This window comes from Channa argus, chromosome 2, assembly GCF_033026475.1.
Source record: "Channa argus isolate prfri chromosome 2, Channa argus male v1.0, whole genome shotgun sequence".
NCBI classification, from domain to species: Eukaryota; Metazoa; Chordata; class Actinopteri; order Anabantiformes; family Channidae; genus Channa; species Channa argus.
The window spans coordinates 5,701,265-5,773,353 of NC_090198.1; positions in this window are offsets into that span (position 1 = coordinate 5,701,265).

Consider the following 72,089-nt stretch of genomic DNA (forward strand, 5'->3'; position numbering starts at 1 on the left):
GATCATACTGGGTCAACTGTGATCTTTTATTTTAGAGATATTGTGGATATTTTTCTTCCAATCTGTATATCAATTGCCCTTTTCTTTGGATATTTTTCTGCATCATTTGTGTGTAGTTTAATTATGTACTTCTGGAGCTTTGAAATTTGCAACTGATGGACTAGGCTTGATTTGAAAAGTTTGAAAACATAACCCAATTTGCTTTGCAAATATACAATTTACAAAATATTACATTTTCTTGCCTTATTAATTGCTAATGTTGCTCCGATTAACCCAATAAAGCTCCAATTAAATCATATCCGACATCCAGGAAACAAATTTGGACAGCAAAATCTTGGCTAAGTCTCAAGCTTGTAATTTCCATCCAATGCATCCAACAACACTGAACTTGCAGTTACACGCGCCAACTAAAACAATCCTAGAGGGCTGAACAGTGAATAGTGGTTTGTTACACAGGTTGAAAGTGCTATTGAGCAAACAGCTTGTAAATCTCGACAGATCAGATGGTCACTTGACTATGAGCCAAAATTACGCTGGATTTTAGCCTCGGTCTGCTGCCTATGATCAGACACAGAACTGTGAATCCACATTTGAAGAAGAGCTGTAGAGAAGTGATGTATTAATGCAGCTGTAGCAGCTGATGTACCGTGGGTTTCTACAGTGTAGACAGCTTTGTCAGGCTCTTATTATGCAGTGTTTGCTAACAATTTCCCTTGGGACTTGCCACACAGGTGAATCTGTGGCCCCAAGGGACAAGTCATCAGCTTGAATCAACTCTCAGTGAGTGCTGCTGCAAACTTTATGGTTGCAGTGGAAGAAACAAACCGACGAATGTGCTGTGAGTAAAATACAGCTGAATTTATACTTCACGTATTGTATTTAAGCGTCAAACTGCAGCCTGTATGGTGCGGTGTCACGTTATTTCTAGCAGAGGTGTTATTCACATTTAACTGCAACAAGCTACACCTAAGGTGGTGTATATTTAAAAGAGCTTGTATTAATCATCTGCAGGGTGCTAGAAGTATGCGGCCCCTGACAACAAATCAAGAGTTCTTAATAAATATCAAAACCGCAGGGTCTCTGATGAGCTATAGACCTAAATTATTCAGGGTACCCCCACTCCTGTGGTGTTCCTGATTGCTGAAACTGACACCGTGTATGCTGTTTATTTAAATGGCAACAATGTACTCCTTGATTCATACTGACAACTTTCAAAGCCTACAAAGCCTGGTAAAGGATAACCTGCGGGGCCCCATGTCTACTCCCGATCATTTGGTTTAGCGTGCGATGACGAATGACGTTCGAACGGATGCTACACTTTGTGCTTTCTGTAATCCCTTACCATGTCAAAAACTGTGCTAAACAAAACAACTTTTTAAAAGTGACCTAGTAACACACACACACACGCACACACACATTGGCAGGGTGATTTATTTTAAGACTCAGAGTGTCTAAGAATGCCATTTAGTAAAGATGGCAGTGGGTAATAAATCCTCATCAAGTCTGGTACATCCTGTTAGCTTCTTCTCTCCTTGTGACAGCTTTTTAATAAGCTGTGTGTGGTCCTGTATGTGTACTTGCCATTTACTAGCTGCCGTTACCCCTCCCTGTCCGTCAGTGCACATTATGCATATGCTACTACAACCTAAGCAAAGCATTAGAATGTACTGTACTATAACCATGTCATTCGCACTTTTCAAGGTCTAGGGGAACTGAGCTTGCTTGTTTGTTGTCGTAATTGATTTCTTTTCAGCTGTGCAAATGAGTTTCTTATTTCTTTGGAAGTTATTTATATGGAAATGGTGTGATGTTGTGACTACATTAGAGGAGTTATTCTCACCTCTCTCCAAAGTCGCTACCTCCTGGGGAAAGTCCCTTTGTTGCCATTTGCTGTTTTGCTGATTCTGTCAGCAAAAATTAATTGGTGTCCATTTTAACTCCCCTAGAGCCTTAATTTCTATGAGCAGAGAGATACCCAGGCCCAATTAGGTGGTGTAAATAACATTTGCTCTATAATTGCTTCAATAAAGATTTATCGTCTTCTTCTTATTGTCCTTATGTTAAGGCACTGCAAGAATAGTCAGACGAGACTGGCATGACAAAGTTTGTGGCTCAGTATGTAACATACTATTTTGCTTGTGTTTATTTAAATATGTCGCCATATGGACATCTTAAAGGTAGATTGTATGGAAGTGGGTAATGAGTGATGCGCTCGATGTTGAAGTTTATAATCTTCAATACTGGGTTTTAATTGACTTGAAAAATGCAGATTTGGTCCAAAAACAGACAGAAAGGGCAGTTTCCTCACTCTAAAATGGAGCCACGTTGTGGTGTGTATGAAAAAAAACTAGCTCAGATAGAAACACTATTACATCGTCACCTAAACAGGTGGTGCCAGAAGCGCCTGCTAGTTACTGATACTGTTCTCTGCTTGTTCTGTACCAAAGCCATGACTGTAAAATTCATGTAGTCTGCTCGATATAAACAATGTGTGGAGCGGAACCAAAAATAATATGCCCGTTTTTTTTTTGTTTTTTTTTAATCTTCGCTTGTTTTTCTATAGGGATGGCTTGTTCACACGTACTCAGTAAGGGGGAAACCTGTTTTCCTGTTTATCTGCAATTAAATGTAAATGTGGTTGGAGGTGAATCATACCTAGGTTAAGGTTCACATAGTCTTAGCTTCTGTTGCTGAACCTGCGGCCCCTTACATGGTTTGTGCTGTCAACAGGGGCGGTTTCACCCATAGAAATTTGCAGTAAGTTTTGTAATGCCGGGTCCTTGATTTCAGAGATAAGTAAACAAATGTCCTCATTTTCAAAAATGTGCGTTGATTTAATTTTTTTTTTGACTTGAAAAAATATGTTATCTTGGCAGATATTTTTAGATGTAACTCATTTTAATTGATTTTCAAGCTCAATTTGAATGGTACAATAAAAGTAAAATTGTCTGAGACCTGATTCACTAGAAAATAAGAGCCCTGACATTAAGGTCAGGGTAACATATGGTTTACTATCATGCAGCGGAATTACAGAAACTACTTCAAACTTTCCTCACATTGCTGTGTTCATCATGTTTATGGCAAATACATTTTAAGACAAGAAACTAAATGAGGTCACGGTCACTACAAAATAAATGTATGCCTAGGAAGAGTATGTGCAAGTACAAACATAGTCATGTTAAAATCCTGACAATATTTCACACACTGGCAGGAAGACAACCATTGTAGTGTGTGGAACATTCTTTTAAATATTCAAAAAATGCATCATACGGTAGATGATCAATGATTTCAGGAAAGCTTTTAGGATGATAAACTGTTCATAGTTATATTAATGATGTTTAGAGGCATGATAATTAGTAAGGGAGAACTCTGGCTGGCTGATCCACTGCTCATCAGGGACTTTGGAACCATCAACTTGCCTCCATTACTAAAAGCTATTGCTTGCCTATTCATCCATTTCCCATGTAAGATCCAAATAAACATGGCAGTGCTCGGTCTGCCAGGTGGATCTTGGGCTCACCACCTCCTCTCCTCTGTTCCTTTTCCTGTATTAATAGCTCCTCAGGAGAGTCAGAGAGGTCTGTGTGTCAGGTTTTATCTCCAGAGAAGAACAAGGGAAAAACTAAATGAAGCCTGAACTTGAGAACAGCCCCATCTAAGCTTCTCAAGGGGATGCTCGGAGCACATTAAGGGAAACATCAGTAATGTGCAAAACAAATGGAGGGATGTGAAAACCCCCAAAGATTTTCCCCCACCAGCTACACTGAGCTGCTGCCATAAATCTCAGGACCCCTGTGCACACTGTTGTATTCAGACTGGGAGAATGAAACGGGGACTAAGCAGAGCCAGGTTTCTACTGCATGGAAACACTGTAACTGTCAGAAAGAGGCTTTTCATTTCAGTGCTTGGCTCCAAATGTAGGCTGCTTGTTGTCTCTTTGCCAAAGGCTTTCAGACTTGATGCGCTAAACAGTTAGTCGAAAAGTTAAGGCAATTATCCATCGTTGCTGTCTGGAGAGTATTTCTCCTGCTTTCAATGACAGTCTGTTTGTAACTACATGATTTGGATAAAGACTAATGGAGTGTGAGTAAAGCACAGAAGCAACGGGATTATACTAATAAAGATGTATTATAGCTGAGAACAAAAGGCCTTGGCAAGGTATCTGACCACTGGGGCTTGTGGGTAGGTGGTGGATAGGGAAGGTGGGCAGTACACACTGAGCTGTACATTTTCCCTGATGAAGTGTAGGCATGCTTTGCGGTGATGTTGCAGATTGTGTTCTGAATACTTTGAGTGTAAGGTAACCATGATGAAGGTTTTGCAATCCTCTGGATTTCTCAAACCAGCTATGATTATTTTACCATGGTTGCATAGTGTCTCGGGGCGTTGTATTGTCACTCTGTCATTTAGTCCATCACTCTAGTAAAATATCTCAAAGACTCTTGGATGGATTTCAATGAAAGTTTTCAAAGACGTTAATGGTCTCTAGAGGATGCAGCCCAATGACTTTGGTGATTTAACTTTTCCTCAGGCATCAGCGTAAGGGTGACATTATTAGTATTTAGAGAAACTCCTTACTAATTATGTGACAGATTTGGTGTAGATATTGTTGGTGCCAGATCTGCCACACTTTGATCTGCAGTCTACTACAAATAAAACTCACTTAAATATCTAGTACACAATCACAGATGATATGAGGTTATTTAAAGTACAATGTGTATATTGCATACATTTTACTACTTTTTGGCTAAATATGGGATAGTGTAGCTCACGTCTTATAAATCCATGTGGGATGGACACGTTTTGGTGACACATTAATAAGTTTGCATTCATTCATTCATTTATTTATTCATCCATTCATTCACAAGTTCAGTTGTTACATCCTAACCCACTACTGAGGTGAGTTGTAATACTAGCTGGGGATAGATGCAATAATAGGGGTTAGTTGCTAAAATCTGATTCACACAATGCAAGAACTTTATTGAATAATAAAAAAGCAATAAAAGTGACAAAAAGCACTTATTTCTTAAAAAAAAAAAGAATAATTAATATCTGATCTGCATTTCTACATTTATATTTGTTACATTTATTAAATGCGGATGGCTGCTTCTGGGATACAGGCTTTGTGGGCCAAAAACTGACAACGTACACAACCGACCAACACTTTTTTTTGTTGAGAGCTAAAGTGGTTTTTCAGTTAGCATGAATGCAATGCATTAAATTAATGTGTCTTATTGTACTAATTGGAAAATGTTTGCATACTAAACTCAAAAAACTTTCATTGCTGACATGCTGACAACTGCATTTATCACCACAGTGACTTTGTACAGTCTCACGGAGCCATTAGCATGGCATTTGGCTATTGTTAAAAGATGAGCATAAGCAAATCTAGATTTGAACCCCTTCAAACTGTGGTGTACACTTGGGGTGAATCATTTTCACAGAAAAGCTACTTTAACAAACAAACAGACAAGCAGACCACAAACGAGAGGGCATTTGTCACAATTCCTGCAGGTGAGGAGTGACAAAAATTCTTCAAAGTCTCAATTAAATACCTTTGAATATCCAAATCAGCTGCAGTTAAAATGTCAAATGCTATTTATCAAGCCAATAAATGTAGCAGAGCGGTTTGCAGATTGGGTATGAATTACCATTCTCCTCCTTTCCCTCTAGCTGTTGCTCATGCCGAATGGTCAGAGTGGTTTGCCTGGCCTCATTTGCTGGTTAATTGCATTTTATAGTTGAGCTAAAGACCTGTCATCTGTTTCTGTGGTTTCATTTATCTTACAAATAACCTAGAGAGGGTGGGTTAAAGTACCTGTGCAGGCCAAATAAGCTCTTTTGCTGAATTTATCCCGGCGTTTATAGCACTTATCCCTTTTCGACCCACTATTTCGTGTCCACGATGATCCAAAATAAAATTTGGGGAATTAATGCTGCTGAAAATATTAGTGGAAATAAAATATGAACAAAAGTGGCCTATTCTTCCAGCTGTTGGTGAAGCATTGCTGGGGCAAAAACTCTACTTTACACACACAGTATGTGAATTTGTGTCCCAGTTTTCCAAGCTGTAAATTCATTAATAATCAACCCAACCAAAAACATGAACAAAATCAAAATATCTCTGCTGCAACAGCTCACGACATTGTGTTGCAACTTTTTTTTTTTCCTTCAAGGTAGTGAGTATTCCCACTGTGACTGGTGTCCCCATTCCTGGTAATTATGCAAATGACACATTAATGAGGTGTAATTGTGAATTCATAAAACAGCGGGGATAAACTGTATAAAGATGCCATGTCTTAATGGGGTAGTGGGAAGCTTCATCATTGAAGGGTTGAATACGCTAATTGTTTACCCACTACTGGTACGTTAAGGAGCACATATTCATTTTAGGGGCATGAAGTCTAGTTATGAGTATTTATACTTAATGAATGGTGTTGAGTGTTTATCGTGGCAAGGAACACTTACTACGCAAACTACACATTTTAAAAGACACAGATCCACTGTTAAACAGCTGGAAGCAAAGGACCAACTATTTATCCTTGACTGCATTTCTTCTGTACAGCATTTGAGATAATTAGCGTATTGCGTTACTGCTTATTACTATCTGTGGCAGTTTGCAGTTGAGATGAGTCAGCGCTTTTACATCAAGCACATAATTTGAATGCACAATTTAGAATTTAAAGGCTTCTTGATGAACTATAGTTTAAATCAGGCTCTGAAATAGGTTTGCCTTTGGGGTTATGCTATGTCACAATCTGTTTTTAGACTTAAATGCCTGTGGGTGGATGTGGCACACAGATATGCTTTTTGATGATGCATCACAGCATTAAAGCCCCTGCAAACTTTTCAAACCGTAGTCAAATTCCACTAGAAAATGTACTTAGCTGATCCTTTCTTCACTTAGATGTATGAGCTTCACTGGGCAGAATGATGTGTATGCAAAGTTTGACACTAGAAAGGTGTTACCATGTTCATCTGCTGGAGGGAGAAGGTTTCTGTGCACTCACCTGAGCTGAGTTTAACAAGTGTATGTGCGAGGATGATTTTTCTTCTCTTTTAAGCCTCGGCTGCACACACTGAGAACGAACACCTCTATGAAGAAGACTTGCTGTGCATACACAGAGTCTAAAGTACTGCAGTTGTAAGATTTATTTTAATGAAGTAGAAGACATACCAGACATCACTTGGTGTACAATACATTTTGACGACGTCCACGAACAAACTTGTGACTTTATGTGCAGCTTTATTCTTTTCTTTTTTTATCCACCATAATATACAGCACATAGCGGAGATTGTCCTGTATAATATGATTTAGAAGTTGTTTGTATCAGCCAACAACGATGTAAAAGGACACTTATATAGAGCTTTTATTCAAAGCGCTGTACAATGTTATTTCCCATTCACCCATTCACACACACACACGGATGGCGGCGGCTGCCATGCAAGGTGCTCAACTCACCCACCGGGAGCAACTTGGGGTTCAGTGTCTTGCCCCAGGACACTTCGACACATAGCCAGGGCTGGGGATCGAACCACTGAACCTGTCCGTGGACGACTGCCTTACCATCTGACCTACAGCTGCCCCTGATGTATAATAATTGGGCGACATCTAACTATAGTGATCACATAAGTTGGTCATGTGGTATTTAGTCCATTGCGGAAGCACTTTCTGTTGTTATTATGATCATAATGGCTTTACATAAGCGTTGAAATGTATGTTATGTGATGTTATGTATGTGACATATGTTGTCTAAACATAATCGTGATGACTTTGTTCCAAAACTTAACTAAACTGATTTGTTGGCACAGTTGTAATCCAGCCTTTTTGACTATTGAGGATGGAAATCTGATTTACACCAGATGCCACTGTAAGAGATGAAAGGTGCCATTTTAGACATATACGTTTAAATATATATATATATATTTAAACGTATATGTCTGTGAAGGTTTTAGTCATTCAGTCATGTTGACTAGATCAGTTGACATGACTCAACTTTCAGAATAATGGACTGAGGCACCAGGGACTAAAATGGCACCTTTCATCTCTTACAATGGCATCTGGTGTAAATCAGATTTCCATCCTCAATAGTCAAAAAGGCTGTATTTTATATATATATATACACACACACACACGCATATGAGTATATATGTTTCATTACAAAGTCTAACCGGGTGAAAATCATGAGCACTCCGATGATCACAGACAGATCACAAAAGGACAATCTTTTTAAGTTTTGGATGTGTTCTAGTGAGCGATTGCTTGTGACTTTGCATTTAATGTATTCTAATTTCACCCACAGGTAATCTGGCCAAAACTCAAGCCTTGATTGCAACTTTTTGTCTGAAATTTTCTTGCCTTGTTAGAGCTGTTTTAAACAGTGCCGCTAGACAGGAATTAGTCTGGTCAGTTCATTTCTGATTGAATGCACAGAGCTGTGAAAATAAAACCTACGTGGTAAAAGAGAGTGGGGTTTTACTTCAAGAATCAACACAAAAGCAGCTAAAGTTTTATAGATCCTTCTTAGTATTCAAACGCAGTCGTCCGGGTAGCAATGGATCTGCCGAAAATCACTAAGCACGCTGCTTGTCTTTGGCTTTAGTGGAACAAGTTACTCTGTAGGTGTCAGTGGCAGCGTGTTCGAGAGTGGCAGGTAGGGCGTGCTTTTGCATTCGTGACACACACAGATGTCTGCAATCAAATGCACATGTCAGCGCTTTAATTAGTTTTAACACTAAATCGATAGGGTCTGATTAATAAGACAGGGGCCAATGGGAAAGTTGAAACAGGTTACTGAAACAAGAGAGCTTGCTTAAGGAGAAAAAACTAATTGTATGAATTATTGAGCAAGCTGTCCATTCTGAGCAATGATGCAATTGGTCTTTTTGGTGGAAAAACGTAGAAAATGAAATGTACCCACTGGACCTAAAATTTCTTTAACTTGATTTACTGTATGAGAGCTGGGGTGGGTGATTGGGGATTTCTTTATGACTGCAGAAGCCACATAAGTGCTATAATGAGAGTCCACGGAACAACTGATGGATTGAAAAATTGGATCACTGTGAAACCTAACTCGCATCACGCCTGTCAAGTCATCACAGTCTTCTACACAGTTAAATCAACTTTCATTTGGAAAAGTTTTTGAATGAAAAAATTCAAAAAGCTGCTCAAAAAAAGATATTTGGATGAGAACAAATGAATGACATTGTCCTCCTGTAAAATACAGCTACGTATGTAGGCCGTTTATACAAGCAGGCAAAAACAGCCATTAGAAACAAAGAGTAGATTAGACATCGAAGTGTTTACCAGGAGGATGCTGGGGTGGAATCGATGGGCCAACACAGCAGAGAACTTTCCCTCAGGAGACAAAAGGAGAAAAGGAGAAAAAAGTGTCCAGTGTTGCTTTGCTGTACCAAGTCATATGAAGTAAACCATGCAACATAAACACACATAACCATAATTATTTAGTACCTAACCTTAACTCACTCTTTGCACAGTTTTAACACAGCATTTTCGAGTGTTTAGGACAAAAAAAGAGTCTAAAATAACTACTAATTTTTCACCACTGTGATGGACAGTACCTGCCATTTTGCTGCTTGGTGTCAAAAAGAGTACAATTTTAACACATTCCATTTTAATAAATAGATCTTGTCGGTCATAAAACAGCGTAGGTACAAATCGCTGATATGATTGTTAAGGTTGGAGCAATTGTTGAAACGTATTTTTATTATCTGTACAAAGATGAAGGAAACCAAGTAGTGGTTAGTGCTATTGCAGTTAAACATGGATTGATTTGCATTTACAATCCAAAAAATTATTTAATACCTAAACTTAAAACGACTTGTAATTAAGACCAATTGCTCATCTATACAAATGTATGAAAAATGAAAACCCATCTCCTGAAAATGCGTTTAAAACACAACTTATGTGGCAGTAATGTGCTGTTGCTGCTGCTGTTATTTACATGAAACTGTTCTGTTTAAGTTTTTCTTCCAGCACATACTGTAGGCAGATATGATTTTTAAACCACATTAAATAACTCACTTGACATCTGGCATGCTCAATTATGCAGCAGATCTTTATTTGGATTTACTGGCTCTTTAAAATCACTGCGTAAATGAAAACAATGTCAGAACTTGGCAAGTACGATGTAAAGCGAAAAAAAAAAAAAGACGTAGTTAATGTTAAGACTGTTACTTTAGCTGAGCCTTTTTCCAAAATCTGCTGCAGAAAATGGTGCATATTTTTCTGTGTGGGGTGTCAACTGGTTAAACTTATTACATACAGTTTAACCTTAGAATAATTGGAGATGAAGAGAGCTGTTGACTCATAAAGGGATGAAATAACTGTAGTAGTAAATGCCTCAAGACAGAACCAAGACCCAGTGTGCAACTGGAACATGATCATAATGCAGCTTTGTCTTTCGGACGTGTATGACTTCTTTCTTCCTTTCTGAACCACAGCTCTCTCAGAAACAGCTGCTACAGGTTTGTTAAAAAAAAAACCACACACACAAGAAAAAAAAAAAACTACCACCACTTTTGAATAAATGAAGTCTTTTGAAACTAATTACTTTTCGAGCTGCCACACCAGAACTGAATTATGTCTTCAGTGCGGCCGTAAAGCAATCTTTTCTTCATAGTTATAATGAATATAGAATCCTACATGTTTGGTTTATATTAACTTAGCATTTGATAGCTATTGAGAGTGATGAATGGCCTAACCTTAAAATGAAGCCAAAGTTAGTTTCTAGCCTTTCCTTACTCACCACTTGCTCTTTGCCCCTCAGGACATTTTCATGTTCTGTCTTTCTCCTGCAGCCCGGCAGCTCTGCTCCTTGCTGCTGCTGCCAGCAAATAACCGATAATGATTGATGTGAAATTCATTTGTCTTATGAGCAAGTGAGCTGTTTCTCCGATGATCAGAACTCAAATGATGTCCTATATCTGCTTTGTCTAAATATTATCATAATGTAAACACACGTTTTAACAGCCTAAGACAATAAGTGAACAGATATTTATATTATAATTGTTGGACCTTTCACTGACGCCAGGCAGATGCTCTGTGACTTTTATCAATTGTGTATATACACTTTTCAATCTGCCTTTCAGCCATTTTGAGTTTCTAAGTTGAAACTGTCAGAAAGGTGATAATTCTACTATGTGTTTATTTCTGAGATCGTAGTAGGTGGCGCAGTCCTACTGTGTGTGAGTGCATAATGTTAAGAGGTGGTTCTAATGTTTTGGCCCACAGAATGTGGCCTTGTAAAAGTAGAATTCATGGCAGAGCTGCTGTATTGGATTGCATTAGATTGTACAGGTGTAACTAATGAAATTGCAAATGAGTTTATTTTAAGAGCAGCCATGCGGGAAATCGGAGCATGGAACTGCACACACTGCAAGACAGCCACCCAAAATGTCTGACATGCCAGAAATCCAAGCGATCAATCGGGAGCAGGATCGCTGGTCGTTTAATCGGGCAGCGGAACCCTACTCACAATGGACGTCAAAGGACAACAAGTCAGGCTAAAATCATAGTCCAGACTAAAATGACTACAAATAGAAATGAAATACTGTATCTGTCAGGTTTTTTGTAGCTGTTTCCAGTCTCATTTGGTTACATTTATTAAGACATTACCTCAGCAGCTTAGACCTGAACAGTTTTTCTGCCTTAGAGTTTGCACCCAGATGTCTCTTTCTTCCCTGGTTTCTTTCTCTTTTCCTTTCTCTTGAAGCTTTCATTCACACATTACCCATGGTTACATCCTGAGTATCACCCTCTCTTCTGTCTCCTCATCCCTTCATTTACTCTGACTTATAAAAGTCTTCACATTTGTTAAAATCCTTTTAAAAACGAATAGAGTACTGCTTTGGTTTAGAATACTGCAAAAAGACATACATCAGGAGGACTGTGTGCAGGGTCACACAGCATGATGTTCATGTGCCTAACTACTCACATTCTGTGCAAAAAGCAAATAATAATATACATTTACTTCTAGTCATTTAGCAGGCATCAAAAATTTAAGTCAAGGAGAAAACATCCAAGCAAAGTCCTCTCAGAAGAAGTGTCATGAGATGCAAGTGCAAGAAAGACCACAAAGGAATTTATTTATTTTATTTTATTTTTTTAGATTTAGGTAAATAGGAAGGTACAGAACTGCTTTCAGCAGTTCTTGGGGTTGCTGAGTCTGCAGAGTTTGGTACCTTGTTCCACCATCGTGAGATCACTGAGCTGAAGAGTTTTGCTTGGTGTGTGGTGGTGTGCAGGGCGGCGGATGGGAGGGATTGTAGACCCGAATGAGAGAATTCAGTTAAGCAGGAGAGGTTAGCTCAGCAAGGCGTAGAATAGGAACCTACTGAAACTACTTAGTTAATTAGACAGTTATATGGCATGATACAATCCAACTCAACTTACTAGGTTGTAGAGAGTTGCCTACTGAAGAATACTTATGGGCTGAAAAGGGCTGATAATGGGCCAAACAAAGGTGTGTTTCAACTTTACAATTTTGCTAAGTGAAGCAGTTGGTTAATATAATGATAATAAGGATAACTAACTTTTTACAACTGTATTTGCTTTGTTATTTGTCAGGCTACCAATTATTAACATAAGTATTTATATTTCTTATTCAAATGTCACACCTTTACATCAACTGATTGACAGTCTTCTCCTGCACAGTGATAACTGCAACATTTAGTTCACTAGTGTTTGTGCACTGCACAACTCGAGTGAGTGTTGATAGTTGCTCTGTGCAAACAAGACAGTGAAATAGGAAATAGGAAATGTAATATTCCAAAAATGAGTGGCCCTACAACAGGTGTGAGGCCCACAGACAAGCCCTCGGGTGGTTGAGAAAAACCAAGACCTGGTAAATCCCCTTAGGCCCTGATGGCCAGTTGGTACTGCTCAGTGGACCAGTGCTGCTGTCTCAAATCACAAACGAGTCTGTTTGAATTTATGTTATTGGAAAGTAATTTGACAGTTTGTCAGCTTCATTTTGTTACAAAATGTTCAAGAAATGTGCCGGGCCAGTTTGTGGCCATGATTCAGAATTTCAGGACTTTTCTACAACAAATGATAAGAAATACCTTCTAAAGGTTGGTTTAACACTCATACCAATGCTAATTTTACAGAATCAGTGTTCAGTGAACTGCCCGAACATGAATTGAATACTGGGCTGGTCAAAGAAGTACATAATTATTGATCACTGACTTCACTTGTCATTGTTGCACTTTTCTTTCCTGATATTGTTTAGTGCCTTGTTCAGTCACTGAGTCAGTGATACTGATGCATTAAAGTCATTATACTACTAATTATTTTTTTCTAAATAAAAAATGGACAGCACCATTTTTTAAGAGAAGCATTTGTCAAAATCACATTTTCCACTCTTTTTTTTTATTTAGAATCAAAGCTCCATGCTTTCTTGAGGCTTTGGCTTTTTTGACAGCATGGCTTTTAGTGCTTCACAATGGAACAGAAGAATAACGAGTGTTTAATTAGTTTAATGATGAATCCTTTGAATTATTCTATACGTTATAGTTCTGTACAGTGACAGCGCTGACAATGAGTGCTTGCCCTGCAGAGACACACGTGTGAAGAATGAATGTATCCCGACAGATTGCCTGTACATATTTAAATCAATCAGAGCTTCATACTGTTGATACTTTGTTAGAGCAATGCTGCCTTAAACCTGTCTGCCCACACTGACTTTCGACTCTTAATTAGACAGAGTTAACAAAAGCAGAGTGACCCCCAGTCCTCACCCTTTCTGGCATGCGCTGCCGCTGGAAGGATGTTTTCCCTCACCAGCCCACTGGCTACTGTACCTCCTGTGATTAATGTGTATGTGTCGGGGGCCTCTTTTGGCAGGGTCTTGTTTGACATGTCTTGAAAGTTCAATTGTATTCATGGTAAGCAGTGGTTCATTCAAATGAGTAAATCAGAATTGCAAATGCTACTACATGGTTTGGAAGTTCAAGTATAATGTCTTATTAGGCCGAGTTAAAAATATCTAGGTAGGGCTGTACGTGTGTGAATGCAAAGGAAAGAACGTGTATCAGAAATGGCCTTTATTTCTAACAGAATAAACCTGTGGATGAACGGCTAAATTGTGTCCACCCAGAACATCAGGTTGAATTTGCTCCGACGAAGGTCAAAGGCCCGGTGCTTAAAATTAATTCTAGGCTACTGGTCATATCATCAAAATTCATTTCAACAACTTCTTGTTCAGATCAACCTGTTAGGACTCAACCACTTTCCAATGTCTCATTTCAAGTGCTCTAAACTGTGATGGATAGAAATAGACAATTCCACTACGGACTGCCTGTTAATCACTTTGGCATTTTTCTCCCAATGTGCCAAATATTTCTTGGTGTTCAGAATTTTCATTTGCATGCTAATGAAGGTGAAGGGCAGAAGCCACTAATTACAATCCAGTAAAGGCCTGCCTAATGGTCCACTAAAGACATAGCATGGCTGAGCCCATAATTCCATTATGCAAATGCATAGTCAGGAGTGGAAAATCCACAGCCATTGCAAACTAGATCGGCTTTTGCTGGACTTCTTCGCATTTAGTGAGGATGTAAAACAATATACGTGTATTTGTAGCTTCTGTGAATAATGGCTAAGGGCATGCTGTAAAACACTCACCTTATCTCTACAACCTGCTAGTGTTTCTCACGCGGTACAGACCAGTCTGGCCCAGAGCATCAAAGGTTAAATCTTGTCAGTTTTGTTTGTATTTTTAACTTGGAAATGTAACTTAGCTTTAATATTAGCTCAACATCATCGAATCTGTTTTCCAAATGAAAACTCAGTTAACTAAGCTTGAGAAACAAGTTCACTTCGCGCACAATGGGCAGTCTAAAAATCATTTAAGCATTTTTCCTTTACATTCCAGAGTTTACAGAGTCAGTTCTTCATGTTGACATGAAAAGGTGCTGAAGTAATTTGTACCAAAATCAGTACAAAGAAAACATCTAAAGCGCCAGGGTCTTTGTTAAACTTAGTTTGCAGACTGAACACAAACCTTCACAATGCTTACCACCATTTTTATTATCATAAAAAGAATGTCGTATATATTAAAGCCCTACGGAATCTTTCATCATGAATGCTTGAATGAAGAGTTTTTAAAAACAAACGCATGCTTTGGTCGGGTAGTTTCTTTAAAACTGCACTTAATAAGCTGAGTTAAACTTACAGTGTGCGGCATCTTTCACACATGCTCCAAAACTTATCTCAATGTGTAAAGGTGCAGGGTACAGCTCCCACGTCACCGACTCATTGAACATCACTGGCAGTGGGGCAGAGATATTCCTTTCTAAAAGTTTTTTAGTGAGTCTCAACTTGTGACCGATCAGAGTGGAGCAATGATTTCTACTTCTTAGTTTTGCATCATTTTTATTTATTGTAACATTAATGTGACATTTAATTAGAAACTAGAAATCCTGCCCAACATTTGTGCTATATCCTTCTGCCAACCAATCAAGTTGAAGCTTATGCATGCCTGTTTATCCAGGTTTTCTTTAATTAACCACTTCAAAATAAAACCCACTGTTTCATATGCTGAATACTTTTAATGTGGAGTAGCAGAAAATGTTGGTCTGATTTATATCAATCCAGCTTGGGAATGAGACCTAGTGAATTCTACTGTACAAAGAGGTAATAATAGCATGTAAATGCATTAACGTAATGATTATAGGATTTAGTCAATGCAAATACAACCACCACTGTCCCTAAGTGACCAAAGGATGCAGGAGGGGCATGTATCCTCTCTCTAGAATGACTGAGGCCATATTCACACATACTTTCACTCTGCTAGAAAAATTTAAATATGTACAGGTCTGGTTTACTTTAACACAGCATGACTACATCCAGCAAAGTTCTGCTTTTGTGTACGTACATGTAAGTGTATTGCATCCATTGCTTTTAATTGCCTTATTAAGTGATTTCTGAAATCTTCAAACCTTAATAATGCCCATACAGCTTATTTCTCCTCACTCATACAACCCACAGATTTATTTTTTGTTAGTGCACCCATGTACAGAGGCCGATGTATGTTGAAATTGCATCCCTTTTGATACCAGCCACTAAAATACCACAAACTGTGACTTACAGTGGTGCTGACAGTGGCTACTGTCATATGGCTTTTTTGGTGCTAAATGCTTTAGCTGAAACCCTGTATTAAACTTGTGCAAACAGGTTGGTTGGATGGGTGCAAAATAAACATGGGTTAGAGACAAAGACAAATGTTTTCATAATGCCATTGAGGAGGACAGGAGGACGAACTGTACTTATGGTACAGAAAAAAACCCAGGCAATCACTACCCCTTGCGTTGTCTTAGGAAATATATAACACATGTCTGTCTAAATGTAGCCAAACAGCAAACCAAGCACTAACTTATCTAATATTACTGAGTCAAAAACAGACACTGCGTGTCTATCATAGCCATACATATGTAAATGACATGTAAATCTCCCAGTTTCGCCTGCCTTCAATAGTGATTTGCAGTTGAGGCTAGACAAATTGAGAGTGTGTCTAATCCACTGACACTCACCACCCACACTCCCTAAGAGATTCTTGAAAAAGTTAGTGTAATGACTTTCGACAATGATCCCCCCTCCCCCATCAGAATGACTTCTCCCATTGCTGCTCAGACAGCATTGTCACCAGCAAGTCAGGTAAGAAAGAAAGAGGTTTTTCCATCCTAGAAACGCAGATAAGATCAGAGAATGCTTCATTTATAAAGAGGCTTTAGGGTGCAAAGGTGTCAGCCTTGGTGGATTAATTTTAAAGCTGAGGCAATTTGCACTTGTAATTGGTAATGAAGGAGCTATTTGCTTGCACTTTTCAGGGGCTTGTTTGCACCACAACGTGATTTACATAATTTTATTAGGGAAACAGAAAAAAAATGCTGCGACTGAGGAGCCAACACATGCACAAATTGTCTTTGGGAACCTCTGCTAACGCGCTGAATAAATCAAAGCAGGTCATTGTACAGTCTTCAGGCTGGAGACTTTGGACTACAGTTTGGTCACTTACTGGCCTCACTCATCTATACAGAAAGACAGGTAAATAAAATGAGCAACTTCCCCCCCCAGCAGCTATAGTTCTGTCATTGAGAGGTAGTCAAGTGTCTGTCTGATTCGCTGTAACCTGCCAATGATCTCAGCATCCCTGGGGATATACAGCAGCACAGCAGGTGACAGTCATTTAAAAATGTTGGCTTGGCTCTGACTCCCTACATCAAAGATGAAGAAACAGGACAAGTCTCTATTCAGGTCTCGCTTGTGGCATTCTCAGTGCAATTACAGAGGGATCACGTGGCCCCTGGAACACTCCTTTTATTCTGTATTTCAAGCCAAAAATATTGAGAACGAATACACATTTGTTGCTTATTTTACATCTTTGCTCAAAATGCAAAAAAAAAATATATATATATATATATCTGACACTGTTGTTTGTTGCTGCAGTATATAAAGCACACAGCTCTTTGAAGCTTGTTTGACATTGAATATAAAGAAGTGCTTATGTTGTGCTTAAAGTGGGATCCAAGCAGCCTGAGGAGTTTGTGAGTATGGTAAGCCACAGAAAACAAGCAGGGAATACAGATTTGTTCCTTTGTTAGTTAGTCCGTCAATATTTTTTGTAGTAGAAGTAGTAATACTAATAATAATGATAATGATGATGACGCTTAGAACAATAATAATAATAATAATCAGAGTCAGAATCAGAATCAGAGTCAGAATATATAACAATAATCAGCTTTTCTGATGGATCAGCTCACATCTCAAACTATTATGAGCTAGGGACCCCAACATACTGTAGTTATTTTGTTAGTTATTTTTCTTTGTGTACTCATGATTTGTTTGTTTGTGGTCTTTTTTTTTTTTTTTTTGCCTGTTCTGTCTCCTCATCCCTTCATTTGCTTTTTTGTAAATGTGATTTTTTTTGGTACAAAACATATTAGCACGCATACATGATAGACTGGCCAAGGGCCCCCCTGACCTCTTGAGTCACCCCGAAGCAGGGATATATTTTAATATATGAAAGGCACACTTACGTTTTATGTACTTCCCAAACTAGAACCAAGCAGGCTAAAAGGCAGTGAAGTCAACCAGTGAAGTTTTGCAGAATTAGGCTTTTTGTATTTCAGTGGCTGGGTTCCAAATAGATCAACGGCTTTCGGCTTGTTCCTTCAGGGGTCACCTCAACAAAGCGTGTTCTGCACGTTGACTTGCAATGAGTTCTTACACTGAATGTCCTTCCTGCCACAGCTGATGGGGTGTGATTTGAACCCACATCCTTCTGCATCCCAACCCAATGCTCTAACACTTAGCTCTCTGACACACAGCTAACATTGCTAACTTACCGAATTGAGCAGCCCCTGTATTATGTCCCATTGTGTCTCCACTGACCAGTGTCCCTCAATGTCTGCCCTAAATACAGCTAGAACTAAAAGCTGGCTACGGTGGCACTACAAGACCTTAATAACTGGAAGATAAGAGAAACAATTGGGAAATAAAGGAAATGTGACCCTTTTCTGTCAAACATGGTCATTTCTCACCGGTGCTTTAGACCTTTTTACTTGCTGCAGTCCCAAAACTCTTAAAACAATCATCAGCCAGTTAAGCTGCTCCATTGGGTGACACACAGTATATATTTGTTCATTTTAAAACAATGTTTAATGTTGCTCCACATGTGGTGGAGCAATCGGCCTTTCCTCGTGCTATGGCTGCTCTGTGCTGGCAAGTTCTCTTTGGTGGAAATAGTTCATTACGTGGAGCAGTGCATCTGGCAAATGCATTTTTAAAAGATTTTGGACAACAACCTGACACAGATGAACAAGCTAGAGCAGGCTGCAGGCTGACAATAAAGCAAAATATGAGTAGAAAAGATTCTGTGTTGGTTTTAGTGTCTGTGTGGTGATTGTAGACACTATGATTTATTTACAGGAAGACTGGTCGTGTCAAAATGTGACAGTTCTGCCGTTCAATAAAAGTAATTTTTACTTTATACAACACACACACACTTGTAAAATTACATTATGGTTCACTTTTGATGGGCTAAAACATCAGCGGCGAGCGTTGCCGTTTGAGAGAGTGCACACATCTGACATCATACATCATAATGACATCATGCCTCTTCAGAGCAGCCTGTTGACAGCTGAATCCACCTAGAGGAAGCCATAAAAGGAAAACTGTGACTGTACTTAACTTTCTAACCTGACAATGGACTAAAATAGCATAAGACATGGTATAGTAATTATGGTACTAATCACCATGGGAGACATGATAGTGTCTCTAATGCCAAAAGTCTAAGACCCTGCACATCTGCTTTCAAAGACAAAAGAAAACAATAAAACTTTTCTTTCCAGTCCATATGGCCAATTAGAAGGGAAATCCTTGGTGAGTTTGGCCTTAATTATTTCTCTGCCTCTCGCAATGAATGGAATCATTTTACCGTAAAGGACTTCTCATCAAGGAAAAAAATGTCATATTACAGCTATTCGTGGCAAGTGACGTTCCACTCCCCAGTGAAGAAAAGTTTTAAAGATGTGCAGATGTGCTTAAGTGCATGGTGCTATGGGCAGCTGTGAAAAAAGACAACAAAATAAAATAAAATAAAAACAATTTTCCACTTGTTGTTCAAGCATCTGTGGGACAGTAATATGAATAAATAAACTCCCTGTCAAAAGCAATCCCTCTGTGGTGGTTTACAAAGCAGCCTCTTGATGTGAATAAATGATTTGGTTCCTGGGATTGGAATCTGAAGAAGAGAGAGGCCTGCAGTGAACATTCATTTAGTCATCCTTCTCTACAAAACGCCAGTGACTTACAGTAGCTCCTCTGGGACTGTACTGAATCAAAGACATCCAAAGACAAAAATACTCTCGCGTATGCACAGTCACACAGGTGTACAAAGCCATAAGCCTGATTTCCATAGATTATATATCTTTATTATTCACACTAGCGATTGCTTATGTATTCCATTTGGTGTAGTCATGTTTTGCTTATCTGCACTTATGTGAAAAGCAAAAGGGCCCAGACAGTTGGGTTTTATGTTACCAACTGTGCAAAGTAAATGTTGAATGCGTTTGCCAACTGTTTAGAAGAATTATGGAGTGAGGACGAAAAAGACTTTTATATTTATTGCTTTATAGATGCCTCCTGTTCTATACATGTGGGAAATCTCACCAAGAACTGTCTTCCTCTAACCCATGTCAGTCAATATATGAAGGGGGGGAAAAAAAAAGCATGATTTCCTACAGCTGCCTTGTTCTCTGTTTTTGGACACCACTGAAGAATTACTTTTTAATTAAATGTCATTTTTTTTCAGTGCCAGCTTTTTTTTTTTTTTTCTCCCTTCTTTCTGGCATCTTTATAATACTGCTATCCAAGTTTGTTTTTATTCCTTCACTAGTCCTCCTAGCGTCCTTGAATGCGAGCTACTTGTATGAATGAGCCATGTCATTTAGGGGATAAAGAGCGACAGGAGAGACGTTTAACCTTGCGCTCCCCTCGTCTTTTTGCAATCTAACCTCACACGCTGCAGGTCTCAACTTGCTCAGTCTGAAATGTGATGCTCTGTGCATAGCAATGGCCCTGTCTTCAGATGCTGCTGGCCCATGCAATCCCTCTCAGTCATTCTTCATTACACAAGAGATGGAGAGGCTCATCCTATCCCATATTGCTCTGACTCCTTTACCAGCACCGGTGTTTAGATGGTCTGATCTCTCGTTCTTTCTCTCTGGCTTTCATGATGAAAAGGTGTTTGATTTTTTAGAACACACATCTAAGCTGTTTTATTTTCTTTCTGTATTAAAAAAACGTTGTAAAGAAAAGCTGATGTAAAAGAAATAAAAGACGAGTGGATGTAGAATGTTAGAGTCTGCAGAGGTGTGTGTTCATGTGTTTACGTGAGGTCAAACCACATAAACATGTTTATTTGGAGCATATTACTGCTGTAATTCAATGCTCCTCTTATAAAACATAAAATTCCAACACTGTGTTTAACTTATATCTGAATACTTGCTGACTTTCCAACCTTTTTCTGTTGCCCTCAGTCTCAGCTCTTTTTGTTCCCAGTAAATGTGTAAACCAAACTCAAACCAAAACCAAACCTCATACTAAACCATACTCATACTTATTAGTGCTTTACACAATGATTTAACTTCAGGACTACTTATGTAGGATTGACTTGTATACATTACTACTGTGGCCACGTTCATGGGTTCACACCTAAAACACTGTTTTAGGTTTTTCATTATACCCACAGAGCCTTTACCAAACCTGACCATGTTGGTTTTGTGCCCAACCTAACCAATACATCGTTATGCCCAAACCGCTGCAGCTGTAATCAAACGATTTTCACTTTTTAGGATGAAACCTTTTCACGCATTGCTCCAATTTCAACAGATGCCTGCTGCCATGGTGTAGCACTCTTACCCCAATCAGCCACAATAACAACACCACCCGGTGGTTGTAATATAAAAATATTAGAAACAAATAAATGCTGGTGTATCATTATGGGTTAACCACCTGACAGAAAATAAAAGGATTAAAATCAGCTCCATCTTTTCAACAGTGACCTTTGACTGCGTGTTTTACCATAATCACCATAATCAGTAGTGTTTTTTTAAATGGAGTACTATTCATTTTGTGCTTTAAGTAAAATGTAAATAAGCTGCGTAGTACTTTTACTTGATTAAAAGATTTGAAGACGTACTTCTAGTGGAGAATACTTGTCTGTTGAGTTTGTGTACTTCTACCACCTCTGCTGTGCATGGAGACTGTTCAAGAGTGGCCATGCTGACCCTGGTCCTCGATGCCTTTATTAAGACCACCAGTGCTGATGCTGTGGCTGATCTGTGCATATTGTGTCTTCATGATCATGACCAGGGTTGGCTGTCCATCTGATAGTTGTTTTACACATTTCTTCTGGATGTATGAAAAGAAAACAAGAAGAACTCTGTGGATATTTCATTATTATTTCCATATTTCATATGGACGTGTTCCAAAATATAACTATTAATTGAACTAAAGAAGTTAAATAAAATAAAATAGTCTGCTGAACGTACAAGTGAACAGTCCATGACTCTCCATGCTCACATGAAAAACAGATTACTGAATTATTTTAATACTTTTTCTATTTCACAGCGATTTCATGAATATGACTATTAATGTTGGTTTACAACTTTTGCATTCTCTGAAAGAATCCTAGTGAAAAGCTGAGGTGGGGACAGTTTTCCTAGCACACTGTGCGAGATTGTTTTCATTCTGTTTCAATCTGAGACCTAAATTGTCACTGAAGGTGGAATTAGATGAATTCAAGCGTAATCAGTGTTCAATTTCCATCATAATCTCTTCACACGTGTTTGAACAAATTGTGAAAATAAAATGCTAGTGACAACTTCTCATACATTTATGCAATAGATCAAATATTAGGGTATTACAGCAAGTTGGCACATGTGCCACAACCTCCCTGAAGTCAAAGCACAATATTCATCTTTTATGGCTATAAATGGATCTGTAAAGCATTTGTTATTGTTTGATAAGTCCCCGCCATGAAGAGGTTTAGGTGTGCTGTCTTACACGGATGTTGGATTAGAGTTGAACTGGCTCTGACTGAATTGCACAGTTTTGTTTTTTTGGGTTTTTTTTTTTTTTTGCCTGAAAAAAAAAAAGCTCACCCAAAAAAAGAAAAAAAACTCTTGAAGCTGAATCTTTAAAATTAACCGCACCCTGCTGCATGACACACCTCCATGCGTGTGTATTTTCAAAGCATGACAGCTGGATTGCAGTTGTTTCAACTCTCTCTTCTCTCAGATGATCTCTATTTGGAACGGCTTTTTATTCCGGTGCTGGCAGTCAGTGCCGCCTGGCTTGACAAATAACCCTTAAGCGCTTTCCACCTACTACCCCGATCCAAGAATATGTGCGTCTCTGCATTCCCTTGCTTGCATTTGATAAGGCAGCAAATGGTGAATATGCCTCTTGACGACTGAGTCCATCGACCCTCTGCTGCTGCTTTTGGGATCAGATACAAAGAGGCCAGTGGGAGTGCAGTGGCAAATGGTTTTAAGCAAGAGCTGGGTGGTAAGCTTTGACTGACAGTCCTTCAGTGCAACCCCCCCCACCCCCCCCCCCCACCCCTTCTCTTCCGCCACCTTTTTGGTCTCAGTGATGGCTTAATGGTGTCAACAGGAGACTTAGGGTCCTGACTCCTTTATCTGGACAAAATCTTAGACCCATCACCTTCTCTTCTTGCAGTAATTGTGGGACTCTGTGTGGACTCTATGGGGGGGGAAAAAAAAAGGCAAAGTAAAAGCCAAATCAAAAGGCTCAGCTTCAATCCACTTGACCGAGTGGGTCAATGGAAATAAATGACTTTCCTTTGACCAGCTGTACATCCATCTCTTCAGTGTCACCACTGTCAAGGACACGGGGGCCTATCTGTGCTGTATTTCTGCTCTGTTAAAATGAAAACAGACCAGTGGCGAAGAAAAAAGAAAAAAAAATCTGTTTTGCCATTCTGTCTGTTGGCTCACTTACCAATGAGAAGCTATCCATCTGCAGCCAGCATCGCCATGCATCCACATCACTTCCAGTAGCCGATAATCATAGCCTGGAATAATACACGAGAGAATGTGCCAGACATGTGAACCGTGAGGGGCGTTTAAGGTGTGGAAAAATGTGCGAGTACACTGCAGTCACATTCTGCGTCTACACATCTGGCAATTTCCAAGTTGGAGGACCTTTCTTTGTGTACATGTGTGAGTACAGACAGCGTCAAACCACTCTGCTCCCCACCTGAGAAATAGAAGGAAAAGAAGGTGGCACTGGCACAGGCAGACGTGGCAAGTGGCAAAGCAGATGGCTCTCTCCTCCTCTCCTCTCCCATAATGCTTCAGGAACGTAGCGCAGCGAGCACGTACTACACTCTGTCCCCCCATGAGAAGAAGTAGCTACAGGGTCTCGTTTTTAAGGAGCAAACAGGCCCGAGCACTGCACAGGAGCCCTAATTGTTTACCAGACACCCAGTTACTCTTTGCTTACTTTTTATTTATTTTTTAATTTTTTTTTTTGGGGGGGGGGGGGGGGGGGGGGAGCATCAAAGAACACCAGCAGGAAAAAAAAAAAGGGAACATTTGCGTGGAGAGTTGACGCTGCTGTCCAGCCACCTGCCTCGTTAGCCACCTTGCAGCCGGTGCCAATGAACTGGACGACAAATCAAATTGGAGCTTTTCATGATGTTTCCCTTCTTCCTGGCTCTCACAGTCCTGTATTCTTTTCATTGGCTGCCCAGGCACCAGATGGAGCCCGTCGTCTCTGCTCCACCCCGGGGCTCTTTCTCTCCTTTTGAGTAGGTAGAGCAAGACCTGTTTACACTGCAGTGGCCAACACACACACACACACACACACACACACACACACAAATGCCTTGTTTTTCCCTTTTTCATCACTTTCACATGCTTACCTGGTCATTTACTGTTTACTGTTCGTTTTATGCAGAAATCACGGTGAAGTAACAAGCTGCTTATTTTATTAAAAGCCATATTCAAATTTCTACCTCAGCTGTGATATAACAATCTGTCTTCTTCTTTCTCTCTTATTTCTGCTCATCCTACTGGCTCAGAAACTTCTTTCCAAGGTTACTTGAAGCTTAATGACAGAAAACAACACAAAACAAAACAAAACAATGCTTTTTGTTCATTTACTTTGGCAGAAACCTGTGCATTTGCTTTGTGCTCCTGCAACATGTCTGATCCCCACAGCAACAGCTACACCACAAATAGCAGATGGTGGTCATCTGCTTTAGGTACATACTCATCTGCTGCCCTACTTCTGCTGGATCCACTAACGCAAGCATCAGAGAATCTACATGTTTCTCGACTCATAGCTGCACACGCAACTGTTGCAATAAATATTAAGGAATTAAAAAGCATTTAAAAAAAATTAACATTTATTTACAAGGAACACACACATTAAAGAAACGAGACTTTTTGGGTGCTTACTTCGGGGGGTGGTACTCCCGTCTACTGTCTGCAGATGGCAGAGAAGAACATGGACAGCTCAAGAGAAGAGTGTGCACATTTTTCTCTCTATACTGCATCTGACTTTTGGCTATTACCACATATGATAACTGAACACAGGCGATTCAATCTCATTTAAAATTTGGGGAATAAAAAGGATGACACAAAATCATCAATCCAAACAGGTGCTCTGTGAAAAATAAATAAATAAATAAATAAAATAGATCCTGAGAAGATGTCCCACCTTTCTATGACCATACTTAAGGCTGTCATTATTCAGTGTAATAGGTAAGAGCCAAAGTACTGCAGAGGACAAAAATCGGCCATCCATCACTATTTTACCAACACTTGTATGATTACACAAGCTCTCACTGAGTAGCATAAATCAAGAACTAAACCCTTGAGGTTATAGGATAAATCAGCAAACATTAGCAAGGCCTCTCCATTTTTCAGATAATGAAGACAGTTTTATAATCATCTCACATTCAACCCAATATAAAACCCCATGGTAAATAAACCACCGTTTTTCATGCACTCCCTAACTTGCCTCATGATGCGCCTAAGCTGTAAATAATCGTTCCGCGTGCTCACATCGATATATTTCACCGCAGACAGGTCAAAAGGCATTATCCGTGCCTTCTGCCGCAGCCGAGACCAGTTGATGCTGCAGGTGCTTGTCTGTGTGCGTGGGCGTACGCGGCACATCTGTGTAAGTGCATGCCCACGTGTGTGTGTGTGTGTGTGTGTGTGTGTGTGTGTGTGTGAAATATGGCTGCTTTAACTGGCACAGCACCGCGGCGATGTAATTGGCTTTCGGAGAGAGGTAAACAGGACTGCAGCCACGTGGAGGGCAGCAGTAGATTGACCTTCAGAACAGGAAACGAAAGCATCGGACCGGTCGCTGCCTTGGGCACCTCGCTGTCATCTGACTGCAGATTTGACACTGGAGCTGTTTTTTAGCTGTTTTTTTTTTTTTTTTTTTTTTTTCTGTTAGGGGACAGTGTAGAAGGGTAGAATAATCAGATCCAACCTCCAAGATCCCCATTTCTCATACGGAGCACTTTGTAGGGAGGACACCTTCCTCGAGGATCACTGGGTTCCTTGTGCGACCAGGGTCATCCATGTTTCTCCCTCTGATAAGGCCGGGCAGTGTCTGCGGCGCTGCACTCTGTGATGCTCGAAGTGTGATTACTAGAGCCGCAGAGGTGAAAGCAAGACACCCGCTGAGAGCTTCTAAGAGGTGTCAGAGGCAGAGTGACAGTGTTGTGTGAGGTTTTAGCCAGGGATTTTTTTTTTACCTTTCTAATCAAGAGGAGAAACCGCACTCTCTGTGGATGCTGGCACATGGATTACGAGAGGCCGTGTGTTGAACTTGTAATGTAAATGTCCGTGCGCATTTGTTGGCATGCACTTTATGTGCATCTGGGTTAAAAAATCTAAAGTCTTGGGTTGGTACGGTGGCCCCGAGAGCTCAATGCTCCACAACGCAAACATAGATCAAGCAAATTATAACAAAAAGTTGGTTGTGTCTCTCGTTTGGTGGCCCTCTGTTCCTGAATTTGGTTGTGTTATCTGTATTTGCACGTTTAGTTTTTTTTAATTTAACTTGCTTGCTTTGGTTTTGTTTATTTGCAAGTGGCCGTGTGGGTCATTGTGGGTTTGCAAACTCTTGAATATTTGAACAAATATGGAGCTGGATTAAGCTGTTTTACCCCCCCCGCGTGCCCTTGTGCACACACACACACACACACACACACAAACACATACACGGGCCCTACTCCTGTGGGATCTGCAGTGTTAATAGGAGGTAGTAGTGGCCTTGTGCTTGACTGTCAGTGGCAGTTTATGATGGATCACAGAGAGCTTAATTGCGAATAATGATCCTGTTACTGGGACATCATTCCATGGAACAAACACACTGCTGGATACATTGGATCTCATACTTAAGAACGGCGTTTGAGGAAAATGCTGGTATCATGATCATAAAACACCGCCGTCAGTTTTACTCTCTTCCTGTCCAGGCAATACTCTTTTGATAAATTCAAGGAGCAGTGAAGTGAAGTACACTTGATTAGCTTTAGCTAAGATGGCCGTCCCTGTACAGTGATGACTTTCTTCCACTCAATCTTAATTAGCAAGTGGAGATGCTTCCGCAGGATTGATGAGGTCAAAGCCATTCATTTTCCAGCTCAGCGGGGACCTTTCTTCCTTCTCCCTTTTGTATTGACACTCTGGGATAATCATATCCGTGACCTCTCTCTCGCTCGACTACGTCTTTGCCTCTTGCCGAGCAACACAGCGGCTGGTCTCGCCTGACCTGCGAGGAATCAACGCCCTCCAATACCTCTACTGAAACAGAAAGAAAGGGAGTGTGAGAGAGAATCAATCCAATCCAAGGCTTCTGCTGAAAGAAAATGGAGAGCGAGAAAGAAGCTAATACCACTGCTGACAGACAAAGGTGTTGGGTACAACAACACCTACTCTGCATCTTCTTTTGTTACCAGCTATCAGCCATGACATACTGATTTCCAGCATGATAAATGCCAGCCAGCGCTCACAAAGCACTTTAGAGTACATAATGTTGCAGCAGAAAACACAAAGCTTTTTGCTGCAGAAAATGTTTGATGTCACACAAAATGCAGTTCATGATGACTGTATTTTATTTTTTTAAAAAAAGGAAAAGGCGGGTTGCTAAATATTAGTTTAAATGTGCATTGATAGGGTTAAATGGACGCACATGGTTCGCTGTGGTGACCCCTGAAAAGGGAACAGCCAAAAGAAAAAGAAGAAGAAGAAGCTGAATTTATTGTATTTATTGCTCTACTTTGAATTTATTTTGGCATTTTTAAATAGCAGGTGGAGAGATGACAGGAAATCATGTGGTCAGCATCAATTCCGCACACATTTTAAAAGGGAAATTACAATATTGGCTATAAGCTTGGACATATTCTCCCATTTTTTGTAAATTATTGCATTACTTGTCCTATCTGTGGGAGAGTTTTGGAAATTAGAGCTTCTAACAAGGGCAGTTTAGTTTGTTGGGCAACTTCTATTAAGTAATAATTAATAAACACTTGAATTGCACTAAAATCACAAGCAATACTAAATTATATAGAAAATTAAACATGATTACTGTTAAAAACGTAGTTTAATTATTTAATATGTACACAGTTCTTTAGAAACTGGGGTTACTGCTTAAATAAACACATAAGTATAGATGCAGTGGAAGAAGTGGAAACCACAAGAAACAATAGTTTGCTCAGTTTAAAAGAGACGCACATACTAAATTATGTCAGCAGTAATGAAGTGTTCTCCCGTTCTCTCATATCCCCTCACGCGGGGGTCTCAGCAAGAAAGCATTACACATTTTGACATTCCCATATAGACTTTTTTTCTTTTGAGTGTTTGTTTCTCCTTCTGATGGGCCAAGTTAAAATTAATTATGTTGTCTTCTGCTCCCTCCTGTTTTTGGTTCTTTTTGGCTGACAATGGTTTGCTTCAACTCCATCTAATTAATCCAAAGGTTTTAACCATTCAAAAAATGTTTTCACGCAAAGGGAACTATGGTTCGATTTGAGTCGACCTTATATGATTCTTTGGTCTGAGGAACCTTTCATACTGACTATTTTGATTCAGTTCCAAGTGATAGGTCACAAGGTCTGGACCATGCAAGATACTGTAGGTGTGAAACCACACTAAGACTAACCATTCAGTCCAGTCTAACAAGAAAACTTTTTCAAAGTGTACATAAAAAGTACATCAGACATTATTTTTATACTAAATTCACATTTTAAGCAACAAAATCAAATAAAAAAACGAATCTCAAAATGTTGACATATAGTCAGTTAATGTTTAAGTAACTTGTTCCTAACTGGACTCCCAGCTGATATTGTGCATCATTTGGGTCACACTTTGGAGAGATAAGACCATCACAGGTCAAACTCATGGACTGTAAAGTAACTGAGTATCTTTACCTGCATGTCTTTGGAATGTGGGGGGAAACCACAGGAGACCCATGCAGGCACGGAGAGAACACACCACTTGATGTGGGTCGACCAGTGCTCTACCACCCACCCACCCACACATAACTACAAAATGGACACTCATGACAATTTTAAGGTGCAGCTGTCTCAGGTGTCATTCTTCAGTGTTGGGAGTTGTGATTGACTGGACCCACATCCTTGAACACACCATGTGACTAAAGGAAAGTAAATCAACTCATAGTTGATGCTGTAGCTTCATGTTTAGTACCAACACATTCAAATCTTTGGGCACAGTTCATATAAATCTCTATAATGTCATAATAGAGGAGCCCGGCTGGTGACAGCAGTTTAGGACAAAGTTATAGGCAGGAGACATTTACTGGTCCTCTCTGTTAAATGAACATGAACTCTCTTTAATCAAGGAAAACCTACTGCGTCTTACTGACGTAGTATATTTTCTATTTCTTCTAGCAGTTAGTTATCATAGATTTCAAACTGTGACCACACGCAGTCTTATGTTGGGCTGCTTATGCTAATGTTTTCTCTGTGTTCAGGTGAAAAAAGCCAGCCCACCTGGTGAGAAGGGTTGTAAACAGAAAAACAGGAAGTGGAAGAGAGAACTGGTTGTCCAGGAGTGAAGTCTGCCTGTTTTGACTGAAGTTGAATGTCTTTCGAAGATCTACTGTATATTTGCTGTTGTTTTGATTAAATTTGTTTTTGGTAAATACTATCTATACGTACAGCTAAAAGGTTTTGGATGAAAATGTGTCTTTCTGCCCTTGTGTCTCTCAAGTAAGGGTTAGGTTGATTGTTAGTGTTTTCTCTCTCTTCTGTTCCACAGCCCAGTGCAGCAGGTAGGTAGCGCTAAAGCTATTATACCAATATAATAAAAGAAGAATAAAAAGAAGAATAAGACATGTTCTTTCACTCAGTCCTAACTTGTTGCTTTGAGTAGTTAAGTAGTAAGTAAGTAGTAAGTAGTTTGTTTGTGTTACGGGGTCCTAGTTTTTGAAAGTTGCTTTTGGTCTAGTTGTTTGGATTTGTATGCTTATTGAATTTTGTCAATTGCCATTAAGAAGCAATTATATATATATATATATATATATATATATATATATATATATATATATATATATATATATATATATATATATATATATATATAATTGCATCTTATATATATATATATACCCTAAAGGAGAATAAAACTAAAAGTAACAAGCATGTTGTGATATAATGGAATGTAAAATGGAAGGAGTAGACAGTACAGATATGAAAGTTCAGTACAGGAATTAAATATTTGGACATCCCACCTTTGGGAAATAGTGAGCTAACACTACCTTGTTTACAGTTAGTGTGTCTGTAGTCATACTGTAGGTCTTCTGTCTCCCCTGCCTGTCACAGGGCTGCAGAACATATGTGCTACTTGGCTGCTTTTTGTTTTCTTTGCGGCGTGTTCTGGTGCCTCGGTTGGCCTGTGATTAGCGGTTGTTTTGATGTCTCTGCCCTTTTGGTCTTCTGCCGGCGGATGTTAGTTGATTTTTTTGATGTATTTCCAACAATGTTGCAACATGTTACACATTATTTAATGTATATCACAAGCATATAGGTACAGGTACACAATATACTGTATATACTTTAGAGGCATAACTAAAGTAGCTTGAAAACATGCAGTGCAAGACAATGGTTTTCCTTCTTCTGTGAGGATGATCAAGTTTTTGTTTCTGAGAGCTATGGGCTTTACAATAATTACCCATTTCATTTGTCTCCGTGTCCCGTTCTTTTACTTGACAGTCAATGTAATTCGTTTTTCCAAGAGAGAACAGTGGCGAGTTGTTTTCTTAAGCACAAATGCTGTACATACGCTATCAAAGCCTCACAGACTCTGCTGCCCTCTCTCTCTCTCTCTCTCTCTTTCTCCCTCTCTCACTGCAGTTCTATATCTCTATCTAGCATTACCTAAAGACTTTTAGACACTACTGGGAAGTCATCTCCCCCCAAGGCCAGTCTGTGCAGAGGGATGACTTGATAGAGTGGGGCAGGATGGCGGTGAGACAGGCTCCACGGCCGGGGGGACTTGGACTGTGACATATTACCTTTACGGAGCTGCACCAGGGCCACGCACATGAAAGCTATTAGCCAAACTGCGCACACCTCAGCCGTGTATGAAAGCAACAGGATGACAGTGCCATTACATGCAGTGTGCATGTAATGCATATACATACACATTAACTGGATTGTACTCACACAGACGTGACAAATTATTTCTCTAAAGCTCACTATGAAACATGTGACGTCTAATTTTGTTTACAGTTGTGTGCTGGAGTATTTCTTAATCGACCTATTCTTCCCTGGCAACTGTCCCCAGACAAAATGGCTGTTTTATAGCAATGTGACAATGTGATCATTTTCACCTGTTTGTGTTTGGAGGGCAATTTGATGAAGCAAACAAGCAGTAATGAGTTTAAATCTGGAGAACTTGCACTTTGCTTGTTTCCAGTGCTACGATAAACCAGTCGGCTACTGGTTCCAGCAGCTTTCAAGAGAAGAGAAAACTCTCAGTGCCACAAGTCCATCAACCTTAACACCCATACACTGTAAGTTGTTGGTCTCTACTCTCTCGTATGACCCACTTAAAACTGTTTGTCGAACTGTACTTTTTTTATCCCAGAGAAAATAAAGTGGTACATACATAGGACTTAAGAGTACACGATGCTCTTACGTTCATTTTAGCTGCTAAATTTCGCAAAACAAAACACTAAAATGTTTCTGTTGTTGATTTTTGGCTGCTGGTACAAACCAACGAGAACAGTCTGTCTTCATCTAACTCTTATAATGCAAGTGAGCTCGACATACTGCTGTCCCACTTCCCTTGTAGATGACACTCCTCATCATCATAAGAAACCTGAACGTCCACCTGGACAAACCTCAGGCGGCTAACGTGTTTGCTCCTCTAAACACGTTTGAGCCGAGACTGGTCTCCACTCCCCCAGCCCACAAAGCTGGCAACAACCTGGATCTCATTCTCACGCTCATTTTCACAAAACAATGAGGAGAGAAAAGACACAACCCGACCCTGATACTCAGCAAGGGGCAGCAAGACCAGACTCCATCTCACTCATCTACTCTCCTCCACCTCCTCCATCCAACTCTCTGACTGCTGACAACTTTGCCAGCTTCTTTACCAATAAAGTGCCATCCCTCACATCCTGTTCACTTCTTCCAACACTGGATATCTCATTTTCAACTCTGAGGACTGAGGATGACATATCCACCCTCCTCCTCCTCCACACTAATACCAGCTATCACACAAATCATCCCCACATCTCTCACAACAGGCATATTTCCTAACTCAGAACTCAGAGGCCCAGATTACCCCACTGCTCAAGAAGCCTTCCCTTGACCCCCTCCCTTGTGGGAGGTCCCATCTTTCTCCATGTATGGCTACGACTACAAAATGAGCAGTTTCAATCCACTCTCAGGCTTTCTTTCCAAGAACAACCTCCTTGATGTCAACCAGTCTGGCTTCAAGAGTGGCCACTTCACAGAAACATCACTCCTGATGGTAGTGGAATGTCTGCTGGCTGGACAAGCCACAGGTCAGTCTTCTGTCTTAAGCCTACTTGATCTGCAGCCTTTGACACTGTAAACCAACAGATCCTCCTGACCACAGTCTCTGACTTGGGCATCTCTGTATCAGCTCTAGCCTGGCTTCAGTCTTACTTATCCGAACAAACCTTCAAGGTCTCCTGTTCCTAACTCTCATTGGTGCTCTCTTTTTTCAGATCTATACTACATCCCTGGGTTATATTATCTCCTCATATATGGCTTTTTCTATCACTGCTATGCTGACAACATACAGCTCTTCCTGTACTTTCCACCCAGTGACTCCTCTGTCTCATCACACATTTCTGCCCATCTCTCTGACATCACTGCTTAGATGAGAGAGAGAGAGAGAGACATCTTCAGTGCAACCTCTAGAAGACCAAACCTTTCTTCTTCCCAGCCAGCATCAACATTGGATCTGCAGTGTTTGTCCCCACCAAGTTGGCCAGAAATCTGGGGGTCATCAGTGATGATCCCTCTTTCTTGCACTTGCATCTCATGAAACATAAACACTTCTTCTGATACTACTTTGTTTTAATGTTTTTTCCTTGACTTTTTGTTTTTTGCTGCCTTGTCCCTCACTTGTAAGTCTCCCTGGATCACAGCGTGCAAATGTAAAATGTAAATGTAAATGAGCTGATTCAGCTCATTGATTCATTGCATTGAATGCAATTTTATACAAAGGAGAAATTGTGTACGTGAAACTGTCATGCACACACTGAAACACACACAAAGTACATGCATGTATATACAAGCATTTGGCAACCAGCGGTTAACTACAGCATTGCTCCTTTAACAACCATCATGTATGATTTTTCCTCAGTCTCCACTAAGACCATAGTCCATCAAACATTAAAGTAAATGAGTATTTGTTCAGCTTGGACAATATATTTGACTCGTGCTGGATTCAGGTGGTTTTGAATGACGTGAACTGTAGAATCGCCATAGTGAAATCTGAAAGAGGCTGCTAAACGTGTTAAACAAGTATTGTGCTTCACGTAATTACAGACCACAATACTCTGTGCTTTCATACTTAAGGAAACTGAATGGAGGGGAAAGGCGTGTTTGGCTGCCCTCATGTGGATTTGACAACAGCAATGGATATGCGATGTGAGGATTACCATAAATTTGTTTTTGTAGGAATGTATTAGGAATCGAAGAATGTAAAGAAGAGAAGAGATTATGAAAATCTCTGAGTGCCAGGGGATTTCTCATGTCACTTGTTTCCGTTTTTCCTCTGCCAGAGAGATGTGAAGAAGGAACAGAAGTGTCAGGGTAGAAGAGGGATTCTCTGCTGAAGAAGACACTCTCCTCTGAGTGGTGGATAATATGAGATCAGCCCGAGATGTGTGAAATGGAGGCTTGGCAACTGTCAGGTGTTGTCTGCCTGTGTATTATTTCCGATCGGATTCGATAAATGTTTTTCTAAATGAAAATTTTAAAACAAACTAATACTTGAAAGCTATTTTGGGGTGTATCCCAGCATCTTTATTAATTGATTCCACTGAAAAACAAGGCATCGTGGTTGACCTTATTAAAAGCTTTATCCTCTGAGTGGTTTTACAAAATGTTGTTGACAGATTTCAATCTGGACCAGTTTTATAGACTGACTGAGCAACCCTGCCACTCCTTGAGCCATGCCTCCAGCATGACTAGAAATAGAGTGAAAATGAAGCAGCAGCTTGTGCTTCAACACAAATTCAGCAGCCTTTTCCTAGTGGTACCTCACAATCTGTGGCCTTCATTTTAATCATGTATGAATCTTAAGGACGCTGATTTTTAACTTGCTTAATTTGGTTCTAGTTTGGGTACATTTAACTGAATGCCATAAAACATCCCTCTGACTTCCCTATATTAAAATGTCTCTCCACTCCTAGCTGAAAGACATTCCCACATGACATCACTTGGAGGAACCTTCAGTTCAATTATGTCATCTTGTTGCTCATACTATGGAGTTTGTAATCATGGTTAAAATGCTTTTCCAGAGCTCCTCCAGATGACATCATCTGAACTCCCAATGGTGAAAAACTCCTCCCGGTGATGTCATTTCCGCTGAGTCTTTCAAACTAGAAGCAAAGAAATATTTGAATATAGGAAAGTCAGAGGAAAGTTTTAAGCATAAATGTACATTTACACCCTAAACTAAAGCCATAGAAAGCAAGTCGAAAATTGGTGAAGCCGCCCTGATGTGATCAAAATGTTCACAAACAATTAGAAAAGAATGTATATTATATTACATCTGCGGATGTGGGTCATGGTTTCGTTTTTCTCACTGTGTCAGTTAAACTAATTACTCAACGTTGACTAAAATACTGCATGTAAGAAAAGTAGCATGATCCTTAAATACTAAAAGAAGGATAAAATGCCAACCATTATTGTTCACATTTTTAGTGGGCATCTAAATCTACATTGTTGTTCATTTGTGGAGAGTCGTTTGGCCTTGTGTTGCTGAGTTGGGGCTCAGTTGCAGACATCCATAACCTGCAGGGTAAGTGATTCAAAACAGCTGACTCTGAACTAGTGGTATATTCCAATTCAATACTGCAGTACAGCATCCACTAAATTTTTATGTATGGCAACACCATTATTACATATTTCTAGAGTTGTGTTCCGGCACTTGCAGCAGTTGGTTAAGGTTGGAAAAAGGTGTGTGTTTATTAAACTTTAAACAAAAATCACGTTCACCCCTTAAGTGTGGTGTTCTTTTGGTGTCTGCTATTATAAACCCATCTGAAAGTATATATAATTAAAAATGTAAAGTTTTAAAACTGAAACTGCATTTTAAACTGCTCCCTGAACCATGAGAAAATCCTAACCGTCAGGGACAATTGATGTTCGGCCCAGACTCCGACTGACGGGGCTAGTAAGCGTTGTACTCGCTACTAAGGCCAATACTGCTTCTGAGAGGGTTGCATTCAGACTGTGGGATCCAGCCGAATAAAAATCCTTCTTGATAGGGACAAAAATGTTGCCTGCAAATGCAAACACATGACTAATCAATAGGAATGTACTAAAGCATACTGCTGAATTATTATCACATGGAACAAGGGACCCAGCTGTGCACTGGTGTCATGACGCTTTGCTCTCCCTGATGATCAGAGGTATAATACATTTTTGTTGTGTTTCCAGGCCACTTTCCAAGTCTGCCTTTTAAAAGGAGATTTGAATTACATTGCAGGTAGCTTACATTAGTTGACTGTAGTCATCAATAATACATGCAATGTGTTGCATATTTAAATCACTGGATTCCCAAGAGTGATAGATGCAATACACAGCGTTTTGATCAGGACAGGTCGTGTAGCACATGAGGTGGACTTTATGAATAAACATTTTTCTACGTTTAAATCATATAATACAATCAAAGTGTTTATAGTGCGTTTAATTCTGGGAAATTGATAAACCTATATATTTAAAGCTTTAAACAGTGATGCAGTTTTTCTTACCTACCTACACTATTGTGGGCCTGTAGATTTAACATTTCACAACCTACACATTGGCATTTAAGGCAGCTGTATTCAATAGGTTTAGAATAACAATAGATCAAATGACTGCATAATGCAAAAGAGTTGCTCATGATGAACCAACAGAGGCTTATTGGCTGACAAACGTCTTTCAGGCCATTCCTTTTGTTTTCCAGCCCACAACCTTTACATTGGTTTACAGACTCGCTGCACTCAGAACACAACATTTGGCGGCGGAAGGTAGCAGGGGAAATGTTCAACCTGCCCTGCCCAGCACCCAACAGCAGACAGCCCAAGTTACAGTAGCAACTAGCTGCTAAACACAGTGGAGAAATTAGAAAGAGTTGGCGAAGACAAAGGAAAAAGGAACGCGAATAATACCCTGACATACTGTGAATGACTATGTGCCTCAGTATCTGTTGGCTGTTCCAATATTCTGTTAGAAATTTGTTTGCAGCTTCTTCGCACTGCACCTGATGGACACAAAAAATACTTTGGCTTCAAAGTGTAAATTAGGAAAGCATTTTTTTTTTTAGCATTTAATAGAATTTATTTGTGTTATGTGCTGCTACGCTGCTGTGGATCTTGGTGAATTTGGCGACAGTGTGCTGTATTAAGCTCCTGCATACTGGAAAACTCGTACTCTGCATGGCTTTGTTTACATTGGCCCTCAAATGCATGACAGAATGCTCTAATAGGTATTACAATGGCTGTTAACAAAACCATGCAAACTAATCCAAGAATTACCCTTGAATGACACAAAATGAACATTGTGCTTTGGTTCTCTGTTTATTAGAACAGTGTGTAATGCTGCATCAATCCATGTCTGTGCACCAACGATATGTAATTTTTGTCTCCTTCCAAATGCATTCATCGTTGAGCTTTGCAACATTTCCTCCTCTTTTTTCCCCCATTCCTTGAGGAAGCGGCTTGAAGCTGTCAGGGCCTGCGTGGCGATAACAACCTGGGGTGGAGAATGACACCTTGAGAGTGACAGATGAAAAGGAATCAAATTCTCCCTGGAGCCAACTGTATGGAACTGATACAGCCCCCTCCCCACCCCCCCTCCCCTTACCCAACCTTCATTTCTCTCCACACAAACAGGCCACTGCATTAACTTATTCAAATAGGGGGTCAAGCCTTAGTTTAGACACCAGACCTGTGTCAGGAAAAGAGGAATAGAATGAGAAAGAGTTGGAGAAAGAAAATTGAGTAATTGTACTTCTAAATTAATGCCTTTTAATCTTTTCCCCAGTCATTGAGTGATGAAAAAGTAAGGAAAGAGTGGACAGAACTGAGAGTTTGGAAGGCACTGAATGTGCCTTTGCAAAAAGAATGACTTGTTGACCCAATATGAGGCCGACCGAGCCGAGGCGTCTTGTGAAGAGAGCCCTCAAGAAACCCTTTTCGAGAGTTGCTTCTCGCTTTAGACATCCTCCTAATCTAATAGGTGACTCGAATCTATGCTGCACATGTCAGTTTGATATTTACCCCTGCTTGTGAAGAACACTTAGAATGAACTCTTACCTCATCTTTGATCCTTCAATTAAGTGCGAGCAGGACGCGGTGTCAGGCCACTGTTGGTCTGGCTTTTATGAAGGTAGCTGACATTATAAGCGATGCATGTTTTACTCCTTGAGGTTGAACCCAAGGAAATAGGTAAAGGTTGGGTGATTCAGGCACCGCTGCAGAGCTCAGAGATTGGCCGCAGTGCTTTCCTGTGTTCTCCAAGCTTCTCCCCTCGTCACTCACTCTCCTTCTCTTTCTTATTTCTTCTCCGAGTGAGTCCCATGCTGTGCTGCAGATTGAAGACACTGCGTTTGGAAATCAACTGCTTGGCTAGGTAATTTGGCTAATGGACTAATCTCAGCTAAACTTTTGTAAATGAGGGTTTTATGAGGTGACTCTGTGAAAGAAACATTTCGCCAATGTCATGGATGATAAACATGCAATTGAGCAATCACATCGAGATGAAAGCTGTACTGCAGCTGTAGGGGAATGGAACTCTGCATCCTTATGTCTCTCCACGGTAATAATGACTGGATCTATTATATGGATATGCAATCTCAATTTGATTTTTAGACCCAGTAAATCACAGAAATGAATGAATATTGTTTTAGTTCTGGCAAAGAAGGGCACTCAAAACTTCAAAACTTTGTTGCAATATCTTCATTTTGAGGAACATTTCATTTCTGGATATAATAAATTCCATTACAATTTCCCAACTAATCCCCCAGTGCAAATTACCAAAGAATGTGTCCACATTTTAATGAACTTGTTTAAAATTTCCCTTTGGGTAGCTGGCCGTGGACTAAAAAACATTTGTCATGTACCTCCATAGATCTATATGGGTGTCGGTTGTTTTGTGCTTTGATACTTGTCACCACATTGCCTTGCTCACTGGCACTCGCATCTAGATTTTGCCTCTCTGCACTGCAGCAAGCATCTGCATAAAAAAAAACACATAAAATTGGGCACTAAAATAACGCAGATAACCATGTTTCATTAGTCTGCCATTCCCAGCCTGGGAAGCTTCATCATGTAGGAGTCTTATAAATGGCCCACATTTGCAGAAATGAAATTATTAGGTTTGTGAGAATTTAAATCAAAAATAAAAATGCAAATATCATCAAGCTGCACCCAGAGCTCACCTAATAATTTAAAAGCCCCTGCTTAGCTTAAGGCTTTATTCCATGTACATCTAGGTCGCTTTTCTATTTACTGTATTCTTAGTCATTTTCCCTTGTCTGTCTGAAAAGTAATGTAAGACAAATCTCATTTGGACATTTTAATGGATCCCATCAATCAATCAGTGCTACAATGAGAGAGATGGATAGTGAGGTGAGGGAGAGAGGGAGATTTCCATCTGATGTTAATTTAACATGGAAGCACTGCAGAATTTAATGACACTGCCTTTGTCTGAGCTCTATTGTTTATATTTTTAGTATTATGACTATTATGACTCTACACAAAGCCTCCACGCACAGGAAGGCAATTTATAGCTGCACTTTCACATTGTGCAACTCTTATTTCGTCCTTCATCCCCGTAGCTCAGAAAGCAATTTCTGGCAATAGCACAAACTTTGAAGCCAGCGTGGTCGCAGAATGAACTGACAGACAGACAATATGTCGGTTCTGATTAGGAGTAACAGTCGGTGTGATAGAGGAGGACGGGGCCAGGGAGGTCTGCCACGCCGTCTTCACTCATGCTGCTTGAAGGAACTCCAAATTGTCTCACCCTGGAGGTCAGAAGCACTCTGGATGCAAAGCTCTCTCGCCACACACACGCACTTAACACACAGGCACACATCTTGTTTGCCTGCTGACTGTGGATATTGCAGATCCGTGTCCCGTCCTCCAGCAACGGACTGGTGATTGGCAGGTAAGTGGCTGCTCTGTTTACAACATGGCCGTCGGATCCAAGCCCACACTGTCCTTGACCTGAAGCTCTACCTGAGCTGCATAAATTTGGATTAAACGTCCTTCCTATTAAAGGTACCCAGAGGACTTGACTCTTTTGTTTTCCATCGCAGCAATAACCCTGCACACGCACACTAACATAAACAGCTCAGTGCTAATCGACAGTATATGTCTTGATTGCTCCTGTTTAAATTTATCCTTCGACAGAAAAAAACAATGCCGTTCTTGCTCCCTTACGAGAACTTGACAAATTCCTAAGTTATGGCCATATAAAGCGTTATTAAACCTATTCGTACTTAAAAGTTTTATTCAAACACTCATTAATTTTTACTTTGTAAGTACTGCCTCACTGCAGATTATTCATTTGGCAGCATGGAACAGCAAGTTTGTGTTTGAAGTGGAGTCGGACACAAGCTTTCACAATTTGGCCACAGGCTTTTTATGTTGGTAAAATGTCATACTTAGTGCAATGTATGTCCGTAAGTGTAAAATGTCTTCAAAAAAATCATTGGGGCCCACAGATTGACAGCCTGAAGGAGGAGCCCGAGGGAGGCCTCAGCATGTGTGTCCACTGACTCTTTGTATTTGTGTCTGCTCTGAAAGGTTTTCTCCTGCAGGTGGTGCTCTGATGGCAGCTGGAAAGCAGTTTACTGCCACTCAACCCCCTACTATCAATCCGCCTCCAGGGAGGGTCTATGTGTGTGTGTGTGTGTGTGTCCTGGTCCCCATTCTTCCCTCCGTGAAAACACATTTGCACACAAACACAAGCATGTCCCTCCGCTGGCATATGCCTACCTCCTACCTGCCTCCCAACCATTCCTTCATCAGGAAAACACCTGCCGTTAAGGCCGTGACCCTTCCTGGCAGACCCCCTCTGCCGCATTGAAACTTCTCAGCACTGCTTTGTGATAATTTGTTTGCACCACAGAATCCAATCTTACAGCTTACAGAGGATATCTGGCTCTGATGAGTCATTCCTTTAGCTATTTTACAGTGTCTGTAAAAGGTATGAGTAGTAAGAGCTGTTTACCTTTGAGACTGTAGACTGAAGAGAGTTTATTAAGTTACTGTTAACATTGTACTTACTAACATTCTTTGTCAAAATTGATACAGTATGTATAGTTTGTTGGACTTTTGTTTTGTTCTTACATTCAGATTAGGAAAACTGAGTTGAGGCTGCCTTCCACTTGACATTTCCTCCCAGTTCAAACAGAATGCACCATAAAAACACCTTTGCTGCAACTAAGCAATTAAAGTTATGCAATGCATGGAGACAGTAAAGTCATCAGTAGGCTGTTCTCTAGTAGCCTTGCCAGCTTGTTTTCTGCAAGAAGGTAATCAAAGGATGAATCCACATATCTTTTAAGACTCTCATCCAATTAAAATTATTGGGATGTTGACTCATTGCAAACACACTAGTACAAGAGGAAAAATAAAGTGTACACAGTCCAAAGCAAAGTAAGGAGTGTTTAGAGTTTGACAAGGGACAGACTAAACAGTCTAAAGTAAAAGATGATGAACCTGCTCACGAGATGAGCAGTGTGACTTCATCAGAAGGACGAAAGACCCTCATTTGGGGATAATAATGTCCACATATTTGGAGGACAGCGTAGACTGTTTGAAGGAAGAGGTTGAATTGAAAAAACTCTTCCTTTCACAGGAGTGTTGGTCTCAGACATAATCTGAGACTTGTCATCAAAAGATATATCACCCAGGTTATTTAATATATATAGGGCAAGTGTTTTCTAAACCACTTGGGCGCATTGTCTGGCTGCAAAAAAAATCAGACAGCATTGCCCATTGCTATTTGACAAAACCAACAATAGATGTCACCTTCCTTTTTTTCTTAAATTAAGAGCTATCATGGTCACCGTGGCCACAGTGTTCGAGTGACAGAGTTGAAATGAGGCGTGGTGCCATAAGACGGCACCAACCACCAAACTATTCATAGCAGTCACTGAAGTTATTCATTGTACAACAGGCAATTAGCTAAAGCAGTTGACATAAATAAAGTGGGATTCATGCTTTATGTGGAAGCTCAATGCCTCGCATGTGCAATAATTACATGTACACTATGGCCCCATGCAGGCCTTATGCTTACAATTGCTTTTTGATATTTTTTTAGTAATTGGCTCATCAGGAAACCTCGATCCAAACACTTCCTTATGTGAGTCCTTCTCACCTGCAGCATTAATTAGATAATCAATGTCTTTCTAAATACTAAAAAACATACTGTGACGCAAGTGGAACTTACATTGCACAACATCTACAGCCTGTTTGGTTTTGATTTCTTCTACTACAACAGCCCCCTCTGTGCTGTTGAGTAAAGTGCCTTTGGTGATTTAGTTGTAAATTGATGCTGTATACTGTGAATAAAGGTGAATTGAACTGAAACTTGATAAAATGTACAACAAAATTCTACACACTACATAAATCTCTGATGTTTACTGAAATTATTATTTCAGTCATTTTTCCTAGCAAACCTTAGAATGAGCTGCATTATTAAAACGAGCAAATTATCCTTCAAACATTAGCTTATTGCTATTACAATAAGCTTTTTACGAACTTCAAAGAAGGATAAAACAGACTCCGCTTATTTAGCGTCTGTAAAGGTGTCATTTACACTAGTGTAGTAAAATTAGCAGTTATGAGTTTGGAAATGGAACCTTTTCAATTTTAGATTAGAAAACACGCACAAAATATTAACTTACCAAATAATGCATTTGGTTTGCTGTGAATGGGAGCACTGGCTGTAGTCTGCCTGCTTAGGGCTTAAATGTCTTCGGTCTTTTTCCCTTTCTTCTTTCCAAGTCCAAAAACGTCCAGTTAATAACTGGGAACATAGCCTGTAGTTATATGTGTGAATCTGTTTGTCTATACAGTATGTGTTAACCCTGGTGATCTCTTCAGTGCATTTTCTTTGTAAACTCCAGGCAGAAGATTCACTCTCCTATCGACCCTCAATACAAATAAGTGCTTGCGGACATTGGAAAAATAAATGCACAGTACGTAGCATTTCTGCTACTAAATGTGGGATTATTAGCGATAAATTGCATGAATATGTAAATACAATAAACACTTATATGACTAATGTCATTGGGACACAGTAGACCTACTTTCCATTTGGAAATTGATTTATCATCATATTGAATCTATAAAAGGATTTTATTTTTTTTTTGTCCACAAAGTTGCCTTGTGGGTCTCAGTGAGCACAGGGAAGAAATTATGCCTAACCATAATTTCAATTACATTCCAGCTCTGTAATCCCCCTGCACTGCTCTCTTAATACTGCTAAAACTGCTCTCTTCTACCTTTCATTCATCATTTATTTGAATTCACTTTTTTTTTTTGCCGGAGTTATGAATTAGCAAAAATGATGACAGCAGATGCCCCTACAGCGCCCCAATGCTAAATGTTAAGTGGTCACCGCTGCACATGAAGTGGAAATGTGCCATGGTGACCATGATGGCATTTGCAGTAAAGACTGAAATACAACAAAATGCATAGATTAATTAGAACTGAAACCACACTAGCTGCTTAAAGTTACAACGCTATTTCTAAAAAGAAGTTATATTTCTTCTTTTTACAAGGAGAATTTCCAAAACCATGTGATTTGGGGGGGAAGTAGAGCAAATACTGTAGTTAAGTACCTTACAGCCTCCAACAAACTGTTCAGAAAATAGGTCTCCAAGTACATAAGATCAATACAACATGCATAGAAAGACAATTAAAGACTTCTCGTAATTTAAGTCAGTATGATGCCAGGGGGTTGCGAGCGAAGTGCATATAGCCGAGCCATTGAAGAAATATCATAAGAGTGCTGTTGTGAAAGTATGTGACCTTCTTCACTGGAAGAGTAGAAGAAAAGAAAATTACTGGGAATGGTGGCACATGTATTAACCGAAATGGGAGTAATCAGCTGTTCTCTACCTACCTGCTGTGATCTGAAGATGCTAATAATCTGTGTTTTCAGCCGATGCCATGGAGAGGGGCTTGAGCATCTTAAGCTTGTGTCTGTGTATGCACGTCCATTTTCAAGTGTGCACTTGTGAGGGTAGGGTACTTTGTAGTATGTGTTTTAGGTGCTGATGAATACCTCATTGTTTCCCTCTGTGTATCCAACCTCTCTGGACCCATGTGCATGTTTCTGTCTCCACCTCCTTCATAATACATGTGTTTCATGTATGACATTGACATGTGATGGCAACCCTGCTTTCGTCATCTTTGAGACTTGACCAAAAGGTGCACGTCCTACTGTAGGCGTATGTTACCGGACCGAAACACTCCTAAAACCCTCTCATTTACATTTAGAGTGAATGACACCTTTTTTGACGAGGGTCCATTCCACTTGGACAAAACCCCTCCTATCCTCTTTGCCTCCTACATTGCAGTACACAGAGAGTAAAACAGTAGTCGCCATGATGGGGAGGCATCAGACACACTAATTTGCCGTCATGGCTGAAGCACTTACCAGAATGATAAGTATTATTTCGCAGGGTGCATCGAAAAGACTCAATCTCAGCGTGTCGAAACTGGCAAAATGGAACTTTTTTTTTTTCTATGAATTTTAAAAAGGAGTTAGAGGAGCCCATATGCTTTACTCTAGGGGTACTCAGACCTTTTCATATCAAGAACCTCCAAATGGAGCCACATAGGCTATTTGACGGTATTTTGTTGTACAGAGTTGGATCGTTTAGTTGAAACCTGGTCACTGATTCAACAGCACGGGCAGAGATAACACTGAAAACAGCTAATGGTAAGAAAACAGGACACAGCCTAAGGCACTGCTAGAAGCTTTGCGAGGCTGATACTTCAGTAAAGAGCCAGTCAGTCAGCTTTAGAAACCCACTAAAACACCATTCAAATGTTGGAGGTAGACAGACTGCATTTGACAGTTTCTTTTGCCTGACAACCCATTCACATTCATTCAGTGATTGGCCAGGTGTGCAGAGGTGACACATTTTGCAAACTCCAGGTTTTCTTCCCATTTCATCCAGCCAAACAATGCAACACTATCACTTCCAGGAGTCTCCCAGGTGAGATTGCCAGAAATTGTGTGCCACTTTTCAACTATTAATGCATCTGGTTCCACTTTATAATGGCATGTTCTTTCACCTCTTCTTCAACCGTGGCCATCTGAAAAAGCTACAGTTGCTTCAATATTCACACTGATTTATATTTTGCAAATTTATTTTAGAATTGAAAAAAAAAAAAGAAGCTGTTTCCACCGAAGTGTCTTGACCTGGCTCCACAGCGATGATAAATAAGAGTAGCACCCTCACTGCCCAAGGAGCTTTTGCAAAGAGGCTTCTCTGAATTAGGAGTGTGCCTATTTCTGTAAATGAGAGATATGATTGATTACAATTGCAGCTAATTCTAAAACTATCACTTTGTCAAATTAGGTTTTTGTGTGTATTTTTGATGGGCAAATATTGCACTTTCTTAAAAATATGTTCAACGCAGTAACAAAAAGTGAAGGAGTGGGAATATTTTCCGTAGTCACTGCACAAACACTTCCTCCAATGTGCTTGGTTGTCCTTCATGACAAATCCCATAGGCACACGAATGTTTTGAGCTACTGTAAACGCTAACATTTGACAATGCAGGTGTAATATTCACCTCGTTCAGCATTTCAGTCACGGATTTATTAAATGCTCTAGATACAGTGCATGAGCAACACTGAGCCTAATTTCTCCCAGCAAAATCCAATGGTAAAACTGCTGACAGGAAATCTCCAAACTGCAAACAAGGTCATTTATTAACCTCTCTTCAGTTATTTCTGTTACACAAAGGTTTGATAGTTGTAAAACTGGAAAAGCAAATGTTGTCCCATTGGGGAAAGTATATCCCCTCTGTGCATGTTCAGCCAGAGTCGAAGAACTTTGCTTAATCTCTGGTGTTGCCACAGTTAGTGTTTTACCACAGATTCTAATTAGGACTAAGAACAGGTATAGCTGAGGCGAACATAGTCAATCAGAACAATTATTTTTACTTCAAGGGTAAGTTTTGTAACATTATTAAAAGCCTGTCCAGAGCCGAGTGGATTGATGATGGCTCCATATTGTGTTGTTGGAAAATGTACAAACCTCATTAGAAATGCAAAAATTAATATTGTTTTCTTGAGGTTGACAGGAAAACTGTAAAAAAAAAAAAAAGCTTCTCTTGCTAATGAATTAGTCATATTATTCCAAATAACTACGGTCAATCACATGGTGGTGAGGGAAACAGAGGGGGCATTTTGGATTCATTATCGGGGCAGCATGAATATCCATCAATGCTTATGTAAATCTATTTAATAATAAAAACAATAAAAAACACTAACAATAAAAAAAAACAATAATAAAAAATTTACAGTAATGAGGCAATCTCATACTTAATATGAATCAAATCAAAATGTGATTTTCCTTTTTCTGCTGATGTCCCAATGGAAGTCCTAAAAGCCTCTTTGTTGGGCTCTAAACCCTGCTTTGAGACTTAATAAAACCAAGAAATTTAATGGGGCCATTAAAAACTATTTAGCATCATACCTTCAGTGCCAACGAGTGATGATACTTTATTGACTGATTGATAACAGCAACAAATTATCAATGCAGCAAATTAAACTCAGCCTATGTCATACAGAAGCAAGTAAACGTGTCTAACTCTAACATCCACAACTTATTTAGTTGTCAGCACGGACCCTCCAGTGAGTTTAATAACCTGACTTAAAGCCACACTTCATAATTGGCCAAATATTACTGCTGATACATTACCACCTTCTGGGAAAGCCACTGCTGTTTATAAGTTCATATGTCTGTCTCATGCACTACCTGTAACCAGTGGCTCATCACCCCCTGAAGCCAAAACCATCATGCTCCTTTTGTTGGTGGGTGACTGAATAATGTAACTTTTATGAGTTGTGTTACTTTCAGGGTTGCGGCAACGCAGCAGAGGACCAAGGGTGCTCCGTCTTTGCAGGAAGCACTAATTATCCCTCTAAGAGATAATAACTGTATTTATCGTCTGAGGTGTTCGTTTTCTGAAGGGTTATTTATCAAATACCATGCACGATTAGAAAATCAATTCTGAGTGTCACAAATTAATTTGCAGCCATCATCTCACTTGTTCCCATGAGGCAGCAGAAGCACCTTACTGATGTGGAGAATGCTGCTGAATTGATTTATTTTTTCCAGATCCTCCATATCTAATGAAGAATGCTAATGTGAGCCTTGACAGAAGGATAAGCATGTACCTTTGTGAAAGCTGTGCTGCTGTAATTGCTTTTCACTTTATCAGCTTTAGGGGGGACATGTAATTATTAACATGTTGACATCTACCGAGTACAATAAAAAAGTTGGAACAAGTTAGATGATGAATTACAGCCACAGTGTTTATATGTTTGTGCTATACTGCATATGTTTTCCGTCATCGTGCTATTTCATCGATTTCTCTGATTTCAAGATGCAGGTATTTTACACTGAATCCCAGCCAAAGGGATTCTGACTTGCAAGACAGTATCGTTGTCACATGACCGGACTAACTGCATTTGCTATTGTGTTATTAGACTAAAATCTTTATTAGTAGAATGCAGAGGTAATTTGAGAACATTTGTTGGAAGATATTTGGAGTAAACCAAAACCCACACATGGCACATTTGTAAAAACCTCCCCGAAGGTTTATTCTGAGTTATCACGTTGCCATTTCAACGTATCCATATCTCTAACAAACAACGCTGATATAAGATATACATTTAATCGCTGCCCATATGAGTGCAACATTATTTTACACCAAAAGCACCACATAATAATATGACAGTGAACACACACCCTGAGGTATTTGGATTCTCTGTGTTCAGATTTAGGCAACGGCGACAAATGAAAAATTGTTGTTTTGAGTGTTACACACAAAGGCAGGAACATCTCCATGTGCTGTTTCATGCTTCATGTCACTGAGGACCTCTCATTTTTAAGCAACACCACCGTCTTCATCATATGAGTCAATGTTGTTTTGCACGAATACTAGAGGGACATTCGATAGACTTTTAAAATTCTTTGGCATGTCAGATATGTTAAATAATGGGATTAATTGCTTTCCTTAGTATGTTTATCAAAATTTGGGTGGCAATACCCTTCTTGTATTTGCTGCATAAAACTGTATTCGAGTGCATTTATTTCAGTAAAGTCATTCATTTGTTTTAGTCATTTACTGATAAATAAAACAGTCCATGTAGCATTTTCTACTGCATTTTTCTGAGGAATCCAAACAACAGTTTGGTAAGATAAAGAAAACTATTTTCTTTTTAAACATAGATATTTCACAGAGATGGTAGCAATTATGAATAATTCATAAAGCACTTTCTTCTGCACTAGGCTGTACAGTTTAATGATGATATTCTTTTATCACTATTATTCTATTATTATTATGTTTTATATATTATATATCACTTTAACTATTCAAATATTCAGCCTTTGAGTAGGTATGATGTTTTAAATTTTAGTATTCAGATATTCAGTTTTGCTCTAATGTAAGATTGTGTTTGGCATTTCCAAAATACTAATGACCTACTCTGTACTCGCCCACACATCTTGTGGACAGCACTTGTAAATGCAAGTAGTAAACAGTAGGAACAACTAAGCAGGTTTACTAGATTTTACAAAAACGTTGTATTGGGGTATATTTTTTTTTGACACATCTTAATGGTTTACAACTGTTACTCAAAAGAGTTGAGTTTGATTCCATTACTTAACCAGGCTTTATTCAGTGATGAGGAGATAACTGGGTTTATTAACATCTTATTAACACCCACTACAGCACATTTTCAGCTGATTGGCTCAGTCACTGAACATGACTAATAACAAATGCAATGTTGTTTTTCACCTTTTTGCACATTCTAAACCATCCTAGAGAAATTGTTCTATTAATATTTTTATTTATTTTATATATTGAAGCTTATACAATGTAGGATTAATAGCTTTTATTGTCAGAACTTACAAACATTTATTTTTCTGGTGTGAAATCTATTGACTTGAAATGTTTATGTTCTGTGGCTGATTAACTTACATTTTAAAGAAACCAATGCAACAGACTTTCCAGCAAGCGTTGTTTGAAACGGAAAACATTTTACAAACTCTTTTTGTATAATAAATTGTTAACCATGATAAAGGTCGGTGTTAAATTCAGTGCCTATCTTCAACCTAGACACTTGAATTGAACGTTGTTGCTAGGAGTTATTTTAGTCCTAGGAGTTATTTTGCCTTTGTACTGAATAGCTGCAACAGCTGCAGCTAAAAGTTATGTCAAATGAAGAACTGACTGTTCAAACTAAGAAAAGTAGAGGAAAGGGAAAATCGCTGATTTTGAGAAGGATGCACAGAAAAGTTTATAGTGTAGCAGTGGGCTTCAAACGTAGTGGTGAAGTCTATAAACCATCATGTTTAGATTGTATTGTATTTGTTAAGTAATCATGTTTAAATTTCAGCTTAAATTTAGTTTACTCTAACACATACTATTATAACAGTACATTATAATAAACTTCAATAAAATTTGTTTAGTTTTTTATCATTTCCTTGGTAAAAGTGAGGCAATCAGTTTCAAAACATGTTGTAACACACACAGTTTTATTTCTCAAAAAAAAAAAAAAAAACCTCACGTAGGCAAGTAAAAGGTCCACTAATGGAAAGACGAGAGGAAATATTCATCCCAGCTACAATCCAGAGATAAAGGTACAGGGAACGATTAAATCCGCTGTTAGATTACCTTAGCAATGAGAGAACAAACAATGTTTTCACATGTATTCATTAGATACTGAAGCTCTAGAGCCCAAAACTAGTATTCAGGAAAGCTACCACAATCTTTTTGAACATTTTCACATAAATGTTGTACTTTGTCTTAACTATTTTGGTGATATTTCATATGTGACATGTGGAATGGGCCAAACATTAGGCATGGCAAAGAAATAAAAACTAACTATAACAGATTATGTGTATACTGATGCACATTATGATAAATGAGAACTCAGTTTACAGAGTTTTACTCTGCTACTGTTCCATCTGATCACTGCACAAAATAAATGTGTTTCGTGCAGGTTTTATTACAACCAGATAAAAAAAAAAAACAAAAAAAAAAAACACCTGCATATGTGAACACTTATGATTTTACCTGCGTTTATTGAGCTCCTTTTATAAAAATGTCTTTCCTGTCTGTCAGTCACCACTTTAACAAAGTTAAACATGCCTCCATTTCCTGCAAACTGATATTATCTAGACCTCAAACATTATTGAATTTGTTTGTGTTTGCATCTGTTTGTTGCCTGCAGAGCAAACATCAGAATGTGCACTACGTGTCTGTCGATTCTGATTCATAGAGAAAAGAGACCCCCAGTCCTGAGTTGAATGGATAATCTGTTTATATTCCTGCTTGAGGCAGTTTCTTTGAATTAGTGCTTTACTCAATAATCACCACAAAGTGGGAAAGAGTGCTACTTTCTTCTTGACTGTGTTAGTGGGTTGAAAAGACAACATCTGTCGAATGATCCCTTGGAAAAAAAAAAAAAAATCTATTCTCCGGGGGAACAAAAGCTCCTCAAATCCAAAGTAAGAAACTCTGCATCCAAAGGAGAACAATGTTGGAAAAGTAATGACATGCACAGTACAGTACATGGTGGACAGCTGAATAACAAACAACAGACAGTGCATACATAACTAGTTGTATTGTCGCAGTTTCCACAAAGAATGGCTGTTTTGAGTGAGCGTTTGACAGATGTCCTCTTTTCTAAGCCACTGGCATAGCTACAGCCTTGCAGGCTTCATCTATTCGATACCGCAGCCATGCCAAGACTCTGGCATATAGCCTCACACTGCATCTGACATAGCCTTTGTGATTTCTGCAGTTTATGTGACATGAATAAAGAATATCGAGTACACTGATACAGAGGGCAGCTGAATAGGATGTAAGGTTGTCTTGCTTGGACAGGGGGTAACAGCAGACCGGGGGGATACTAGGTGTGTTTTTAAAACCAGCGTTCTGCCGTTAGCCTTTCCTGTCAAAGCCAGAGGAACAAAGTACTATCCCACATCCACCCAGTCCAAATACAAACACACACACACACACACACACACACACTGTCTGTGTGTCTGGGAAGGAGCTGTGCAGCTTTCAGTGCTCAGCATGAGAGCATTTGATATTCATAGAAGAGAAGAGGAGGAGAAAGTGAAACAACAGCAGGGGCACAGCCTTACGCATGATATTACATTGTAATTATGATTTGGATGCAGGTACTGAGAAAGCACTGAGGGCACATCTACAGATGTACAAATGTGCGCATGCACAGGCACACACACACGCACGCACACACACAAACACACAGAGCAAATGTGTGCAGCAATGGCACATGCTTCCCCCGGTGGAGGCACTTGAAACTTCAAACCTCCAATGCCTGAATCATGGCAGGAGTAATGCGGGGCATCCTGCGCTTGTTTTGAACGCAGGGAAATGAGGTCCGCGAGCAGGTTTCATATAGCTATCGACGGAGCTGCTCTGATTGGTTTGTTTACCATCAATATTTGCAGATGTCAATCTGGGTGCTTTTGTGAAAATTGATATTTCAGCATGAGGCAAAATGTGGAGAGAAATCATTGTTATTAGCACTGCCAGACACTGAGGAAGAGACAAAGATATATAGAGAGAGATAGATGTGGTATAAGCACCTGAAAGTATCATCGATATCCACTGGCAGGGAGACAGACAGGCAGGAAAGGCAACAGGAGAGCTTTTGAACTGCCCGGTAACATTGTGAAAAAGTTCACATAACACATTCTGAGTGTCTTTGTGCCATGGAATTTCAAATACGACGTGATTTGAAACGCCAGTTTTTTTTTTTGTGTGTGGTTTTTTTCCTAATGAACATTGAGGTAAAAAGTGCAAAGAAGAATACTGGGCTACACACTAACAAACACCAAAACACAAACACGTGCATGTGTTTAAAAAAAAAAAAAAATCACACGAGTGCTCTGATGCGCGCTGAAAACGTTGCCGTGGGATTTCACGATTCGATTAGCAAAGGTTTTGAGGAGGGAAAGAGAACGAAAGAGCTGTCAGACCACTATGCTGGCACATCTACTCTGCCTCTTTTATCAAAGATAAGTAGTATTGATTTACTTTGAGGCTGTAAAAAGTATTCGTCTTAAGAGCTGACATTTAATAATCTCCACATAATCCATGTTTTGCTGGGAGCCTCTTGAGATGCTGCTGAGTCCTCTATTGTTCTTCAGTTTCTCCTACTGCACCTACTGTATATCTAATGAAGGAGACTTTATTAATCCCTCTTACCAGCACCAGCACCACCATAGACTCCTACTGTAGCTATACATACATAACATAGTAGGGCGCAGTGCTTATCTGATGAAGGCTGATAGAATAGATCAACTTTTGGGGCAAAAAAACTTTGACTGACTTACTGTGGTTTGATAAAAAGATTTGCTGTGGTTGTCTTGCTTTGTTGTCTGAATGTGTGTGTGTGTGTGTGTGTGTAGTAAAGGTGATTTTACATAATCTCTGCAGCAAGCCAAACACCAAGCACAGACATGAAACAGAAGCTGGAACGCAGACAAACTGGTGCAAAAATACCAATATATTATAAATAAGCCGAAGATTAAATCTTTTTTTCTATATCAGACAAGATTTTATTATTGTTAGTAGACATATGCGGCTTTTAGCTGTCTTTGAAGTGTGATACAAACAGTTTATAGCTGTCATTCATACCACGTTCATACCCACGATTTCTCCTCTTCATGTGTGAATCTCATATTAAACTGTTTCAGATCTTCCAAATAAATCTTACATAAAACAAGCAAACACTATATCTAGGTTTTAAAACGCATAATTGTACTTGTTCAGGCAAAAACCTTATCTGACACCTAAAATCATCAATTTAAAAAAGCAATTGCCCTTTGAATTTCATAGCTGGGCCAGGTCTGGACTTTAAAATAGGGTACTCCAAAACTTGAATTTTATTCCTTTTGCGCCACACTGAGGTGGCAATTGAGCTTTAAGTCCCAGGCTGATGACTTGATGTTCTCCATCACGTCTCCCTCAAAGTGTTCCTACACCATCACAGTACTGTTGTTTGTACAAAAAATGACCAACATAAAAGTATCACATTTAACAGGAGCTTGGGTCAACGAAGCAGAGGACTTTGCCACAGGAAACCGGACTTTGAGTCCAGTGTGAAACAACTTTCTGTTGCTCACGCCATGGTCATGTGATGAAGCAATTTGCACCATTGTAATTCTATGGTTTTGACTGTTTTGGATGATCTTGTTACACTAGCCAGCATCCTGGCTCCACTATATTACTGTAGCCATCAACGCCTGCCTCCATACACGTGGTGATCTTTTAACAAATGCTTCCGTGGTAGGTAGGACAGGGACACACAATGGATAAGAGGGTGATAGGGGACTACTACTGTACCTTCATGTCTTTTTCTTTTTGTGACATGCCGTGTTTAGTTTACACCAGATGTGCGGACCCCTGCTCAGTCCAAAGAATATTGTCCTGAAACATTTGCAGGTCATCTAACTTTGTGAGTTCTTCTAGGTTAGCAGGGGTTTTACCTCACTGGGCCACGGGACATTTCCCTTCCACGTCGTTCAGATACTAAAGTCATGAATACTGACCTTTCTTAAAGGTGTGCGAGGCCTGCAGTTCCTTGGAGTTTTGTGACTTTCCTGGATGAGTTTTTGTCCTTCACCTGGACTAAAGTCTTCTCTCCTTGTACATATTGTGTCTAATTGTGGATCTGTGCAGTGCCAGACCCCTAAGCATAGCTTTGCAACCATCCCCAGTTCAAGTTTAGCAGTTCTTTGCACGTAGTCACTAATGCCACGGGCCTAGTTGGTACTGTGTGACCATTTGCTTCAGTAAATACAATAATCATTCAAACAGCTCAGGTTGACTTTGTTTTATGTTGGATGTTGATGGAATATCTGACATGAAATTAGATACACACAAAACAAAGGAAGGCATCTGGAGGGCGTAGAATATTTTTACAGCACTGTATGTTGCTATAATGTCTGGGTGATGGAATGTGGTGAAGCATGACAAAGCTAATGCTTTTTGGTTGCAAATGCTGTTAATGATTTGATAAATCAAATATTAAATTGAATTTGCACTGCATAAGGAGCCGTAAAGAGGTTTCACACCTGCGCTAATGTGACAGTGAACGGCCTTTTCCAGTTTATTGAAGTTTAAATGTGTAAAAAGTTACAGATTCCATCTAAAGTACTTGATTGACTATGTCTTTAAAGCTGCTGCGATCAATATTTGTATTTTCAGCAACTGTGTACTAACCAGTAGAGAGTTATTTCAATTTAGTAGAATTAATTTTTTAGCTGATCAAGGCAGAGCATTTGTTTCTTTATAGATTCTGCAGAAAAGTGTCCAAAAAAACCCAACTGATACTGTGCTTACACACTGACTCCCACATGGTTTGCACAAATACAGGGCCACTAACATTTCAATTCAGTCTTAGGCTGTTATGGGATTAAACATTGTTGATTGTTAATAAATGCATCATGGAGGCCATTTTAACATTGTAACAGTAAGAAGTGTGATTGTTTGGACTGAAAGTCCTGCGGTAGTTCAGTAAAATCATATGGATGAAAATATGTCTTATTTTTAATGAACCCTTAACAAACGGTGTGTCTCTGCAAACAGACATCATTGAGAGAGTCCCTACACTTCACCAACACAAAGGAAAGAGAGAAAAGCCGTGAATGTCGCTCAGCGTGTGTCAGTAAACACCAGGGTTCGTCTGAAAGGCCCGAAGAATGGTTTCTCGGTGGGGATTGTAAATTCCAGATCAGGCTTCTGTCCATTAGCGCAGTTCTGTTTTCTCCCAGCTGCCCCCGGTGCCCAGCGTCTCAGCGGAGGTGCTCTGAAACACAACACACCAAATGAGATGTGACTTGCGCCGGCATACTGTTCTATTTATACTGAGCGGGACGACGTCGAGAGAGAAATGCAAAAAAGCACTCACCTGCTGTTTGATGAGGTCTGGTGGCTCTGCAAGTCCACGGAGAAGCCTGTGTAATTTTCACCCTCACATCTAAGGGTGGATGGGAGACCTCAGCCTCCTCAACCAGCACAAGCTCCCCCGTCAGCCGGCTTCGCCCTCCCTTTCCCCAAAGGCAAAGAAAAACAGTAGATAATTACCTAGTGTGAATTTTTCTTGCAGTGTCTCCATCACGACGGAGTGAGTGTCACAGAACTCATATTTGTGGTTTGGAGGACATGCAACAAGGCTACCGTGTTGATGCTTGTGATGGGAGGTGCTCTCCCACGGGTAAAATGAGCCATTCTTAAAATAATAGTTTTGCTATTTGACCGCTTCTCTTTCAGAAGACACCAGGTACGAGCCCGGAACATGTTGTGACTTTAAATTCAGTGGATTTTGAAAGAAAAGTATTTGTTGTAGCACTAAAATGAGAACTGTGATAAATCCTGGGCCTGTGTGCGACATAATTGTACATCCCTTATTGCTACTTCAATTAGTTGAAGCAATAGGCTACAGTATGTGTATGTGGAATAGAGCAGAGCTGGTGGGTAACTAAGTACACTTACCTAAGTACTGCACATGTGTATAATGCTGAGGTAGCTGTACTTTATTGGTGTATTTACATTTTATGTTACTTTTCCTCCACTACAATTAAATTTTTGATGCAGACACATTACATTTAAATATTAGTTACTTTTTGCAGACTAGTATATGAAGATGTATCATGGTTACTTCAACCTTCATCAGCTGCTGTTTTTTTTTCCACACAGACATATTACACAGATAATATACTTCTGGCTATAATTTTTTTTAAACTATGATTTAAACCACGCAAACACTGGTGTTGTTGAAGTCGGGTACAAATAAATCATGGCTTAGTGCTTCTTCCAGTGAAACTTTAGAAGTTCTAGATACTACACACGTGTCTTATGGTTAATACAGCTGCTATATGTCGCCAAATAGTACTACGTACGTATCTGTTGACTTACATAGTTGTACAAAGTAGGACAGTCTACATTTTGTTACTAGACTTTGGACTAGACTTGGACTTTGTTGTTATCAGCAGCTTTAAATTCAGCACTAAAGTTTATTGTTTTCTTTGTATTTGGACTTTGGGACTTTAGTAAATTTCAGAGCAAGTGTTTAAAGTCAACAACATATTTTGAAGTTATACTTCTTGTTCCATGTTACTGGATTATATTATTATCGCTACTTTTACTTGTATATAAAGTGTGTGCACTTCTAAAGTAACTCACCTCTAATTGGTACAATGTTACTCAAGTTCTTATTCTGTTGCAAACAACGAGAATAATGCTGTTATGGAGCTAAACTTTAACTTCACTTGTTTTACGTGTTAGCCAGCTTTCGTTCCAATTTTTACATTCTATACAGTAAATTGGTATTAATTATTAATTGTTATTTCAATCTGACCAACACGTTCTCATCACACAGCATCAGATAGTGGCGCTTCCTACCGCTTTTTTACATCCTTTCGCGTATCATATTGATGCCACAGGTACCTTTTGGTGTTACTATTATACACTCCAGGAGTGTCACTGTTTGATGCCATGGGAACAACGGCGTCTGTAGAGTCAAACGCTGGTGCCCTGGGGTGAATTCCTGGGTCTTGCTGTACCACCCACCACCTTTTCCACCTCCCTATGAGACTTTTTCGCTTTTTGTTCTACGTCATTGCTTTAGGCATCAAATATTAAATATATTTTTAAACAATTAGTTTTAGAGACAGAGATAAATCACCATCTCATATTGGTTATTTCTGCCATTTGAATGTGATGACTTAAAAGTCAATCCCAAAAATTACTCCTACACTCTGCCATAAGCACAGTAGGTATACGTAGAGTAGTTTGACGGATTGCACTGAATAGGCTCTTGAGTATTCTTGAGTGTTACTCTTAGACGTTAAACAACTTCAGACTGCACAGTATACTCCGTGCCATCCGTTTCAGAAAATGAATACCTATACATCGTTTTGATATCTGTTCAAACCAGTTTACAAAGCTGCCAAAAGGCATTGATTTCAGTGTGAATTTCCCCCCAAGCATAAAAAAGTGTAAAAAATTCCATTATTTTCTTAGCTGATGAGGAGCTCCACTTCCTGAATGTGAAAAGGCCCCCGTCATTCAGGCCTCATTTAGCCCATGCCCTCATGACTTCAATAAATGCCAGATATGGGCGAGGAAGGGGGGAGAGAAACTGGTGGTGGTATGAGAGTGTTGTTTAAAAGCAAGGCTGAGGCAGGATTAATGATCAGAGTGGCAAACTTGGCTTTTGCTTGCATCAGGTAATCAATGGCGTTGAGCGAGGCAGAGGTGCCGGCCGATGCGCAGGGCTCGGCGGGAGCTGCAAGAGCCGAGACTAACCTCCTCTCATTTCTCAACAAGACAGAGGGCCCCTTGCTGCCAAGCAGACAAGGTGAAACACTGTGGAGACCCGAGTTGAATGGCAAGGGCTTTCATGCAGTTTAATGATTTTATTAATCCGATGAGTCAAATGCTTGTGAGTCCCGGTGATATGTCATTTGTTTAAAGTGGCTGTTTTCACCAACTTGTTTCGCCCTTGACTAGGATTAGGCACATATCAGGAATAGTGAACAAACAGGAAAATAATAAATGATGCGTCAAGCTCTGTGCAGAAATAAAGAAATAAAAGAAGCTCTTCTACAAAGAAAATACAACAGTGAGATGGCACCACGTTTGCAAAAAAAAGGGACAGGGGTTATCCAGTAAAACCAAAATACATTTATAAATATGCTTGCTCTGTTCTGTCTTCTCTGATTTCTTACAAAGCACATTTTCACCACGACAAGGATTCTGTTTTTTCTTCTGGATTTCAAAGACACAAAGCTTTGATTGACATGTTGGTTTGTTCCTGGTGTTTAATTGTAATTTCAAAGATCTCTCAGGGATCATGAGGTCGACTAGTTGTTGTGTTTATCATGTTGTGCCGCTTTCTTACTTGCCTTTCATCTGACTTCTTATGCTTTTGAATAAATGCCTGCTTTCATTTTCCAAATGCACTCTGATTTCTAATTGAGGATAAAAATGGTCCATTGCAACTGCAAGTCTTTTCCCTTCATCATTAGCAGCCACCACCATTATGGGACACCTCAAATCAGAAAGGTCACCGCGCTGACATTTTTATGCCGTGTGTTGCTGCTTCTAGGAGGACTGTTATAACTGTTTACAACATGTGACTTCTGGATGGGGTTTTATGTTGTTATTATTCATATCATAATTATATAAAGTTTATATAATGCTCTATGATTTCAGTCTGTGCTGTTACAGTTTTTCTTTTGGCCTAAATCAAATTACATACCATACATATTATCAAATGATAATGACCTACTGAGCCTGCTAGCATGTGGAGCTGTTACCTGCTGGCCCATATCTACGGTGCTGATTACAGCAGGTACAGGCCGTTGGAGGGTTTGATAACACACAAAGCGATTAATATATATGGAAAGAAACAAATGATAACAGATGTTGTCTATACTTTGCTAACAGAGATGCGATTCAAACTGGACAGTGGATAAAAGTATTCTGAGTTTTGAAATGCGACTTAATGCTTGTTGCATTGAATCAAGAGTTATTCCTTTGCCTTTCTTGAAATACAAAGGGTTTTGCAACCTACTAAAATGATGTTAGTGCCACTTTGGCCTTTACGCATGGTTTTCTTTTTCTTTTTAAAGAAACTGAAACGGGCCTGACCACCTCAGTGACACATCACAATCTTTATTACAGTAGCGCATTACCTCACCTGGAACAACTTACACAAGCATAACCTGAATAATGTACTGTTTCTATCAAAGACTTATAGCTTCTATATTCCCCCAAACACACACACACACACACACACACACACGCACACACACTACCAGTTCCAGTACCCAACACCAAGCTAGAACCAGAACAGTAACAAGTTAGTTAATTAATGTTGTATCTACCTTACACTGCCACAACTTGAACAATTTTTTTGGAAAACCTACCTGCACACTTCACCTCCTGCAGATTAACTGAACATAATTTGATTATTTTAATGCAAAATATCATCCACACTATTCCTGCGTATTACTCATTCACTAGGGTTGAATTTTTTAAACAACAAAGTAGTCAGGGCACATTTACTCATGGTGGTGTAAACTAAGCCAATCACTCATTTTAGAAAGTTGAACTTGAGATTTAAATTTAACAATAATTTTCCAATCTGCTTAGCTAACTGAGTCAAGAGGAAACACAGGATTGTTTCAGGTGATTTCTGAGATCATTCAAAAATCTGAGCTGAACACAAGCACACTCCACACACTCAAGGTGGATGCACATGTTACTATCCCCCTGTAAGCCAGCATCTGGACAGGGGCACATTGGCTGTTTGGGGTGAATAAACAGACCACTTGGACACATTTACAAAGTTAATATGACAATATGACACCTCAAATCAATTTTTATTTTATACAGCCCAGTTTTGCAAATTACAATTTTGCCTCATGGAGCTATTAACTTTCTGAAAAGTGGAGTTATGATGCCACTCAGAGAAAATGATTTGCCTCACATCACTGTACAAACTGTATGTCTGCTTGACAATTGTGATCTTTAGTTGTTTTTTTTTTCAAATCATCTAATATTTTATGACATAGCATTCTGCTGAACTGCCGCCACATGCCGAGGTTGTTCGGGTGACAAAATACATCTCTGCTGTGGAGACTGTGGTGGTGTCTGGGCACACTCAAACTATCCTTATGGTCCCAAAAGCCCTCAGAGACTCTAGCGAACTAAACTAAAACTCTGAGCTCTATGAAAGCTTGATGTTCTGAGACAATTCATATGTTCTATTCCTTAATTTGAACTCTACATTTTTCTCCTGAAACCAGAATCAATCTTATCCAAGTCCCCCCCAAAAAACTTCAGTATTAGTACTAGGATTATTCCTCTTTCCTTTTACCAACAGCTCATTAATCTTTCTGTTAAACTTCCTGTGTTGAACATGAATAATCAATTCCAAGTTGTTTATTCTTGAATTGTATTTAATTTCAATTAATATTCACCCGCATCTTAGTAATTGTTGGATCAATAAATATTCTCTTTTAAACCCCTGCTTTCCCTGCGGCCTCTTCATGGTTGCAATTGTGGAATCCCAAGGTACATGCAGCTATCCTCAACATCTGCTATCTTGCCTTCTGGTAGTACAGACTACCCTTTTTCTCCTTCTTACCATCCGGCCACACTTATCCACTTCGAATGACATGATGTCACAGCTGTATATCCTGGTGGTATGGATCAGTGAGTCGATGTCTCCACTAACACTTTGGGCATACAGCTTGATGTCATCCATGTAAAGAAAGTGGCTGATGGTCGATCCATTCCGTAGTTGATACCCTTAACCGCTCTTGGCAGCGGGGACAGAGCATCTCGTTGGTATGTGCTGCACTTGATTTTGAAATGGTAAATGGTCTGCACTCATATAGTGATTTTCTAACTATTGTCACTCAAAGTGCTTTACACTGCTTCTTATTCACGCATTCACACTCACAATCACACACACACTCACACACCGGTGGGGGAGCTGCTATGCAGCTGGCCAACACTCAATGGGAGCAACTAAGTTGGGGTTCAGTGTCTTGCTCACGTACACTTCGACATGTGACTGCAGGAGCCTTCCTGCGCCACAGTCGCCCCAATTTTGACTTGTGCAATTGGCTTGAAGTATGGCCTCTAGGGTCGTTTTTCACTTCCCCATCGAGTTCTCGATGAAGCCTTTAGAGTCCTGTTGATCTTGTGTAGTTTCAAGCATTCCAGGATCCATGTGTGAGGCATTGAGTCATAGGCTTTCTTGTAGTCAATCCAGGCAGTGGACAGGTTGGTATGTCTGGTATTGCAGACTCTAGTGACAGCTTTAACTACCAGTGGCTTGTGCTTTGCTCCTCTGGTGTTACTACCGATTCCTTTCTGGGCTCTGCTCATGTATTGATCCATGTGCCTGCTCATCTTAACCGCTACAATCGGTAAAGGACGGCTACCTTCTGGGTGTCCTTCAGGATCAGGACTGTGCGGCATGTCATTAACCATTCAGGGTGGGTTCCATCCACTAGTAGCCTGTTCAATGGTGCTGGTAGGCACTCATGGACTCAGGTTAGCTTTTATAACCAGTAGGCATGGACCATGTCAGGGCCTGGTTCTGTTCAACTCTTCATACTTGAGACCCTCTCTTGGATGTCTGTCATTGTTACATTGGTGACTATTTTTTTTCAGGAAGGTTTCTGTGGTCTGCTCTCAGGTCCATCAGCCACTGGGCATTGCTGTTATCCAAAGCCTCCTTGTCCTTATATATATATATATATATATATATATATATATATATATATATATATATATATATATATATATATATATATATATATATGTGTGTGTGTGTGTGTGTGTGTGTGTGTGTGTGTGTGTGTTTGTACAAATAAGAGTTGAAGTAGAGACATCAATCCAGTTCACCAAGCATTTGTAGAAAATCAAAAACAAAACTATGTCTGACTGAAGACAAACATCTACGAGTTCTGTGCAGAGATAAACAGGAATGTTCATATTGACTTAAAGAGCTGTTTAAGGAATTCAGTGATCAGCATGACCTGCCTCAGTGTCTGATAGTTAAGGACAGATATTTCTTTTTCTTTCTTATTTTGCTGCAATAGACGGATGTACTCTAATACCACGATCTCTCTTAGTCTTCTCCATGTTTTGTATGGTTTGTCACCCACAACTGATTAATTATTTAATTATTTAGGTAAGATCGATCACCTATCCCGTCACTAATACATAATTAACAATAGCAATGAATTTTGTAAAGGACAAAGAACAAACTAACTGTCTAAAAAAGTTATAAGTATGATAACAGTGCCACCAAGAGGACTGGAGGCACATGACCTCTTTTCAGCAATGAAGAAATGGGTTGAGGACAGATTATGTGAGAAGCAAAACCCAATAGGGTAAAGAAACAACCACATGAAAGAGCAGAAACAGGACAAGGAGAAGATGAGAAAGAGAGAGACAGAAAGAGATTTCATTGGCCACTTGGTGGAAGCATAACAACATTTAAGTTTATACAAAGAAGTTATTAACAAGCAGTTCCTAATCTACACATCCTGCAAACACACAGCAACATCAGCCCAATGTCCACTCTCCTTCATGGTCAGTTTTGCATGCAGATCAGTTCTTTGGTGCTAGACAGAGGGTTTAGCAGAGCCTGATAAAAAAGGGGGTTATTGGCAAAATAAAAGTCATTTTGTAATCAGTACATATGCAATAAGATTTCATATATATATATATATATATATATATAAAATCTTATTGCATTGGTACTGAAAGTTACAAAATGACATCAGAAAGAGTTTTCAAATAGTTTTGCAAATTGTAGTCTTTTATTTATGTTTATACAAGCATTGTATATTTGTAGAGAATGTTTTTTAGATGATTAATAGCAATACAGTCATATGATGATTATTTAACATAATCATTGTATTGTGAGGGTGCTAAAAAACCTAGTAGCTTTTACTGCTGTTTAAAATATACTTTGGTGAAATAACAAAAACAAGGTTTTATCCATCCACACAACTTCAAGACCACGTATTTAAATTTACACTCGAAAGACTTGAATTTAACAAGTACTCCACAAACTGTTCAAAACACAGATTCAGATTTGCGAAACAGATCAATTCTATTAATAAATCTCATCCACGACAAATCAGATAAAGTCGAGAACAAAAAACAGCTACATTGGATGAGATTAGCAGAGTAAATTAAGGACAATTCAAAAGACTTTTAGATTTGATGGTGATCTCAGGAACACTTTGAGGGAGTTTATTCAAATTTGGCTTAAGCTTCAACTCTGTCACAAGGATTAATTCAACGGACTGATCAGACTGATAAGATATTGGTAGTTCACCTCTGTCCCATTCTCATCAATGCCACATCTCAGTAACAACTGAGGAAATTTCGCAGAAACAGAAAGGTGCAAGTGTACAGACACAAAGTGGTAATTCCATTTATATTTAAGTTTTTATCTCTTTAAGTTTGTCTTAATGGAGCTTAGTGGTTAAGTCAAAATAAATATTGAGACTAATTACAATAAGGAGACACTGCTAAAACACACAGAAAGAGCTCCAATCATTAAGCTTCAACTCATATTAGCAATGCACAGTACACACACCAGTGTTGAGCTCTAATCCAATAAGTAAAAAGTTACTGTATTAACGTTTCTCAGTAACAAGTACAGTTAGAAGTTACGCATTAAACTTCAGCAATAATATTACAGTTGCTTTTAATGGCAAATATTCACAAGCCAACGTATAATACTCATAGTTGTTGTACTTGCACATGTCACTATTACCAGTACCATAGCTGCCATGGAAAATGGAAGTGCCACCATTCATCATCTAGAAATATTCTCATTACTTGAATTTTGTCTCAGTGAAAAGTGATAAAAACACTGTCACATGTAAATTCAGTGCAAGTAGTGGTACAACTCTATTTTTCTAAATTAAAGAGCTAAATAAAAAGTTATTTAGCTCTTTAATGGCTAAACAACTAAAACTGGTAACATGTAACAAGTAATGTATGACATTTTCTGAGTAATGAGCCCAACAAAGAAACACACACACACACATCCATTTATTATCTGTAACCACTTAAACATTTTACAATAAGTTGTGTTGTTTGAGGGAACAATGAGATCTTTTTTTTTTCCTGTTTCTTACAATTTGTTACTACTACAGCATTTTGCTAACACAATGTGTCATTTTGGGCAGTGAGCTTTTGTTTCGGCTGGTTTGCTACTGTTTTAAAAATGTGACACAAGAGTGGACACAAGTTTCTAAACAACTGAGAAAAAGTGGGAAATCATAAATCTGACACATTTGCACATGATGTTATTTGGCTTTCTTGATAACATTATGTTGTTTAGATAAATAATACGGATAAATATTTTCCAGGTCTGCAAATCTAATGTAGAATTTCAGAATCTAGTAATATTCATTTATAAATACGCAACACCCTGTTCACATAGTCAGTTGATCAATTGTTACTCTGAAAGTATTTGATATTGCTTTAAGCTTAAGGTGCGAATTTATAAAACCTACTGAACGATAATTGTACCATAAAAGTTTAGCATAATTACATATTGCGTTATTATCCTTATACCCTCATTGCTTTTAAGTTTTATCTTTGCAACAGTCATGGCAGAAACGAGCTTCCATGAAACATATTTGTTTTACACATTGTATTTAAACCTCTTTGATTTTTGAACCTAGTAAAAGGTGCCACATAGCTATAGCTTGCCAATGGATCAATACGGAGATGTCAAACAAGAATGATTCACTACTTTCATCTTGGTTTTGAATTGTTCAGTTCCCCTTCATCATTGATCTAGAAGCTGTAATATTTCATACTGGAAGGCTCCAGTCTTCAAGATGTCACTCTACTATTTGGGTTTTCAATCCATAACTCTGTCAAGAACTGGCAGATCTATGCAACTGCAGGACAGAAGGTCAATCCAACAAAATGCTTTTAACCTTAACTCGTTCTTATCATACAGCCAGCTGCCTACGAGGTGGGTCACAGTTGTGATAAAGCGGCTATCAGCTCAAGTAGCCTGACCTTAGAAAGGAAAACTGTCACAAACTAAGTTCTCTCAAGTATCCAGCCTCCAAAAAACGCATGATCAATCGAGCTGACTCAAGTGTTTTTAAGACTGTGATTCTCAGTCAAGAGTGTCAGCGTGTGATTATACCTCCATCTATCATTGTGATGGGACTAAGTATTGGCTCCTCGTGACAGACTCTGAGGAATAGGACTCGACTTCAAGACAGACTTCACAGACTCACTAGATCAGCAGTCTGAAGCATTCACGAGAGACGACAGCCGCTCAGCTTTTTCCTTATCCTCTCTATGGCCTCTTAATTTATAGTCCAGGGCTTCCTTTTCTGAGAGTTTTGTTGCCACACTTACTGTCCATCCATGCCATGAACTCCCAGTGCCCTCTGTAGCTGATAGTGGGGGAGGAGGAACGGTAGTTCTTCAGGATACAATGCGGAACAATGGGAGTAGTTAGTGAGTGAGAACAAATGAGGAACAGTCTGATGATTAATGAATCTTAAATGAAGTGTTCATGAATAACGTGGAATCCAGGACTATATGGTAGATAATATATTATGAATCACTAGGTAATAATTAGTTCATAAGTAAGTGACTGCTACATTATACTGAGTTCTTCATTACCGTATAATGATGACAAACAGCTCCTGAGTTTATCCTGCAGTATTCTTTATAACAAGCCGGAAAGAGTAGAGTTGTCAAAGATATTGTAATTTTTATGCCCCATGTACAATATATTCATATAAACATTCTAAATAATATTCTGTAGTGCTGCTGATGCCTTGAACATAAGTAGAACAATGTGACAGTATATAAGTTTAGAGATTTGATGGATCTGTGAGCAAAGGCAATAGTACACTCACAAACTGTTTTCATAAAGCATATTTACATTTTTGCAAGACATGTAGCTAAACAATAAATACTTATAAACTGAAAAACAAAAGAAAGTGGATTATAACGTTGAACTTTATTCAGTTTAATCAAATCTATGTATATGCGTAAATGGGCACTGCTGTGCAGTACAATCACACCAAAGGAGAAATGGGCAGGAAGAAATAATTGTAGAAAACACCTTAAAGTAGTTACTTCATTTCTATGGGGAAGGATTTGGCGACTTTTGTTTTCTTTTTTGCTTCCCAAGGTTTCAGTGGGCTTGCAACACAGTCTGGATTTCCATACAGAGATTCCCATAGTCTGTAGCCTCAGGAGCTCCTTCGTCTGGGCTGTTGTTGTCCTTAATGCTCGGTGGAGAAAGGGTTAGAAAATGTTGAGAGGTTTTGCTTACAAAGATGGAGATGTTGCAAATGTGCATATGACTTTTCCTATTTCAGGTTGCTGGCTGCATGTGATCGTGGCTGTAAGTTTCTGTATGGGGGTTTTGTTGAAACATGATTCAACGTGATTTGAACAAATGATTACAGGTGAGAGTCGGCGTCTTTATATGTCGACCTAAGAGAGGTTGGCATTAACATGTTTGCAGAACCCTTTGGCATATGCTTAGCAACCTTTCAAAGACGTGATTTAGTCACAGAGACATGTCATGTTGGATTGAGGAGACTGTCCGTCTTTAAATGTTGTCTATAGAGGTTGTTTGTACCAGTACCAATGGGATTGTACGAATTCACATGTAATGCTTTTCTTGGACTATAAAAATAAATAAATAAATAAAGTAACTTACTAAGTAATTTACAAATTAATAAGTAAGTTTAGTTTAAGTAAGTAACTTGTTTGTGTTGCTTAGTGATTAGGTATTCAGGAAGTGGTGGTCACTCGGTTTCACACATCCTTATGAACTAACAGTAACTAAAAGTATCTACAGGTTTTTAATACAGTATACTAACTTATTAACAACTTATTAATTATTAGGTTGTTCCTGACAACTAAGCATTCACATTTTTCTGTACCAAGCTGAAGCTTTACTGGCGGAAAGTGTTTATGGAATTTATGGGAAATGGTAAAGAACTTAAATGTCTTTAGCAGAGGGAAGTTATAGTATCCACAATATAAAAATTACTTCATTTTTAAGAGACTTTCGATCTGAATTCTTCTGTGTGGGTGTTTAAACTGTAAACAGTACACAACAACGTAATAGTACCTCAAAGCACTTACGGGTTGTGGTTAGGAGATGTTGTTTTATTTTTTTTCTCTTAAGAGGAATAAAAAGCAGCTTCTGAAGAGGCAGCCAGGATCTAAATCCCCCCTGAAGAACTGACGCTCATCAAATTAACCGTCTTCAGGAGTCTATTGTTACAATTAGAAGTTAGTGAAGCTATTCCTTACATATCGGCAGCTGTTGTCCATTTTCCTTTAATTTGTTGTAATTTGGAAAGAATCGATTCCAACGAGAGCATGTTTTACTGATATGGATTGTTGTAAGGCAAGCTTAATTGATGCTGAGCGTTGCAGACGAATTCTCAAGGAAAAAGTGATGAAACAGGCGAATGCTTGACGACCGCTGTTCTTCTAACAATCGTGTTATTTGAGACATTCTGACTTTAGAGCCACCACTTGAGCTTGTTTTGGTTTTTTTACTTGCAGTGTGTGAGGACAGGTGTGTGCTTGTCCAAAGCACTACTTGCACTGTGACTTCATTTGAATAATAGGCAAGGAAAAAAAAAAAAATAGTACTCCACTCCTAACCTTAATATATTTCATTTTTTGTCTGATTAAATTACATGTTTCACTGAATCTTAATTGCTTTCTTGCAAACCTGCTTATGTGATCTGATTTGCAATTTTCACTGGGAATGGTATTGTATTACGTTGAATATCAAGGAAAGTCAGACAGGGAAACAGGCTTTCCAAAAAAAAATGGCTCTTACACTTTTAATGTAGTTCAAAGGATTCAAGAATTGTCATCGTCCATAAAAGATAAGATAAATTGTTGTTTTTCTCAAACTCAACTTACTGAATGTGGAAGGAAATGACAAGTTTTCCTCTAAAGAAGTGTGCAAAGCTTTTTGTCACGTGACCTGTGATGTGGGATTTTTCCACGTACAGCACGTTCAATCTCAGGTGAAGGTCCACCGAATATATGGGAACCTCTCCAGTGATCATCTGCTGTGAGATTGGCCCTTAAAAAATGCATAATCAGCCGTAATTAATCGAACAAAGTGATTAATCACATTTAGCCCCCTCTCTGTTTGCATGCAACCTGTCATAATCAATTATTTGTAGGATAAATTTGTGACTCTGGAGATAATGGTGGCAGAAGGGGAGCGCGGCGCCTGAAGAAGACTGATGACAGCCCTAAACATGGGACATGACAGTGGGAACATGGTGGAGATTGAATTCGTAACCCTCCGAGCACTTCATAAATTATCTCTATCAGAATAAAATGATTGATTTGTATCGCTCCTTGCTGCACCTGGAATCGCTGTCCTTCACACGAAAGCAAACCAATGCACACTGTATGACGGCTAGTGGTTTAAACTAACACCGGGAAAGAAGAACAGCATAGAATGTGTTATTTAAGGCGTATCACTGAAGAATAAGGTAGAAACATGTAGACACAAGTAACAGTCTATCACTGAAATATAGTGTGTTTAAGTCAGAGAATGGGGCACATTTACCTTCAATCTGTCAACCTAGGGTAGGTTCAATTCCCAACTCCTGACAAGAAATTTGACACAAGGTAAAACTTAAGTTTATCCCATTTAAAGTGAAATCTGTAACTTTTGCACATTGTCACCGTCTCCAAAGGTGAGAAGTAGATGAAATGACAGCGGAACTACAAGAAAAATGTCAGAGCCATGTTGAAACGGTTTTGCTGTGTCGGTTTTGTCTCGTCTCTTTCTTCTTTTTTTTTGTTTATCTCTATCATACTGGGCTTTTGCTTTTGATTTTGAAGTGTGAAAATAAAACACTGGTGTGAACACGTTGCTTGTGTTTTTGCACATGCTGTACATTAATGGCTTTGTGTAACAGATGGAGCCCGACAAGTCAATCACCATGTCTCACAAGCAGACCACAAGCCTGTGTGTTTTACAGAAGCCTTAACTAACTTGCTTTATCAAATACACATTGAAAAAAAATAATAATACAGCAGCATTTCATTAACTGACATTTCCAAACCTTCTGACTTTTTGAAATATATATGATCTAGACCATATTTGTTCCATACCTCATGAAAGGAAAACCCCTGTGTGGTGCAGCTCACCGTGGCTTCCCTCTAATCAAATCACCCAGGGAAGAAATATATTAAAGAATGTTTACTCTGCCACAGCCATATCTGAGTTATATTAAGTTACTGCTAACACAAACCAAATCATTTCTGCTGCCGACCCACTTCACAACGATTGTGCTCACATGGTGAAACACAAGGTAGATTTTAATGTGAAGCAGTCACAATAAGTGCAAGTGCGATATTACTCAATATTCAGGCCGAGGGACGGCAGTTTAAAAAAGGAGATTTGTGGCTAACACTAGCGAATTTACAGTGATGCTGGTTAGCTCGAAAAAACATGTGTGGAGACCAACATGTTCTCATCCTACAGCAGTAGATATTGATGCTTGCTATGGCATCAAATGGTCCTTTATCCTATCGATGCCACAGGAACCCTTAGGCATTACTATTGGAACGTTCCAGAAGAACCATGAGAACAATGGCGTCCGATACTGGCGCTACATGACCCTTTGGTGTGGGTATTGGACGCTCCAGGAGCGTCACCATTTGACGCCACAGGGACAACTTTGCACAGTATACACACAGAAACTGCATTAGGGTTCAGGAAGACTACTTCGGGTGAAGGTTACTTTAAAAGACAACATTGGTTAGTGTAAGGATAAGATAAAGATAAAGATAAAGGACATAAAAACAAAATGCTACAAACAGTGACAAATCCACACACACTGTGCTTCCTTACTTTAGTGGCCACGTGCGCCACATTGTGTTACAAAAATCATTAAAGTACACAATGTTTTGTACTAGAGTCAAACCCGTGAAAGTTTCGTATTACTGTACCACCTACCACCCTGTCCATGTCCCTACAAGTCCTTTTCACATCACATAGTCACATCATTGCTTTAGGCGTGTGAAATTGAATCACGGGGGTTTGCATTGTACCACACTGAAAGCTCGGAGTGTTTATCACCAAAGGCGACGAGTGCTCTAGGCATCAGCATGTGACGCAAACATACTGGACAAAAGCAGTACTTTCTGACACCTCTGGAATGAGAATGGCCTGGTGTAAACTGAGCACCACCTACGAACGTTGTACCGCAACACCTGTCATGCTGCACTTGCTGTAAACGTGCTATAATTCCTGAACAGTGTGATACTTTGAAGGCCTCCTATGAAAACAGGGCTGGGGTTTGGTCACTGTACGGTGTTCCATTCCTCCACACTTCCACAGACTTGGACAATCCATGCCAAGATGCCCTGAAGACGCTTTGGTTTTACCTTGGATCGGTTCGTCCATGTCAACCTACATATCAGCAGAGGCTCTTTTCATTGGTATTATCACATGATTGAATAATAATATTAGTTGAAATAAGTATTAACATTACATATAATACCTTTGTGTTTCAGGAGAAAACCTTCTGTGCATTGGAACATAAGAAAGTAAAGCTGTGGAAAAGCTGAGACAGAAGCCTTGTGTTAGCACAGCAATTTTATCAGGTCAACACTCAAGCTGCTACAAGACAGTCAAGCCTGTCATCTGGTATCTGTACCTGTGTCTCTCTCATACACTTTTAAACAAGCCCTCACACCATTCCAGACCATGTGACACAAACACACACACACACACACTTTCATGTATAGAACCACATACATATGATATATGCACACACACACACACACACAAACATCACCATGCAGAACTACAAAGAATTGTTGGGGCTGAAAAATCGAGGGGTTGATGGGTAGTTATGGCAGGTGACAGAGTGTGCTGCACGCTCAGACAAATGGAGTCTGGCAGCTTCCCCTCAGAAAGACTTGCGGCTGTTTTTTCTCTCTCTTTTTTTTTTTTTTTTACTGCCTGACTGACTGCTTCTGCCTTTTACCAAACATCCATTGTTTACCTCTGTTCTGTTCAGTCTCACCTCAGATGACAAGCCATCCGTGGAGAGCCACTTCCTTTTCATTCTCTCCTTCTTTTCTTCCTCTCTTTCATCCACTCCGCTTTCTTTCCTTCCTCTTTTGCACCGTTCTTTTTCAAACCTTCAAACCACCATGATAAATGAGTTTTAAACTGACATGGTGTTGGTCTTTCTCCCATGGAAATTCACAGTTTTATAATTAAATCTGGCAAAGCTCACTACAAACTCAGGGGAACAATCATGTGACAGCATCATATCTTTCCATGACACTCTCATCACATGTTTATAGAACAAGATCAAAAACTACCTGGAATATCTAAAAGGTACGAAGAAGAGCGACTGGTGGCATTTGGTTGCCAATTAAATAAATCTTACCCTGATATTGTGACCTGGTGAATATTATTATGATATTAAAATCAATGTCACCTTTTACATCAGACATTTACATGCACCAGCCCCGGCCTTTTTTGAGTTAGTCTGATTCCATTCGCACAAGACGTTAAAATGCATCTCTGGTGTCTCACTGAAATTGCATTGATTTTTCTCTTGCAGATATGAGATTGTCGTTCACATCTTGCAATATTTACATCATCTTAAACAAGTCAAGTGTCTGCAAAACCACATTATACGCAGTTTTTCCTCACTTGTCACCACATAGGAATATGTTGTCTTACACATCAGGTTTACCGGGAAGGTGGTTTTAATAGTTCTGTCAAAATAAATTGACGTCCAAGATACACAATGCTCGCTTGCTTCTTGTTCCACAGGTGACAATTTTTTTTCTGAGTGTAGTATTTTTAAAGCAATAATGCAACCGCAAGGGGGCACAAGCCAGTGTCTTCTTGTGCCAGTCCCAAGTCTGGATAAATGCAGAGGGTTGTGGCAGGAAGGGCATCCGACGTAAAACACATGCCAAATCAAACATGCGAATCGTGACAAAGGCTTCCATACCGGATCGGTCGGGGCCCGGGTTAACAACGACCGCCACCGGTGCTGTTGACCTACAGGGTACCGGTGGAAATTGGACTACTGTTGGTCGAAGACGAAGAAGAAGAGGAGGAAGGTGTGTTCGTAGGCAGAGAGAGAAGAGGAAAGCTAAGAATGTAGGACTGACAGTAGGGACTTTGAATGTTGGTACTATGACAGGGAAGGCTAGGGAGTTGATCGACATGATGCAGAGAAGGAAGGTGGACATACTGTGTGTCCAGGAGACCAGGTGGAAAGGTAGCAAGGCTAGAAGCTTATGAGCAGGGTTCAAGTTGTTTTACCATGGGTCAGATAGGAAGAGAAATGGAGTAGGAGTTATATTGAAAGAGGATTTTGTGAGGAATGTTCTAGAGGTGAAAAGAGTATCAGACAGGTTGATGAGCCTGAAGCTGGAAGTTGAAGGGGTGATGTTCAATGTTGTGAGTGGTTATGCCCCACAGGTAGGATGTGAGTTAGAAGAGAAGGAGAAATTCTGGAGTGAGTTAGATGAAGTGATGCAGAGCATCCCCAGAGGTGAGAGAGTTGTCATTGGTGCAGATTTCAATGGGCATGTAGGTGAAGGGAACAGAGGTGATGAGACTGTTATGGGCAGGTTTGGTGTTCAGGACAGGAACGCAGAAGGTCAGATGGTGGTTGACTTTGCAAAGAGAATGGAAATGGCTGTAGTAAACACTTTCTTTCAGAAGAGGCAGGAACATAGGGTGACGTACAAGAGCGGAGGGAGAAGCACTCAGGTAGACTACATCTTATGTAGACGTTGTAATCTGAAAGAGATCAGTGACTGTAAAGCATTGGTAGGGGAGAGTGTAGCCAGACAACACAGGATGGTGGTGTGCAAAATGATGCTGGTGGTGAGGAAGATAAGGAGGACTAAG